The 72,089-nt window shown below is 40.4% G+C and overlaps 3 protein-coding genes across 3 annotated transcripts; 2 read left to right on the top strand and 1 right to left on the bottom strand.

The window, feature by feature from the left end:
- Positions 1–4,048: 4,048 nt before the first annotated feature.
- On the bottom strand, positions 4,049–17,027 carry rhoq (ras homolog family member Q). Its single transcript, XM_079229268.1, has 5 exons — positions 16,838–17,027; positions 16,484–16,542; positions 10,451–10,615; positions 6,422–6,517; positions 4,049–5,019 (listed from the first exon to the last, which is right to left on the bottom strand). Exons 1-5 carry the CDS (start codon positions 16,977–16,979, stop codon positions 4,858–4,860), a joined length of 624 nt encoding a protein of 207 aa, XP_079085394.1. The 5' UTR covers positions 16,980–17,027; the 3' UTR covers positions 4,049–4,857.
- A 14,304-nt stretch (positions 17,028–31,331) lies between these two features.
- Positions 31,332–35,125, top strand: tmem254 (transmembrane protein 254). Its single transcript, XM_079229906.1, has 4 exons — positions 31,332–31,437; positions 33,230–33,333; positions 33,997–34,056; positions 34,485–35,125. The coding sequence occupies exons 1-4, from the start codon at positions 31,351–31,353 to the stop codon at positions 34,603–34,605; spliced, it is 372 nt and encodes a 123-aa protein (XP_079086032.1). The 5' UTR covers positions 31,332–31,350; the 3' UTR covers positions 34,606–35,125.
- An 18,831-nt stretch (positions 35,126–53,956) lies between these two features.
- On the top strand, positions 53,957–55,006 carry LOC306746861 (zinc-binding protein A33-like; the record flags this gene model as incomplete). The annotated part of the gene is made up of 1 exon (XM_079229840.1): positions 53,957–55,006. One exon carries the CDS (start codon positions 53,957–53,959, stop codon positions 55,004–55,006), a length of 1,050 nt encoding a protein of 349 aa, XP_079085966.1.
- Positions 55,007–72,089: the final 17,083 nt, after the last annotated feature.

Below are 72,089 nucleotides of genomic sequence, written 5' to 3' on the forward strand. Positions count from 1 at the left end.
CAATTAGTATAACTGTATACAAGTATTACTATAAAATGAATGATGTATTATTATCATCATTATTAATATTACAATAATGAATAGAATTTTAGAGTGATATTTGCCAAACAGGTATTGTTGGAGCCAAAATGGGGTTTTATTGTTTGAGGGAATCACTGGGAGGTAGTGGGGACATGTAGTTCCTTTATTTGGACACAGGGTGGCACATTCAGTTAAAAGAGCATACAGGTGAGTGCCAGTGATGGGAGCAGGTGTGTGGATGGGAAGCAAAATAGTTTTCGACCGTGGTCGTGTCAAGGTGTTAGTGCTGTATCCTGTCTTATGGTATCTTGTTCTGCAACATATAAGACTTATTTAGTTCAAGTTTACGGGACATTGCTGATTAATAAATGGATCTAAGAGACACAGCATCCTGGACATTGGATTTGTTTGTGGCAGAACACGCGTACAAACTTGTTCGCCCCCCTAGTGGCTCGAATATTTAAATGATTAAGGTTTGAGCCTCTACAGGTGTAATTTTTAATACATAATTTGGTAATTATATTAATAGTCATCAATTTAAAGCCAAATTGCTTATCATATTTAGAATCAGGAGCGCTGGAACCGATCCCAGTTGACATTGGGGCGTAGGCAGGGAACACCCTGGACAAGTCGCAAGTTTATCATAGGGCACATTTAGAGACAGACAACCATTCATGCTCACATTCACACTTACGGGCAATTTAGAGCCTCCAATTAACCCTAAGCTGCATGTCTTTGGACTGTGGAAGGAAGCCGGAGAACCCGGAGGTAACCCACGCTGCCACGGGGAGAACGTGCAAACTCCACACAGAAGGACCGCCCGGGATCTGGGATCGAACCCCTCTTGCTGACAGTGACAGTGCTAGCCACTACACCAGCGTGCAGTCCCAGTTTAATACATTAGTATTTAGAGGTTGGTTGTGCTGATTGTACTGTTAAGTGAACCCAGAGGGGATGTGACTGGATACAGGCTTTCCTTTGAAGTACAAGACAGTCAGCAGGGTGAGGTTTGATCTTGTGCTGAATGGGATGCATAATCTTAATTCGATGCACTGACTGATGTTTCATTCCCCAAGTGTGACGACTGGAAAAAGCCCAAAGACCTGCTTCATTAAGCATTTAAAGTGACGTTAAACCAGGTAAACATACACGCACCAGGCTGCCGGTATAGTGTGTCAGCATATATCTGCTATACGTCTTCCTCTGCAATGCGTGTTCCTGTGCGTCCGGATGAGCGCCGGCACTTGATGATTTAACTTTATCTCCGATAAACATGGACGTTGAGCTGACATTACCTTTTGCTCATCTCAGATTAAGTATAGCGTTCATCTATATTTGTCTCCGGCAAGCAAAATGTCATACCGGCAACTACAGAAAGTAAAATGACAAACGTGTGCAGGCCGCCATGCGAGATGAGACATGAAGAGACACTTTACACCAACTTCAAAACCACAACTGCATTAATTCATTTCGAAAAGAGACTTAAATCATGGTTTCTGGCATGTTTTTTTTAAAATATTGTATAAATGTGTAATTTACAATTTGCAAAGGACAGCCTCACAGGGTGCTTCCCATCAGAGTCGGTTAAGAATACGGAACATAATTAAGCCAGCAGAGCTACAGAACCCCGACAGACACATATACAGCCTAACCGAGAGATACACAAAAGGCAAGAGCTATCACCATATACGGTAATGGTAAACAAGAACAGAAGACGCTGGGGTTACGGAGGAGAAATCAATCAACACAACAACAACAGCTTGTAAAAAGTCAGAGTGGAGAGTTTAATGATGACAATGATCCGAAACACCTGGCTGCCTTCATTGGAAACGATGTTGATTTGTCAATACGATTGTCAATGTGAGAGTTAGCTGATACTTCAAATGTGTGTATCTTGTTCACTCTACTGTACCTGGGCTCATAAAGGATGTGTGTGGGTTGACCCGCTTATCAAGTCAACCCACTGATGTCTGACCTATAATGAGCATGAACGCACTCAGTTCCAGGAATAAACACGGCCGAAGTTAATTTCATGAATGCGTTCCACACAGCGCCTTTGACGCCGCCCGAGTTAAACCCTCCAAAGCCGACTGGTTAATACAGTAAACACATTTATTTCAAAGAGGGGAGCATCAACGGGAGAATGCATTGGTGGCTGCGGCACTTAGGTCCTGGATCCTGAGTGATCCTTCACACAACGTAAGCAAGCCAACACTGTCCGAGTGAGAAGACTGTTCACCCCGCAGTACGCTCTGCTGCTCAAAAAGACAGTTGTAACAACGCAGGCTGGGACAGAGAGGAGGAACACTATTTACATTAAAGCTTTAATCAATCAGCATAATCTGACTCATAACACAAAATGAACAGAAGTCATTTAGCAAGAGTTGGCACCTTTTTGATTAGTATCTTTTTAAACAAACAAAAAAGTTAGAAAAAGCCAATAAAGAATGCATCATAATAAAAACAGCTTGCAAGAAAAAGCAACCTTTGTTGCATACTGTTTTAAGAGCTCGTAGATATTTAAGCTGTTCTCTAAATCCTGTTTCACTTCAGATACTACTTCAATTCATATTTGAAATGGCATAGAATGTGATTTTATTACAAGGATCAATTCATTATTATGGGATAACTGGTTTCCACAGTGTTGCTTAAAAGATGGGATTGGTACGTGGGCCGGTGGTCAAAGTAACATTGTGTCTTATTAATAAACCCCACAGATGTCATGTGAGGACCTTATAACGTTGAATTTGGACATTATTATTTGAAGGATTGACTTACAAAGACAGGGTTGCACCTGTTATTCGTATATCCATCACTTTTGTCTGTATATAAATTCCTGTATACATTCTCAATGAAGCTAGTTTTAAGTGTATGATTTACATTAGGTTGCATCATTAAAACTTAAGAAATATCTTAGATGCACAAGTCGATAGATACTTTTTTGTTCATTATCCAAATTTGCAAAGTCAATGCAGCATCAAGGGCTGTAAAATAACAGTTTTAGGAAGCCTAGTGATACATTAAATGTATGTGCCGACTGTCTGTAAATGTAGCTATGATTTTGTTTCATTCATTGATGCAAAAAGTGAGAGAAACATCAGAATTAGTTTTCATACAATCCAGAATGAGTGGGAAATATCAGATTATGCTAACTCAACAAGTTATTTCACGTTAGCCAGTAATTTGGTCTAACATTGTTGGCATAAAATGTTATAATTCGAGGTATATTGTGTTGTTATGGTCAAACAGACTTTTTAATGGACATTTACTATCATTTTTAAAACGAAAGATTTTTAAAGTGGTTATGTGGTTTAAAGTTGTTTCGGTCATGCTCCATTATTACCATTTCGTCATTCGAAACCAATAACATCTTCGCAAGCTAACGTTGTAAGTTGGCTAACGCTACACAAGCTACTGGATGTAAATGATTATTAGCAACTCATCACTTTCAGTAAATCACTTTCATTAAAACTAGGTCAGGTTTGTACATACGAACAGCTGTTGCAACCCTATCTTGTACCCTTTCAAAACAGTTTAAATCTGTTTATTTTCTGTATTTTGTGAAAAGCTGGTAGTGTAAGTATTTTAGAGACAATGATTGTGCGTGGTAAGATAGTGTGCTATGCTAATACTTGTGCCTGATGGAACAGTGTGCATCCTCTGTGCTTCAATGAGCCTTTTCCGGGAGAGGGACTGTGTTCAAAAGCAGAGGAATGTGCTTTGTTGTGCCTGGGGAAATGACGTAGCGCCAACTGTGCTTCATGTTGTGCATTACAGTATTGGGTCACCACTGGATTCTGATGAAAGTGTGCATTAGATTCTTTGGACATTGGATTTGAATCAGTCTGCAGGAAGGAGTCCTAAAACACAGATATGAGTCCGCATTTTCATACTTCCGGTTCCTCGTCTCCAAGTCAATGGGTTTTTTGAATGGGTTTGGCTAGATGCGTGAAATAAGGTCTGTGGTTAAAGTTTTGTTCTACGATCTCGAATACATCAGTAAATGTCCCACTGAAGCTTTTCTTATAAAAGCCGGTTGCGAACAAGTGGCTAAATTAGATTACAAAACATAATCAAGCCAAACACCTGTCTGCCTTTAGCTTTGTTATGCATGGTGGTAGTTTGTTATTTTTGAGATTGCATTCACCCTTTAAAAATGTTGTTTATTTGTGAAGATTATCTCGCTGAACAAAACGTGAGTGTTATTAACTTTTGTTTGCCACAAAATGTATTTTCTGCAATAATCCCAAATCCAATGGAAAGTCCCCATTGGCGTTCTGTTAGATAACAAAAATATGTTATCTCCGTAGCGCTCTACTGTATGTCCAGAAATGTATCTTTGCTATTGTTACAGTGTCCCTTAAGTACGCCTCATTATTCAGCAGCACGTAGGCTTTCTCCAATTTGCTCTTAAATAGACAAATGCACAAATCAATAATCCATCTTTAAAAAACAAAATACATAATATGAATTTAAAATGTAGCATTTTTCTCAAAACAGAATTTTTGTTCGCATTATACCTTACAACAATTTTGTACAGAAAAACAAATATTGAAATGGTTATAAAAGAAGGTACTTTAGAGGAAAACAAGTATATTAGAAGAAGAGACTGACTTGTTGTGCTCCTTTGGTTGTGAACTGCATCCTCAACCTGTGTTGGACAGCAGAAGATAGTTATGGCCTTTCAAGAGCCTTGCACATTAAAAGTAGCTCTTGTTTTGTCCTTTTCAGTCTTTTGTCTCTCTTTGCTGTCTGTTTATTTTTCTCTTGTCTGTCTTTTGCCTTCAGTCAAGGTTTGGTTTATGGTTGGTTGCCGAATGATCTCCAGGTTTAAGTTCACGTGATCAGACAGCAGTTGATGCAGCGGGGACCCAGTCTTCTCTTCAGAGCTCCCTTATTTTTCTTGGGAGTCAGGATTGCGATGATGGCCTCGTCGAACACCGTCTTCAGGCCCTTCTGCGTCAAAGCTGAACATTCCACATAGCAACATGCGCCAATCTGGAGAGAAGAAAAGAAAGGACGGGCCGACAGTCCAAAAAGTCCAGTGCAATACGCCGGTCAACGAACAGTTATAGATACATGTAAAGTAATAGATTGTCTTTCCTGCCGAGAGTTATATGAGAAGGTCTAATCTTTGTATGGCAAATTGGAAGTTAAGGCCGGCAGCTGAATAGCATAGCTTATCCTAAAGACTGGAAATAAACGGGAAAACGGTTAGCCTGGTTCTGTCGGTAACAGAATACTTCTAACAGCAACTGTGAAGCCCACTCATTAGTAGGGATGGGTATCGGTGCTAAAACGATACTTTTAAAACGATACCGGTGCCTGAACAGATACTATGAACAATAAAAATCTGTTTAAAACAGACGTTTCCTCAACGAGGTTTGGTGGAGAAAACGGAGCGTTCATCGGTTTTCGGTACCCAACCCTACTCGTATAACGTGTTATATCTTGTTGATTTAATCCAGACAAAACCTGAAGTGTTTCCCCTGTTTAGCGTGAATATTTACAAGTGAATCTACAGTAGAATTTTAACTTAATTTTATATTCTACTGTAGATTCAATTGTAAATATTCATGCTCCCATTTATTGCACTTTGTTTATTGTTAAATGTTATGCACCTCCCCTCCTGCCAGGACAAATTCCCTTTATGTGAAAACATACATGGCAATAAATTGTTCTGAATCTGATTCATGAGACTTTCTGCTTCTCTAAGATAACTGGCTTTAGCAATCCCTTAATATGTTTTATGGTGAAGAGAATATATTGTTTTATCCTAATTGTTGGAACTGTGTTTGAGGGTTCTGCCTATACCATTATTAAGTGTTGTTAAACAACCTTGTTCAAAAACAACCTTTTTCAAAGGTGAATCTCATAATGAAGAGACTAAAGACTGGTGATACAATTCATGATGTATCAAATCTAGAAAATGTACACAAAAAAAGGCAAAGACATGGATTTGAAGGACGACTACATCTACAACATAGAGTAGTAGATAATAAGCAAAGGTCAAATGCTGCTCACATTGAAGGAAACATTTTTTAGTCTGGATGGTTAGTTTGGAACATTTGACTTGCATTCTCTGTTCCTGCCTGACAGGAGTGATTAATCACAGACCACATTTGGTATCTACTTCCTTCAGCCTGGTTCTCTCCTCTGGACATTCACGTTGACCCAGGATGGATTCACTGGGAGGCATGGAATGTACATGAGGTCTGATTCAAGACATTCAAGGAAGTTACATTCCTACAGAGACATTCATGGGTCAAATCATCAAACAGGAATCTAACTGGACCCGACAGCAGACTCCTACAGCACTGAAAGTGAAAATGTAAGCTTCTAGTCTCTGTCGCCAGCTACTTATTAGTTGTCTTCTTCACTATAGTACAAACATTCAAACCTCCTTTGCTAGTTTTTGTCCTTGCTCAGTGGGTATGGGCTTCTCCTTCATGTCATTCAGCTTGGCAATAGTCTTGGGGTCATCACGAAGGTCAATCTGAAAGAGATGAGGAACATTTCCTCTGAGCTAAGTCACCGTTGTAATCATAGACTGTACATAAGAAGTGGACGTAGTCACCATGACGTCAAGCATTTGTTTGTGGACTGCCGTTTTGAAGCCTCGAGTTCAATACTTTGCCTGTTGCCATTTTGTTTTTTGGTCGTCACCATCTGTTTTTTTTGCAACCAGAAGTGACACAAGAGGGTGAAACTAAAGACAACCATATGCGGAATAAGACATTTTGAAGCAACTTTCTGATAAGACGACAGTGTGGTAGCGACCTGTCAATAGATAGCACTGCCCTAAAGCATACCTTGCTTCATTGTCTAGTTTACTCTCAATGGGACCTTAATACTAAATAGTGCCTTGCTGTATTGAAGAGGATTAGAAACTAGAAGTAGGATTATTTTCTCGTAGGCTTTACAAACGGATGTCTTTTTGCAACCAGTGAAGATGAAAAATGCATGTTTTTGGCTCTTACGCATTGGTTTTACTTGGCTTTAGGATGCTGCCTGTTTATAATATGGCTATCCATTGAATACTTTATTAATAGTTTCTCATTGACGCCGGACTTCACAAGATCAAATCAGGCATTACATCAGCATTTTCTCATTTTGAAACAAAGCCATGTTGGCACACACTTCCTACTCTTGTGCAAAGCGATTTCCCAGCAAACCACATGGTTCCTCACACTTCTTTCATTCATTGCAATGCTCAGCATACACAAGTCATCCCATCTCAGTAATAAGTAGTTAATGATGAATGCATCCACCTGCACAATCTCACTGGGACCGACCTTCATCAACCCTTTTCTCCACTGATGTGATTTGTGTCAGCGTGGCTCACTGTTTGTGTGTACACATCAGCATCCAGCCGAAAAGTAGCGAGCGAGTTATTACGGGACCTGATAAAAGGGCAGTAAACATCAGCTGACACAGGATAAATCAGACACCCACTCCGTCCTCCTTACAATGCTGGGCCTTGGCTGCTCTGGCATTTGGTTGCCAGGGAACAGAGACCAAAATCCACCACAAGTGAGCGCTCGTGTTTGGGAAATATGGTATTGGCAGTGGGTTTTAAGGCTGAAGAAATAATCTATTTTTTAGGATTAGTGTCCTCTTGACATCTTCATGAGTTTAGTGATGCTTCTATTGAAGATCACAAGGCATGAGCCCAACTTTTGTGTCTTTGCATTATTAAGTTTTTTGATTTAATAAATTCACTGTTCTTTCCCATGAGTCAGGTTGAGGGCTCCCTGGCTGCATCCGAGGTGGCAAAATCATTTTTTTTTTTTTTTTTTTTTCGACTGATAGCTGCACTAATGAACATTTTTATAAAAACAAAGGAAAACACAACTTTGTATTCATCTAACTGTCTCTGCAGTTACCGTCAGCTCTATGAAAGATTTGACCATCTTTTTTTCTTTTCATCCCAGAACTTTACTGTTTTGGTTGAGTCTCACAGCTCTCATCGACTTTGTTTACAGCCACAGAGCAGAAGAACTATAATAAACCCACCATATGCTACCTGAAATAACAGACTAATTCAACTAATAGCTGCTGAACTCTGTTGAGCATTTATCAGTTTAAAAGCCAGATATTTCCCACAGGAGTTGGAAACCAAAACAGAGCTAAAATAAGAGTGAATGTCAGATTTACATCATCAGGTGGCATGGAACACGACTCCAAATAAATGCTAACGCTGCTTTGTGTCTGCAGGATGGGTAAATGGCTGTTTGCTAACAATCCTCAGCCAGAACAACTTTCTTATCACCAGGCGGTAAACTCCACGTCTAAGAAGTAAGAAAAATGTGCAAAGTGCTTGAAATTTATCCTGATGGCTATCTCCACAAAAAGAAGTCTGATTGTATAGTAGTCTATGAGAAAATGAACTCACTTTTCAATTGATTTATTACCTCAGTAAACATTGTAAACGTATGTTTATGGCCTCAATCTCTAGTTTTAAGTCTTCTTCAATACGTTCATTTAGTAAATGATGGATCCATTTAGAGTACAATAGACCACAAAGCAGAGTATGCTTGAGGGAGTGGCTACCTTGTGATGGATAGGTAGCTACCACTCCATTGTCCAGTCTGGGCGTAGTCCATGTTTCCGTATAAGAACTTTAACCCTTTCACAGTGTGTTTCAGTTCATAAAAAACATTCTAACAATAACTTTTGGACCAAAGTTAATGCTAAGACATCAAAACAGCAGTCCACAAACCAATGGGTGACGTTGACTACGTCCACTTCTTATATACAGTCTATCTATGATAATGATATGTCAGTAGTGTTTACAGCTTGTTCCACTGGCGCTCGGGAAAAATGAATGCACGTTCCGGTATTAATTATCAATATGGTGCATTCAAAATACTGTAATATATTAAATTAATTAAAATTACAGACAGAAGGTAGATAAAACAAACAAATAGCACATACATTTAGCAAATGCTCATTACTCAGCATGGTTCAACTTTAAATAATGTTTTCATGAGAAATTTTGGTTCATCTCACTAATCGTGATATCATATTTAACGTTGTCTTTCTTGCTCTAAAGGCTCAATCTGTATTTTCAATGATTTTGTGAAAACAGTGGAAAATGACAATTACATTTTGCCAGAGCTCAAAGTCACATTTTCAAATATCTTGTTTAGTCCAAAACCCTAAGATATTCCATTCATATATATATATATATATATATATATATATATATATATATATATATATATATATATATATATATATATATATATGACAAAGAAAAGCACCAAATGCTCACATTTGAAAAGCTAGTAACAGCTCGTTTCTGAGTATTTGGGGGCTTTACAGTCAGAACTTGTTCTCAAAAGCCTTCTTTTGTGAGGTTTTATGATACTCGATGGCCCAATCCCAATGTCATCCCTAAACCCTTCAACCCTGGCTGTGATGGCTTGACCTGGTGTAAATATGAATGGGACAGCATTTGCTGCAACATATCATGTAGTGACCATAAATACATAAACAAATATTGTGGCTATTTATTTTATATTTTTTATTCCCTGATTTGATCGTCTTCCAGGCTCTTTCCTCACGAGATGAAAAGTAATTTTAAATAATCTATTTCCTCGATTTTGTCAAAACAGCTTCAATAACAAAACAAAATGTTTGATGAATAAATCTGTGTAAAAAAAATAGTATATATGATGCTGCTTTTTATAAATGAAGAAAGTTGTTTGTGGTCCTTTTGTTGTTCAGACGTACAATGAACATATTTTAACCAGATGGTGACTCAGGAAACAGATCAAATACATAACTTGAGTTTAATCTGTGATCGTCTTCACTCTGCTATGAAACTCCAGCGAAAGTCAGCTCAGCTGCAGCGTCCAATCAAATAACTGATTAATTAGAAAAACACGTGTATAATATTCATTTTCTGTAGTATTGTTATCTGCTTTTTACTTGGACTAGATAAGGCTTCATGCTATTGTTCCATTGTGTTTTCAGGCGGAAATAAAAACAATAAAAAAAAAAAACTATATAAGTTTGTTCAAACTTGTATAACTCCGTGTCAGCAGCACTTAAAGTGGTTCTGACGGGGGGAAAGCTTCAGAGTGTTACCTTTCAAAAGAGACCAAGACCATGCATTTACTCTAAATTCAAGTACAGCTTGCAATTTACTTTGGATAGGCGTTTTAGGCAAATTTTACAGGAACGCTAACAGGTTAACGTCATATTGCAATGAATTGTGAGTAATTCCCTTAGGCAAAGTTGGCATTTAAGGCTGACTTACGGAAAGGGTTCATTAAGGGCTTAAAATGTCTGCCAGAGAGCCCTCAGGCACTAGAGATGTGACAGATTTTGATATTGTATCCAGGCATATATATGGGTATACAATCACATATAAGCAGTAATTTGAAGCTGATTGTAAAGGAATGGTGTATTTCGAACTCACCTGGGTGCCAATGAGCAAGTAGGGGACACTGGGTGCATACTCCTGCAACTCGGGCACCCATTCCTCGCGCACGTTCTGAAAACTGGCAGGGTTTACCACAGAGAAGCAGATAAGGAAGACATCGGTCATCGGGTAGGACAGCGGCCTCAGGCGGTCGTAGTCCTCCTGGAAGAGGACGGGACAGGAATAGTTACCATATGGGGTCAGGGGAGGATGGAGAGGTGAGCAGACGTGATTCATTTCCGTTTCTCAAAAACACAGACAGACTTTTACTCCTGTGCTCAGCTATCTCCTTGGCTGGGAATGATGTGGAATATTATGACAGGAAGGATACGCCTGAAAACTGCACTTAGGAATTGAGCCCATATTTGTGCGGCGCGAAAGGCTAATTCACAGACCTTACGCCCTTTGTGCGTCGGATCAAGCGCCTTGTCCTCACCAAAGACAAACCCTCTGGACAGTGGGTCCGACTTGCACACACATGAATATTCACGACGCGTCTGACTTCTTCTTTGAATGCTTCTCTGCCTGCTGGCTTGAAGACAAGAACAATCAATGGATTTCCAGTAATTTGATATGACTCAACCAGACCAGATTGGATCAAGTGAATGAATCTCTCTTTCTCTCTTGTCTGGGAAACTTTGGTGCACACATCCCTGAAATCAAAGCAAATTGGTCTATTTGAATAATTTAAAAGGGTATAATATACACAAAATCCTTGTGAGACTAGATACGATGTTCATATGTGTTACTAGTATATTGGTTTATGATAGTACATTACATGATAGTACATGATATTTTAATTATGGATGTAATAATATAGCACTATGTGTTAAGAGTATCTCTGCAAACACAATCCGGCAACACTGAAAATCCCGTAGCTTTAGTTCTGGTCATTGAACTCCCTCAGTTCCACTGCAGCCGTGTGCAGACGGCGTAGACGCATCTATGGAGCTCATGAAAGCCAGGTTGAATATTGTTTCAGCTACAAGTAAGTCAATTTTCATTTTTTTTTGCTGGAAATAAATTGCACATTGGTCGGCAAGTTGGCAAGGCTTTGCTTGACAGTGTATTTTATATTATTAGATTTAGTAGGTTCTAAACTTTCCAAAACTGTGTGCTAATCCCATGTAGCTTCATGCTATCGATATGAAAAAAAATGTATATTTTCAAAAATCTGGGTGCTCTCACAAGTCACTCTCAAGTCCCTTCGAGCCATATTTATGGTTCATGATAATATTTATTATGGAATAGTGTCATAAACATGAACAATTTACTTATATTGAATTTTTCAATACTGTTTACACCAGTGGTTCTCAACTGGTCTGGCTGCGGGACCCATCATCACCCCTGAATGACAAGCCCAAATCAAGGAACTTCTCAAATTGATTTAATGAAAAGATTGTTCAGTTTTTATTTTATTTTGTCTGGTAGTTTGCATAATGATCTAGTACCTGCAAAACGAAAGGCATTCCCTTCAGCCTCAGCTGTACATTGTGTTAATTAGCAAATGTTAGCATGCTACACTGAGGTGGTAAACATGGTGAACATACATGTTGATCATCAGTTAGTATTGCTATCGGGAGCATTTTAGCATGCTAACATTAGCACTTAGCTCAAAGCAGTGGTCTGCCTAAGTACGGCCTCCCAGAGTGGTCAACAACAACAAAATTGACAAACAACTGCTTACGAGGTCATGAAAGAACTTTCACGATCGATTGAGAGTTTTCCAAGATGAAATAACCTCATAGGAGGGTTTGTTTGGTGTCAATCACAGCAATGAAATACCTGATATCACGTTGATACAACAGTCTCGTAATGATTAGAAATATTTCCTACAATGGTCTAATACGACCGGAAATATCAAAGGGATAGTACATTGGTATAAACGGTAGAGCAAAATCTGTAACAGTCAACACATTTATATTAAGACAAACCTAGACACTAATGTTATGCAGCTCATTTTACCCTCTTGGGGAGAACATGTAACGGCACATACTGTTTTTACATTCATCCTGTCATGCTCTATTGAAAGATCCAACAGATAATGTTGGTTTAATGGTTTAATGGCAGTGGCACACAAACTGCATGGAACGAAATTAAGACTCTTTATAAATAATGTTATCTTTTCATGTACATGCTTTTAACAAATTTCCCTAAAATGTTGCTATATATATTGCTTTAGGTGGAAAGTATGATAGGAAAGAATACTTTTAACGACAGTGGTACTGAAATGATTACTTAGTTGATTAGTTGATCAACCAAAACTTCGAGAAATATTTAAAGGAGAATCAGTGCATTTCACACGTAAAGGGTTAGTTTACTCACCATGGGAAATACTAGTACAAATACTAAGTATAACGTCTTCTGTGACTCTGAAGTCCCTTATGATGTCATCAGGACTTATCTCAGTTTTAGCTTGGACTCAAATTGTTTTGGGGATAAGTCTGATAATATACTAGACTTTTCTTATGACGAAACCAAAGCTAACGACTTGATCCCACTAACGGGTATTGTGCGTGCATCCAGAGCCTGATATGTCGTATTCCTCTGTGCCATAGAGTTCCATTGGTGTCAAACAACTATGAGAAAACACATCATCAACGAGCCACGCTGTCGCACTGGGTGTCCCTTTGTTACATGAACACACACAGTTTATTTTGACTCCATCCCAGAAGACCAAATGTGTATGAATCTGCCGCTGAAAATAGTTCCCAACGGTCACCAGGCCACTTTGGTTTGCTGAGTCAAAAAGGACTGTCCTGTATTAAACAGTAACAAGGGAGGGGGTAGTAGGTGAAGTGAAGAGGTCAAAGTAATCACAGGGTGTGCGGTTCAAGGGCTGAGCTTAGGTTCTTTGGGGCATCGGGTCCACGAATACACAAATGCCATCCCAACTCCTGAGTTCCTCCACCGAAAGTGTCTACATGGCGACCACGGCACTTAGCATTCACTTCCTGTTTCCTCCTGCTCCTCCCTGGCAGGTGGTGCTAGATTCTTCTTGAGTGCAGCAGCAGCAAGAGGAGAATGAATGAATAAGTAAAAGCTTTCCCCTCTGTTCCCTCATCACATTCAGTGAAAAACAGACGCCAAAGACCGGCCACATGGAATAATTCAATAGACGGCGGCTGGAGGGAGCGATGTGGCGAGCGTGCAGACAACAGCGAGCAGCATCCATGTCACGGCAGACAGAGGGATGGTGTGGCCCTGACATGTCAGGGGCTTGGGTCTGTAATGTGGCCCGATACAGTGAAGCATTGTGGGGGCTCCACAAGCCGTGCCAGGAACATCATTGTTACGGGGAGATTGAAGCCAGTTGAACATGTGTCGCCCAGGCCAGATAGTGGAGATGAGGAGGAAGGGCGGGAGGTTGACATGAAAGAGTCATACGGAGAAAGGGAAAGGAAAAGGAAACAGAGGACTGAATTAACCAATTTCTGAGCAACCTCATCCCTTCCTCTTTCCTGTCTTCCTTTCACTGTCTCCCTCTCTCTTTAGGGCTTTGATCAGATGCTAAGGCTATAAACATTACCAGCTGGCCTTGTGCTCCGCATAAGGTCCTTACTCTGCTCTCGGTGGCCGGCATCACCCACGGCAGACATCTGGGAGAACTTCTCCATTTCAGAGACACTCCGAATCAGCTAAAAAGAAACCCTGCTCCGGTACACACATACACACACCATAAAAAACACGGCAGAATAAACAATAAGGTTCTTCTTTCTTGCAAGCGATTAGTAACACTTCGACCATCTGTTTTTCCCCGAGAACAGAAATACAACGCAGCCACATGTAGCTGTTTGGGTGGGAAGACGGAGGCAGTGATTTGCTATTCATGGCCTGTTTCCTTTAGTGTCCGTGAATGAACGGAGGAGAGGAGGACGGCTGAATATTCCCCCCGGTTGACCTTTCAAGGGTCTCATTTTAGTTTCTTTCTGATTGTTGGATCGGATTGCAGATTGTGACTCGTTCTGAATTCACACAGTTAAATCCGGCCCGGAGGAAAGCGTTAACTATTCAACATGTGCACAGTTCTACGTTGCTGGAGAGACCGGAAGGTTAAAGGTCTTTCAGCGTAGCTGAAGGGAGTCATGTAATTATTGTGTTTTTATTCCGTGTTTCTCACCAAAATGCATCGTGTGGATGCGTCTGCTGCGACGTAAACAGTGAGCCGTGGAATTTTCTTACGAAAACGTTACTTCCCATTTTCTGTGCGTTTTCAAACGAAAGCCAGCAACTCGGGTCAATTTCCACTCACACGCCTTTTCAAAAATAAACTTCGGTCTTAAAAAGAAACTGCTCAGTTGGGTTTAGGCGAAAAAAACTACTTGGTTAGAGAAGATTGTCGTTTGGGTTTAAATAAGCATAGAAGTGTTGTAACTACATAAATAAATCAACATTGACTTCACACAGGGAACGAGCAGCGGCCGCCGTGTGTCCCACCCGCCCTGTGTTCGCTTACGTGGGCTTCATACTTCCTCCTTCATCCTTCCGTGGATAACATACGGAAGAACTTGCGGGACATCTACGAATTTATGGGGCATACTCTTTCATAGGTATAGCTAGGAATGCTGGTGGAGACCAGCCTGACTGCTGCCGGTGTTGTAGACAGGCCCCTTACGTCAAGCATATGCACCACACAAACACATCGGTAGCCCGTTGGTAAAAAGATTGCTCCATAGTGCTCTAGTGGTTAAAAACTGTGTGTTGATAACTTATTACTTAACTAATTATTGTAGCTGTAGTCTAATAATTGAATACCCCTTTTCCACCAAAATTAGTGTTTTTAAACACGGGAAAACACGCTAAAAATAGGTGATTCCTTTCTTATTGCCAGTAGACAAGTCTGCCTTTCTGTTTTGTTTTCTCTTTCAACTAGTGCAGTATTTCTCAAACTGTGTGGCCGTATCAAGCCCGCAACCCCGTTTAAAAAAGATTTGTAGTGGAAAGCATGCTCATTGCAGCCACTAATACTGATAAAACTTGATGGCTAACACGTATCTGCACGAATTCTGTTTTTTTTCTGCCCGCCAACTGGAGCAAGATTATTGAACAATGAAAATGTTATGCTGGTTGCTTCTACCTGCGTCTGACTGGAGTCTGGTGGCTTTGAGGAGAACATATTAATGATACGTTTTGTACATTAAGAAATTATAATAATTGTCAAAATACCTGTTGATGTTGTTTACTATATATTCATTGTTTGTATGTATGACGTCATGTTTCCACTGCCAATCGGAGCTGGAACCGATTCATATTTGTGACTACTGCAGTCATGTGTTCTGAGAATGATTGCCGACCACCTTTAGCACTGAAGACCAAAGCCAGATGTCATGGGGCGGGGGCTGGAGGGGTTTTTCCCTTGTCCAGCGGGAAGGGTCCTTACGTTATCCCACAAACCAAATAACAGACCATTTTTGCCCTGTCTTTTGCCGATTTCCCTCAATGTCTGTTGTGTGTTAACATGACTTCCTCTCTCATTGTGTGTTCACACTCGCTCTTCTGCTGAGTGAGAACATTAGAGTGTGTGTGTGTGTGTGTGTGTGTGTGTGTGTAGTTTTAACCCTTGCCCACTGAATGACACGTTGTGTAGAAAAAGCCCATGCATTAGGGCAGCCCTGTTTAACAAATCTGTGACATCACTCCTCGACATAGGAGCCCTGTTCTCCACATAATAAAACTATTGACCCCCGCCCCCCATCACTAGCCATCGCTGTCCACGTCCCACCACTCTCTGGCAGGAAACCCAAGTGTGAAAAAAAGAAGAAAAGAAAAGGTCACCTGATGCAGCTTAGTGTCTGGCCTGAATACGGTGCCTGTGTGCACCGTCGGGTAGTTATTGGTCCCAGGAGCGCATAGGGAGACCAAGATGGTGTGAGAGACAGAGGGTGTGTGTGCGTGTGTGTGTGTGTGTGTGTGTGTGTGTGTGTGTGTGTGTGTGTGTGTGTGTGTGTGTGTGTGTGTGTGTGTGTATATCCTGATGTGTCCTTGACATGCTTGGCACCTGTCTAGAGGAGAAGAGAAAATCAACTGTACCTGACCAGCTGTGTCATACAGTCCCAGCAAGTACTGCTTTCCACCGACGTTGACACTCACTGCAAGGAAATGACAAAGAGCACGTTGAGAGGAGGAAGGGAAGGAGAGAGAGCAAAGAGGGAGGGGGAGCCTGAAGCCCAACCCCTCTCAAAACGAGGCAAACAAGTGGTTTTGATTATAGCAACAGATGCAGGCCAATGCAGTTTTTGGGGAGAGGAAACAGATAATTTACTAGATTTTGATTCTTGTAAATTACCCAAAATACAGACTAGAAGCAGATCAACATGACGTGATACTATTATTATTAAACGCGAGAATAGACACACAAATATAAGTAAAAAAATGTATTCCTACCTGCATAATGATCAAAGACCGTGGGCACATACTCCTCTGGAAAGGCGTCGTTGGCATAGCTCATCAGGAGACACGTTTTGCCCACCGCACCGTCTCCCACCACGACGCATTTTAACATGATAGTACCGGTTCCGTTAGCCATGATCCCGACCTTACCATCATCACCATCGGCCTCCCCGACGCACTGTGTTGTCCTGACCCCCACCTCCTCCTGCTCCTCCTCCCGCCGCCGCTGCTGCTGCTGGGCGGTGATCCCCGCACGGCGGGCATCACCAGCGTCGGAGGCGGACCGCGCGGCGCACAGAGCCGGACTGGAACTGCATCTCTCACAGTTGTAGCCTCCTCCCAAAAGTGAGCGTGGAGTAGGCCGGCAGACAAAATGAAGACCCTCGGCTCTACGAGGTGTCAATGCGGGGTTTTCCCCCTATGACCGTCTTTCTCGCCCCTAGAAGCACCGCGGGCGCCGCTCCGTCGTGTCCGTTGTGCCCCAGCACGGCGTGCTCCCTCGCTGCCTGTGCGCACTGTACTGCTGCTGGTGCACACGGTGGGTGCGCTTGCTGGAGAGGCGGAGCTTGTTTTTGAAAGCAAGGGGCTCTGGATAAAGTACAGTCCGCCTGGAGGGGACGTGTGGACCGGGGACTGTGATAAATTACATCATACATTTTACCAAAAGCCAATGCTCAAACAGTTTATAGCCTACCATATATCCACACAGGAATATGCTCTACGGTTATCATATTCAACTGTCACCCTAAACTTCAGTATACATAACCTACAACTAAAAAAAGACAATGGGGATGTTATATTGAGTTGACTTTGGCTAGCCGTGCATCTGTCCGACATAAGCGCACAGGACCTTGCCTGCAATGTCGAAACTTCAAAAGTTTTTCTAAATTTAGGGAAGTCTCGGTTTGCTTCTCACATGACTCTGTGGTTGAGGAGGATACATTGTGTGTGTGTGTGTGTGTGTGTGTGTGTGTGTGTGTGTGTGTGTGTGTGTGTGTGTGTGTGTGTGTGTGTGTGTGTGTGTGTGTGTGTGTGTGTGTGTGTGTGTGTGTGTGTGTGTTGAGGATGGAGATTTGACCTCAGCCAGGTGTGGGCTGTCTGCTTGAATTAACGGGCTTAAATCTTCATAGAGCCAATGTGTCTCTGCAGATGGAAAGGAATGAATCTCTCTGCTCTCTAGACCAAGTGTTCCTCAAGTGAGGGTCTGGAATCTGGGGTGCGCTACTGTGCAAACCCGTTTACCCCTTTATATGACTCCTACAGACATCTGCCAACCTGTTCTGGAGATTTTGGCTTCTTATTACTTTGACGTTACAAAAATCTTGGATACTTCCTATTCTGTTAACGTCTCCTGATCCGGAATCAGTCACTAAACTGTCTGGATCATATATATATATATATATATATATATATATATATATATATATATATATATATATATATATATATATATATTGACGACTACTTGCATAGAAATAGCATTTAAGTAAAAACGCAAAGTTCTTATTCAAGTCAGTTGATGGGGTTAAAATAAGAAGAAACCGGTAAGAGCAAATAAGTGCAGAAATTGGACTTAAATACAATACAAATAAAATATGAATATAATCAAATACTACACATACCTTTAAAACATTACACATGCTGAATATGGTTTAATACTATTTACATTATCTATTTTAATTCATTCATTCTTTTTTCTCAGCCGTTTGCTGTGAAAAAATCCGCCAAGTCACAAGCCTCTCTTATTACACCCTTTCCCCCTCAAATTCCTGGTTAAAATGAACTCTGAGTGGATCTCTTCCTGACAGTCCCTCCTGGCAGGGAGTTGTCCAATCAGCTGGGGGGACACTGCTAGCCCACATCAATCGCTGTGATACGACTCCACTGTTGCTTGTGGTGTGCCCGCCATAACATGTACGTATGTTTGATATGTATCTCACTCTGATTGATCACAAATCTGTGTCAACGCTATAGGCCCCATAGTGTTTGACTTGTGTCCGTCTGCGTTATGTAAAAAGAGCTTTTTTTCAGGGCTATGGTCATGTGATGATTCAATAGACACATTTGATATCCCTGTGGAATGGGGTTTTTAATGCTGATTAGACAGCCAGTACATTGTCCAGTACTAACCAGTACAGTATAGGATTAATCCTATGGTGACTTTGGTGACACCCGACCTCTCGCGCCACCATGAGGATGACGTGTGTGGTTCAGAGTGAAATAGGATTATCGCGCACTTTGGTACCAACGTTCATGTTCTTTGTGAACTTTACAGACCTCTTGACTTTTTATCCTGACATCATTGGGCAAAACTTGCAACCATGTTGTCTGATCCATGCAGCCTCACAGATCGGTTTACAGGTCTGTAGACTCTTTCATAAAGAAGATTTTACGAAATGGTATAGCCCTGAAAACATTAAATAGTCAGCAATGAACCATGAAATGGACTTTGTCATCAACACACTCTAATCAGATAACAAGCAGACAACAAGTCATTGAACTACAGGGCTTTTCACCACATTAGTTTCTCCACATTAAATCAAAAGCACCAATCTCTCTTGTTTAAATGTTTTGCGGAAATAATCATTATCATTCAGCATGAAAAAAGCATGAAAAAACAACCAATTGACTGAGACCAAAATGATCGATTAGTCGACTGAACGTTTAGTTAATTTAATCGACAGATCTGCAAAACTGAGCTACTCTACAGAAACACCACTTTAAATTGCTCATGTTTTTAAGTTTCTTTAAAATAGATATACAGCTGGAAAAAAATATTTAAAAAATGACTTATGGGGGCAGCCTGTTGTACCAGTACTGTACTAAAACATGCTTTTTAACCTTGAATTCTCCTTCACATAATGCTCCACACACTGTAGTTGTTTTAATGAGATGACATAGTTAGATCTTCTTTTGTGTGTGTGTGGTCCTTAATGATGTCACCTTGACCATCCGAACAACATTCCTATTATATTCCTGCAGGGGGTTATCCATGCCAAACTTCAATTATTTTTATGGACATTCCGCAAAAGTCACACATTGTGTTGAGTCTGGTTGCTATTGGTGTAGGTCAGTGGTATGGAGCCAAATCCAGAGAAATAGTTTTGATCATTTGAAAAAAATATTTGAACCTGAAAATTCTAGCTTTGGTCTTGAACTTTGAAAGATTCAACAATGTATTTGAAATAAAAATAAGTGTATGAATAGTTTTTGGGGGTTAAATATAATTTGGATTTAGTTCTGTTTTTTTTTTTTAAATAAAATAAATTTTTCCATTTTTCAGTAGCAGATTTTATATTTTCAACTTTCAATCTTTTTTTTTACAGTTTAAAATCTTTTTTTTCGGGTTCAAAACTTTTTTCAAATGATCAAAACTATTGGTCTAGATTTGGCTCTATGCAGCCAAAGACTACGCTGCCCGGGAGTTCATTAGCGAGTTCACCATATTTCCCATGTGGATGATATTTAATATCAACGTTCTATGTCGGCGTGGCGCTAAGTCTAAAGGCGAAGGCTTCCATGAAATATATTGGCCTGCAATATTCTCTCGCGTGTGAATGAAGACAGACATATTAAATGGAATAGTGCTACATTGGCCCTATTTGCAGAGGACTGCAGTCTGGCCAGCGTGTGGCTTGCCGTTCTATTTCGAGAAAAGGCAAACAAATGCAAGAGCTCCTCACTGCCACGTCTCCTCTCCAGTTTCCAGATACAATCCTTTAGATCAGAGGTCTTCAACGGGGGGTCCGCGACCCCTAGGGGGTCCGCGGAGGTACTGCAGGGGGGGTCGTGAAATTGGTTGATTAGACCATTTTTTATTTACACGTTCTCCCCGTGGGTTTCCTTCAGCTTCCTCCCACAGTCCAAAGACATGCAGCCTAGTTAATTGGAGGCTCTAAATTGCCTGCATGTCTGAATGTGAGTGTGATTGGTTTTATTTATATATGTGATAAACTGGCCACTTGTCCAGGGTGTACCATGCCTTTGCCCAATGTCTGGGATTGGCTCCATCAACCCAGCACCCTGCAACCCTAAATAGGATACGCGGTTTGGATAATGGAATGGAAAAATGTAAATGTCTTTCAATAACATTAAATTAAGTCAACATATTGTATCGAATGGATAAATGGAGGCAGAAGATAAAGAAGTCCTAAATGCACCGGTTCACTCACAGCACAAGACTAGCCTGGGGCTGATAAGACCCTCTGTCTGGCAACTTCCATCCACCCAAGGATAGATAAGGTTTGTGCTACTCATCCAGGTCAGACATCTCACTAATGGCCTATATGTGCCATCCACACAAAAAAACACAAGTCTGTCCATTATTTTAATAGTTCAGTATTGTATACAAGATAACAGTATACATGTTAAAATGAAAATGTCAATTTGAATATCTTGTATGCATGATTATCATGCATACAAGATACAGACAATGTTGATATTGGCATTGGTATCAGTTGACAAGGTACGTTTATAAATGGCCCTACTCACTGTACCTTGCACATGTTTAAAATGATTTGAATAGCTTAGTATTGAATGCACAATTACAAGGTATGTTTATACATGGCACGAGGCCCAGTTTAATATAAAACACAGTTTGAAAGGTCCTTGGCCAGAAAAAAAATGAAGGCCCCAATGAAGACACACACACACACACACACACACACACACACACACACACACACACACACACACACACAAAGGCTTCCTCCCTGTCACTGACCAACATCAATCGCAGCGTGGACGTGCACAAACTGAGGACGTAGGCGGGCGAGAGTGGCGTAGTGCAATCACAAAGCACTCAGAGATGGGCTCCTAAATTAGAGGGATTGGCCCCTGCTCGGATTCCCTGAAAGAGTTTGTTTAATTACAAGCGATATTTTTTCTTGAAGGCTTCATCCCTGAAACCACCGTCAGCTGACTATCACTCCTGCCTGTCTGTCCCCAGTTTTTTTAACGCCAGAGCCGCTAACATTTAGTTGAACAGGAGTAACTTTAGGCTACTTGTAGTTTACAGATCACATTTGGATTTATTCATGTGTCTTTATAATTATACATTTTATGTAGAAATGTGTGTGTAGCTGCATCTTTTGTTCTTTTTATGTCTGCCTGTGAAATACATTACTACTAGTTTTGATATGTGTTGTATAATAAGATTTTGTAGTATCAACCACACAGATATGTTTTTAGATTAAACCTGAGACTAATAGTCAACAATCCAGCGTTCATTTTTACAACTACACATAAAATAAGGGTTTTCTACAACACCTGGTGTTTGCTGTCAGATCTAAGAGCCAATCAGCTCTCTGATGTGGCGACAGCCAGGTGTTTCCCATCATGCACTGGGCCACGCAGTCGGTGGAGAGCCACCGCTCTCCACCGACTGGCAGATCAAGTTGAACACTAATCTAACCGGCATGTATTACGCGGCGATTGGCGGCAATCGATTCTGCGCAGAACTGGCTCATCTCGAATGAGCCTAATGTCTGCTGGTCATGTCAGACATGTTGGTCATGTAAAAGCGTCACTAAGACGCCTCAAACCACACTGATCACGCACACACACCCTCATCAGCTGATTCAAAGTGGATGACAAGATGTAGCACATCGAACGCTGGATTAATCCTGGTGTAGTTTTCGAGGAAATGTACTGTTGCGCAATCACTGCTGACTACATCAAGGTCAAGATGAGGAGACATAAATGTCTCTTTCAAGCAAGTATAATATAAAAGGTTGCAACCAACTGAAGGGCCGATGGGTGATCATCAACGGCATTTCTCACTTCAACATAATGGCAGCAGTTACATATTTCCTTTTCTGAGAAGGATTCCTCACAGACGACATTATTTCCCGTTGTTGACAGTTTGAAGTGGAATTATGAAACGGATCAGGCTCCTCCGTTGTGTGTGTGTGTGTGTGTGTGTGTGTGTGTGTGTGTGTGTGTGTGTGTGTGTGTGTGTGTGTGTGTGTGTGTGTGTGTGTGGCTTTCCCTGAAAGAATTAAAGCCAGATTTATTTCAATTAAACCTGAATGGGAAAACATCATGAAATGTGACCAGTGTGACATTATATGACATTATGTGACATTATAGAAATGACACAAACCGTTTAAACGGATTGCCATGAAATTTGGAAAGCTGACGCGTCAGTACTTGGAAAGAGATTGGATGAACCATTTAACGATTTAGTTAATACGTTGTTGGAAGAAAAAACGTATTTGCTCTTAATCAATTACTGTTTCACGGTTAGATTAATAATCATATGTTCTGTTTATTAATCATATGTGTAACAGCTTGTGGCGTCTCAATTGACCTACTTTCCTGTTAAAACATACGTATACTTTTCAAGTGACCTTCTGATAGAGTCATGAGACTGGGGATGCCTACATGTTTCTGTTTGAAGAACATGGTGCTCCTTGTTATCATGACCATGCCGATGCAAGGTAATCTAAAGACGTCATGAGAGCTTCTGTGATTGTGTCATTAATGCATTTAAGAGGTAACTCTTTGCTCATTCATTGAGCAGTCCAGGATACGCAATTGACATATCATGTTGTGTAATTCTTCTCTGCTCCTTCTTTGCAAAGACTAAATGTCCTGATTGAATGATTTTACCACCAGGTGTCGAGTAAATGTTTCTATCATACATGAACCAAATCAATACGTGAACAGGCAAAACAATGTAATAACACAGGGCAAAAATACACTCAGTGTAGGGTTAGCCTGTGCGTTCAAAAAGAAAATTGTCACAATATATGTAAGCAAATTATTAATAAACCACCGTAGTGGTGGTAACAGAGGGGCTTGCTCAAGCAGATGCACCATTACATGCCGAGCAAGCATTGGTGCCTACAAAGTAGAAATACTTCATTACTGTACTGTACGTTTTTTGGGATATCTGTACTTTACTATTTATATTTCTGTTGACTTTTACTTTTACTTCACTACATTTTGCAAAACTGATACTGATTGAAGGACGACCCTGCTCACTGAGCCACAGTCGCCCCCCCAAAAAAGCCCTCGGATGGATCACAGCCAACCCAACTCCTTGTCCTTGGTCATGGTGGCCACCGCACTGAAATTCAGCCCCCGTGGGGCTGCTTAGACTCGTATACAGTGTACTGTTTTTACATATTAGTCCTGTCTATTCTTCTTCTTTGTTGTTCTTGTTCTTAGCTGTTATACCACTGTTGGTGTACAAACATTGAGAGCAATGAAACAAATGCAGTCACATGTGTTCACATACCTTGCCATTAAAGCTGATGTTGACCTTGCAATTTAACCCTGTTATATATGTGTAAAGTAACAGTATAACGCAGCTTGAATTAAAAAGTATCAGACAAGTCAAAGATATATCTGAATCATTATTAATACACATTTTACATCTAATTAGTTGACAAAATAAAACAGTTTTTTTTTCCTTATCCAGTTGCTAAAATAAACTAAACCTTAATTTGTTTTACTTTTTAATTTTGTTCTCTCTAGCCCCATTTGCAATTTTCATCAGTAGAGCCCATCGAGAGGACTGTGAACCAACCACCAACTTTTTCAGTTGCTATCAAGCTAATGCTAACTTTTGTCATAACACAGAGCTAGTGTTCGTAATGTGAATCCCCCAACTCTACTGTAACAGTAGCTGAATAGTTCTACCCGGTAAGCTAACGCAAACAATATTAGCTTGCTAAAAGTAGACTGTTTGGAAGTTCCAAGAACCACAACATATATATTTGTTTAGCAAGTTTTGTTTTGACCTGTGTAATAACACTTTACAGCAGCCTATACATTTTGCCAGGGTATAGCCTAAATATCAAATCCCCAAAATGCTTTTGCTCTTAGAGGAACAAATTTAGATTTAAATATGTATTTGAGATGTTTCTATTTTTATTTAAAAAAATAGATACAAGTAATAATGATAATTGCCAAGGTGTCATGTCTTTGTCATTTCATCCTGTGAAAAGAGAAGACGATTTTGCTTTTTAACTGACAAAAAAACTACTTTTCGAATGAGAATTATTTTTAAAGAAACTTCATTTTGGACCTTGTATTCCCACAGAGGAGGTTTAAGTCAGAAAGTAGTCTGTGGTCCTCTCATCCTTCTCCCAACTCGCAGGCACCATCTGCTGGTCGTAGTGCAAGACCTATTTTATTTCCCAGCTAAATAGCGAACCCGACATTTTCCTGGTCCAGAGGAATTCATGCCTTGGATTTGGCCAAATCGTATTGGTTGTAAATTATCCCAAAGCAAATTCTTGGATAAAGAAAAAACAAGAAAGAAACGTATTTCATGGTTTATTACTACTGATATATTTGTATAAAAGTGCAGAAAATCATAAATAGAGGTCTAAATATAGACGAATGAAAGAATGAATAAATATTTTAACCAAAAGAAATTATTTCAGGAATAAATAAAAACCCTATAGGATTTTGAAAACGTGGATCCCGTTTTAAATAGTTCGGCAGAGTTTTTGAACTTCATATATGTACACATAGACAAACAACTTGAATCAAAAAAATAAACAAGATTTCTAATTGTCCATTGTAAATCCTTACAACAAACAGAGCCACTAGCAGAAACACATTTTATCCCCAGCATGGATGTCCAGTCCCTCTCCTCCCAACCAGTCCTCACGCAGCTCCCCGAGAATCTCCTGCAGGGATAGCTCGGGCAGGGGGGCGTGCCTGGACTCCCCGCTGCCTTCCACAGCAGCCCCGCTCCACAAGTTGTCCAGCTGCGAGTACCGACTCTCCACTGGTGGGCTGCTCTCCAGACTAGCATCCCAGTAGCCAGAATCCGGGGTGTCTGGAGTTGAAGAGTGGGAGGTGGAGCAGGGCATGTACATCTGCTGCTCCGCTGATCTGTACACGATTGCTGCCTGACTGGAGCTGGAGCCATAGCTTCTCATTTCCATGGGAGAATGGTGCCACTGGGGCGGTACAGGGGAGGTTTGGCTGCCCGGCTGAGACCAGAAACCCCTAAAGGGTGGGCTGGAACTGTATCCCAGCGGTCTGCCCTGCTGAAGCCTGTACATGGAGCCGTAGTGCTCCTCAACGGTGGAGTAGGCTGGGGGGCGTTGTCCGTAGTCGCAGGCCACCTCTAACTCTTCTTTCACCTGGGCCGGGTAGGCCGGCGGAGGGCCCTGAGGTGGCAGATGGACGGAGCCGACCTGTGGGCCCTTGAAGGCCACGGCATGGGGTGGAGGCAGGGCGTCGCGCGCTGGGCTGTCAGACTGCCACAGAGCTTTCTTGGCTCCTTTGCACTTCAGGGTGCGAGCTCTTCTGTTCTGAAACCACACCTGGACAGGAAAGAAAGAAAAAAAGAAAAGCTAAGATTCAGATCGGGACAGATAAACAAAACAATCCGCCCTGTTAATCAGTGTCAGGGCAAACAGGCAGCGGGACAGCAGACTTAGTGTCACTGTCAGCCGTCAGAGCCTTGTTGTACAGTCTATCTGAGCTTAAACAAGGGCCTGATTAAAAACAGCTCGTGTCATCTTTAAGGATAAGAAGGAGTAAAGCGATAGAGTGATAGCGGTATCTACAAATCTATGCAGGATACATTTGAAAACAGAGCCTTTTTTATGATAAGAAACCGTGGAGCAAAAGGCCGTACGACACAAGCTACACAGCCCTCTGTGTGTTCGGGCCTCCTGTTTGGGCTTCTGCGAACAGCACGCATGTGTGCGTTCAATCTCAAACAATGGCAGTTTCCAATAAATAAAGATAATGCCTAACTTATCTGAACAGACAATTTCACTAACTAATTCATTGCATCACCATCATCATATATCTCCCAGATGCAAGGGCTCTGCTATATTATAAGGCAGCCGAGGCGACTGCGTACCTGGATGCGTGACTCCGGCAGGCCCGTGGTCTTGGACAGGCTCTCTCTGAGGCTGATGCCCGGGTACGGGTCGGTCTGGAAGGTGACGCGCAGGAGCTCCACATGTTCCTTGGAGAAGCTGGTTCTCTTCCTGCGACTGGCGCTGCGGTTGGAGCTGCTGCCGGAGGCCACAGTCATGGCATCATCTGAAGGGGGAGAAAGAAATGCCCAGATTCAGAATGTTCAATATGCAGTGATACATATAATGAATTGCCTTTTCTTTTCTGGTTGAAACAGTTCTGACTCTGTAACATCTAAACCAAACAACACAATACAATTAAAGTTTATGTATGGAGAAAAAAACAGGATTGTGTCAAATCAAACCGATTATTGCAAATCTTTGTTGAGAACAATCTATATCATTGTGTTAATTAATTAAGTGCTCATTGGTCTTTCTAACTTTATGTTGTATTCTACCTGACACAAGAAGATTATAATTTCTGGTTATCTATCAGTTCTACTGCCATTGTGTTTTTCTTTCACTGGTTATACCAAACCTAGCTCTAACAATGGCTAATTCTAAGAGACGTTTTTGGTTTTTAGCTGCCCTATTTAGTGGGCTGGTCAGTTGCCTTAAAGCACATGCAAATGGAAGCCAACGTGTTTGCACAAATCTGAGGCTTATCTGTTTTTGGCATCCATGGTGCTGTAAAACCAATGCACCTGGCACTGCTAACCATGGCTATAGATCATACAAAAACAGGCTTCAAGACATGAAGCTGAACACAAAGACTGGTCTGATGTGAAGATCACAAAGCAGTTCTTACCATTGCTGGAGTCCTTCCACATGGCAGCGGTTAAATAAATGAAGCTCTGGGAACAAATGGATTTCTAGTGGACTTCTGATCTGACAGAGATCAGTGTGAGACTGTGTTCCTCCACCGGGAGACTGGGACTGTGTCTCCGGCTTGCAACAGCCTTTTATATTGATCACCTGAGACCTCAGAAGGCCACGGTAGAGCCGGAAGAGTGTCGGGGTGGGGTGTTTTTTTAACTTGGAGGATGGGTCCTTAACAGAAGTACTCTGGCTCTTCCAACACCTCCACAGTTATCACCTCATACCTATCAAAGTGGTCGCAAGGCCAATGACAAATATGACTGATCTCGGGAGAGACAAAAATAAGTCTCTCAGTGATTGTCAGCCTCGTCGAAACCACTTAATTCAAGGACGACTCACATGTGATTGTTTATGTTTTGTGTTGCTGAATATGTGACAAAAGGCCCAAAGACAGAAATATTTGTTTGTATCTTTTTCATTCATTGTTGGTCTTCTTTGTATTTTCTTTGATCTTCTTTTGCATTTTATTATATTATGGCACATTTATATGTGCGTTAGGGTTTTCTGGTTATTAACTATATATATATATATATATATATATATATATATATATATATATATATATATATATATGCATAACTATAACTATAACTATATATTTATTTATTTTCTTATATATATTTTTTTTTCTTTGCACACTGTTGACCGCTGATCAACCAACAATAGTCTTGAATAAATGTTTAACTTGCAGGCCTTAGGGAAACACAAAACAGCATCCTGAGCCGTAGGCTCCTGTTTTTTTCTTTTCACATGCAGAGCAGCTCACTGCTGTCACAGGAGGGTACACAAAAGGGGAGTACTTATTCACTGATTAATTGCAGCCTTAGTACGCTGAATAGGTGCATTAAAGCCAGTGGCGGGACGGTCAAATGGTTCAACATGTCCAGGCCTTGACCTGAGCTGTATGCAGATATATATATATATATATATATATATATATATATATATATATATATATATATATATATATATATATATATATATATATGTATTCCTGCATATGGGTTTTCACTTCTAGTTGTGACCTTTGACTTCTTCCCTGTTGATTCCTGAGCTGCATGTCAAATGCGTCCAAAATGTAAAATGCCAACCTATTGAATCCAAAGTCAAACAGTACAAAAGGGCAAAGTTCCGACACAGATTTACCGTATTTGTAGGCGAATTAGAAAACAATGCAGCTTGAAGTCTACTCGGGTTATCTAACGCAATAGAACAAGCTAAGGCTGTCTCTTTTTCATCTTTATCTGGAATCAATGTCTCCATGTGTGGAGACGGCTCCTGAAAGTCCCACTAACTATGCTTTTCCAAATCCTATCAGACTTGAAAACACAAACTGTCAATGCTGGAGCTGCCACACTCACTAATTGTGAACTAATGATTTGCAATGAATTCTGGATAACCATATAAAAAAAGTACCACATATTTCATTATCTAGAATTAGTCTGATAAAATAATAAAAACGGGAAAGAGTCTTATCAATAAACCATTTCAGCAGATGAAATGCTTGCTCTACCCCAGTTTACATACAATGATTGATTGATTAAAGATAACTAAGCATTGCTCCAGCATATAGGCTAATCAGCTAATGCAAAATCATTATAAGGAGCTTTGTTTAGTTCGGAGATCTGCTTTTTTTTTAAAGCAAAAGGTTATCTGATCATCTTAACTCTTCATGTAAATTGAGAAGCATAATCCTTCAAACAAAAAAAACTGTCAAGCTGCAGGAACCTGGTACAGAGGATGTCATAAACAACACTGTTCATGGTTTACTGTTTGGAAGTAGTGCTGCTGGAGTTTTTAATACAAACTTTATATGATAATGTGCTACTTTAAAAATATGTTAGTTGTGGACAAACATGCACTACAAGGTAAAAGGGAGGCATGTCCTTTTTAAAATAAATAATATAAAACAAATACTTATTCTGCCATCATGCATTACGTTTAGCGATTTTAATAATAGATTATAATAGTTGGATTTTGTTTAGGCATGAATACATGTGTTATTCTTAATATAGGGCCTCTGGAAGCGTAAACAATATTCAGATTATAATAGAATTTATTGAGTTTATTAGGTGCATTTTTTATATTTATTGAAATGCTGCTGCATACCTCCCGATCTAAAATTACATTATTTTTCATTTGTTTGGGAGTAGTCAGAAAAAGTATAATAAAAGAAGATTTGTGTTTCATTGTTGTATTTTTAGTAAATATATAAAGCATTGGACACTGCCCCAATACAGTTTCTGATCTACACCATAGCCTATCTGACAATGATTAGCTTTTCAGGGGCAATAGGACAAAGTCTTAAAAGAGGCATTGTTACTTAATGCATCCCCTCACACTAGCGTATAAATATTGTAGTATGGGACAAATGTTAGTATTCATGCTAGAATCACCCTCTGTATAATACTGTATTATTCCCTTAGTGGTCTCTAATCCCTATCTAAACAGTATGTATACCATGATTGAGGACTAGCAGACCAATTGTGCAGAATAATATTTTTGTTTACATGTGGAACTACACAGTAGCCTGCACTACATAGAGAGGAAATAGGACAGAACTGCGGAAAAAGTACACAGATGTTAACTGAAAGCACTTTGAATTTTTTAAATTAAGTATCAATTATAAAAAACACAGAATATTTCCCGATAACTGAACATATTAGTCTCGTTCAAGATGAGCCAGTTCTGCGCAGAATCGATCGGCGGCGATTGGCGCGCAATGCATGCCGGTTAGATTTGTGTCCGACTTGCTCGAACGTCATGTACACTTGATTAACGATACTCTCACGAGATCAAGCCGGTCGTCGATTTCAGAGTCAGCCGCCGCAGTAGCTCTCCACGGACTGCGTGGCCCAGTGCATGATGGGAAACGCCTGGCTGTCGCCACATCAGAGAGCTGATTGGCTCTTAGATCTGACAGCAAACACCACGTGTTGGAGAAAATCCTTATTTTATGTGTAGTTGTAATACTTAACGCTGGATTGTTGACTATTCGTCTCATGTTTGATCTTAACACATATCTTGTGTGGTTGTTAATACAAAATCGTATTTATATAACACATATCAAAATGAGTAGTAATGTATTTCACAGGCAGACATAAAAAGAACAAAGGATGCAGCTACACACACATTTCTACATAAATATATATTTACAAACACATGAATGAATCCAAACGTGATCTGTAAACTACAAGTAAACAAAAGTTCGGAACTAACAGGAAGTACTTTTTTCTGTGACTTCCTGTGTTTACTTTGAAGGCAGCTGACAACTGTCCGACTTGATTGCAGTTTATTGTCAACGCCTCCTGCTGCGGCCGCCTGCTGAACGAGCCTATTAGAATATTCTACCGGAAGTCTGATCTGTCACAGTATTAGTAACTACTGCTTGAATGGCTTAACATCACTTTCAAACATGCATTTGAATTATTATTTCCTTATCGTCTCAAAGTGCCTTTCAGCATAGCGTGGTGAAATCAACAAAGAAGCCACACGGGAGTAACATTGCAGTGACAAGTTGGTATTTATCCACAGTTTATAATATAGGCCGACATTAGATATTTACATAAAGCAATAGTAAAACTCCATAGTGATGAACATGACAGTTTCCTATCAAAGGTAGCATGCTTTTTTACTATGACAAATTATTAATTAATTTATGTAACAGCCCCCCGTGAAGAAAAAAAAAACACGATCACCCCGCCCTGCCTCCCGCCGGCTCTCTTCTTCGCCACTGTTGCTACACGGTCGTATTTGACAGCGGGACCAGCGCAGCACGGCAGAACAGCAGCTATGGCTAAAACTGATGGATGCGATTACTTTAAAAGAACCACCTCGTTTTGGATAGTTTCCGTGATACTGGGGATGGGATATTTCACTGTAAGTTCATTAAGCCACGAGTTATAGTCGAAATATGATATAAGTGTAAATCGCACCCGCACTGTAAATGCCACCGTGTTGTGTTGCTTAAATGTTCCCCGGTCGTGTATTCTTTTCAAAAAAATCTTGCTTTTATGCTGTTTAACACTTGATATTTCGTGTAGCTAAATGTTGTTGTGTTGCCAAAGGAGCCTTCGAAGTCATTGTCAAGTCGCCGTTTAATTGATACCTTACTAATCTTATCGGGATTATGTCAGTCCTCTGTAACAACAACACAGTTCAAACTAACCTTTTTGTCCGAAGTCCATTGGACAACTTAGCTTTCCACTGTAACGGCTAACCCTAGCTAATGTTTGCCCTGACACCGCCCGTTGTCCCTAAAAAAACAAACAGCATCGTGTCAAACTCCCGGACTCTCTAGCTCAGTGGTTCTCAACCTTTTTTCCACGTAGCCCCATTTGAGAAGCACTGCGTCTAAGTTAATTGAATATATTGCAAACTATTCCCTCGCCAAATGAACCACGGGAACCAGGCCCAGGTAGCCTGTAGACATTTGAGCTTCGTTGTAGCGCATGTAGGTTAGTAGACTAGTTCTTGGTCAAAATATATGCCGAATTGATGAAAAATACGAATCAAGTTTGACCGTTTATAAGTAATTTCATAATCAGTAATACAGGAAGACACGGTTCGGTTTGCAGTCGTTTGGGGGAGTTGTCATACTCTGCTCACGTGTTTCGTTGTACTACATTTATTTGGGATATTGCTAATTTCTTTTTCATTATTTAAAAAATGAAGCTTAAAAATCATGTCATGAAACGAGGAATACATGCATATGATCGGACAAACTGTACAAAAAACAAGGTGCATTAATTGTATCATGTGCTTTACTCCCTTTTTAAAAGTATCTTCAAATTAATTATACTGTAGAATCATAGAGATGGGGTACATTTTATTATTGTGAAAAATGTTTCCGAACTGCTTTTGAAAGTAATAACTGATCAAATGAAAGGATTATTCTGCACTAAATAGGTTAAAAGGTGTTTGCGCCCTAATCCTTATTCAAAATGTGGTTTCTATCTGAATGGTTGTATTTTTTTCTTTAAAAAAAAATCAAACTTGATTCTGACATGGAAGATGTGGAGTGCGATTTCGGAAACAAACAACACATCTACTCATTCGCTTTCACATGACAAAACTTAAATGCCAACCCACTAACAAATAAAGCAACACGGTGCAGAACTGATTCTCAACAAGGGAGATCTCTCAACTAGGCTGCCTTCTGTGGTCACTACGGCTGTTACATGACCGCTGCGGAGAGCCAGTCACATTGCATAAGCAGGAAGCCCAATAGTGAATGTGTTTCGTGCAGAAGATTTTATGAAACGGTAACATTAAAAAGGTTATAGTTGGGTCGTCCAGTGTTAAATTACATAGAGGTTTATGTTTATGTTTTGGGATTTTGTTCAGACTTCTAAATGCTTTTTGACACCAAAAGAATCTGAATTTTGGCATTTTCCCACTCTAGAATGTGTCTTAGGCAGGAAGACATTTGCAGCCTCATATTTTGTTCAATTTGAATATGAAGATAAATTGTTTGGGACAACACTGCCAAGTATAGACTCCTTACCACCCAAAAAATCTTCGTGGTCCACGCGAAAAAACATTGAAATTATCAAAAATGTTCTTATCTTGTGGCGTTAAATAGCATATACACACAAAGTTAAAGATTCTCTCATAAACTACTGCATAAATTGATATGGGTTAACGTTGCACTACTCCGACTGTGTTGCAGTGCATCGTGTTCGTGCCGGAAAAAATACCATTTCAGCACCTCGGTCCCTTTGGCAGCTTCTGCAGACACCTTGTGGATAACTATTCCGCCATTATGTACAAAGGGTAAATGTTCTTGTTGATCACTTTCTTAGACTAAATACACTGACATTTGATTACTGTTCCTTGACAACCCTGACATGCACAGATATATATGCTTTGTGATTTTGCCTAATTAGAATGAAAGGCCATCAGAAGATTTTCTTTATACAGCAGAGCAGCATTTGTGACAATCAACAATGTGCAAAGTATCCACACAGGGCTGAAGTACAAGCTAGAGCCTTAGTGTCTTTTCCGCCTCCATTTACACTTCCACTTTGCTAATTCGGCCTCAAAGTCACATGACTGCTGTAGCACGTGTTAACACAGCAATCGAAAAAGATGAATGTTGTGTTGTTGCCGTTTGAGCTGTGCCCTGGGCAGGACAGCCGTGAGGCCTGAGTGCTCCTTTCAGTCTTTGGTGGTTCGATGTTATGGTAAATGGTTGTCATGTGATTCCTGTTAATTCAGCACTCGGTGGTGTAGTGGTGGCTGGGGTGTTACTCAGCTCTGCATGAGGCAAGACGAAATGTTTTGCCATGTTCTCAGGCGGCGCAACTGAATTTAGACTTAAAAAACGTTATTACAATCGTGACCTCGACAGAATATTTCTCAAGAAAATAGTTTTTTTTAAATTTTTTATTTAGAATATAAAGTCAGATGAGTGTTACAAATGTTTTTCTGTTACAGATGGTGGGCCGCCTGGGTCATCCATGTTATTGAGGCCTACGTTGCATTGAGGGTGTGTAGGTAAGGATGATAAGAACCCATTAGATTTGTCCACTAGATGGTGATGTAATCAGTCTTCTTCTTTTTTTTTAAACCTTCCATTGTAAAAGTTTCATATCTTCCCCCCCAAAAGACTCAACTAAAACGCTCTGAATGTCAGAAGAGTTAAGCATCCAAAAGCTGCCTTACATGCTTTAACTTGTCCTCTTAAAAAAAAAGTACAACCATAAATAAGGTATTCTCGAATGGAATTTGTCCAATTTTGATAATTAGAAATGGCCAGCATTTTTTTCTTCATCACGTATTGACACAATTGCCCATAGAAATAGAGTTTTGAGTGGCAAACAAAACCAAACGTAAAGGTGTGGCGATAGCAACCAGCAATAGAATTTTGGACACAATGAAACGGCTGCTGGCTTAACTTTGGTTCATTGTTTTCTTCTCTGCAGTAACAAAAGCATCAGCGACACGGCCACTCGCTGCCTGTGGTTTGTTCAGACCTTCCTGTTCGGCTTCGCCTCCCTCGGCCTGCTCCTCAAGTACGACCCCAAGCGCCCCAAACGGCACTGATTCCGGCTGGAGAGGCCCACAAAACAACACTGTATAAGCTGAAACCTTCTTCTTTCACTGTCTTTCCTCTTCGATATTAAATCCTGTGGGGGAAGACAACTCAGCCCACGATACACATGCATTTACATTTCATTCCATAGATTTTATATTAACAAACTGTAGACGTTTTCTATTGATAATATAGTAACAGAGATTATTTTCAGCATCAGAGTTCTCTTGATGAATCCGGCCTGGGCTGAATATTTAGTGCAATACAAGGAGAATCTTTTATGAGAATGATTTTGTACTCTCTCGATATTTACATTTGACCTGGTTGACAGCAGGATGTTCTCTCAGCTGCTGTGACGAAGACAGGTTGGCTGCCGTGAGCCTCAAAAGTTCTCCGGAATGAAATATAGAGAAAGCTGCTGTCCCCATTTGCCTTTAATCTACTTCAGAGCCTTGAGTTTGATGTTTTAAGCTACAGACTGGAAGTTCTTAATGCTAACACTGCAAAAATAAAGAGTGATTTAATTAAACTGAATAAAATGTGCTCTGCTGCCTAATTTGTATTCCTCTGAAATGCTCAAAATGCCCTGACTTCATCTTAAACTTTATTTTAATTTGACTGAATTTTTCACTCAAAACGTATTATAAAAAAATGCACAGAAGGCTAATGTCTGCATGCAAACAGTTTCAATGCAAATACGCTAAGTTCAGCAGGTATAATACATATTCACTTTCACCATTTCAGTGAAACATCTTAGTGTGCTGAAGTTTTCTAAGTTGCCCTGGACACCAAGAATAGCTGAGGCTGATTGATGAGTCAATAGTTTTTAACTAAAACTGGTGCTAGATACGCAGAAGTTAAGAGAACACCAAAGTGAATACAATCCATCCTGAGGGAGCTTTGAATACATTTGTACCTAATTTCACAGCAATTCATCCCATGGTTGTTGGAACATTGCAATCGAAACCGCAAACATCATACTCCTGGTGGCACCAGAAGAAAGGTCAGGGGATGTCTTTAGGGTTCATCCTCTGTGGACATGCATGTCTCAAACAAACGTCAATGCAAAACCATCTCTAAAATGGCTCAAATAAAACATCTTGTTGACTCAAACCTGGACCTTCTTTACCTCTCAGAAACGTGGCTGCATATAAACTCGTCCTTACTTTGAATGTATGTGGATACAATATGTTTAGAAGAGATAGATCTAGTGGTAAAGTAGGAAGAGTAATGTTTTACATTAACCTCTTAACCTGCTGCCATGCTGCGGGCGTCCTTTACTGTACATTCTATTGTTCACTGTGCTCACCGATGACGACTCATATTGATCCATAACATGCCAACAACAACAACGGCGTTGTTACGTCGTAAAGGTCCAAAAAAAAATCCCATAAAAGATTTAGTCCAAAACACGTGATTACATCCGTAAATATCCACCAACTGGTGTTGCATCATTTCCCAACAGCTTTCAATTTGATGAGAAGAGACAGCTGCTGATAGAGCCTCAGTTTGGCCTTGAATTAGCATGAAAATGCATTTATACTTCATTTTTTCTGTGGCAGTAATACTGGTAGTAAATATGAATAGTACCTCTATAGGTTTGCAAGACTATAAGCCTTTTTAATAGGTATATAGTATATATATATATCATGAATATTTTATTTCCTTTTCTGTGATATTGTTATCTGCTTTTTACTTTGACTAGATACTGGATACACATCCGGATGCACATCTGGATGCACATCTGGATGCACATCTGGATGAACATCTGGATGCACGTTTACTACACATATATTAATTTATTATTAAACATTTACTACACATGTACGATACAATTACTACACATCTGGATGGACTTCTGGATACACATCTGGATGCGCATCCAGATGCACATCTGGATGCGCATCTGGATGCACGTTTACTACACATTTATTACACATTTATTACACATTTACTACACATCTGGGTGCGCATCTGGATGCACATCTGGATGCACATCTGTATGCACATCTGGATACACGTTTACTACACATTTATTACATATGTATTACACATTTACTACACATCAGGATGCACATCTGGATGCACATCTGGATGCACACTTACTACACATGTATTACACATTTATTGCACATTTACTACACATTTACTTCACAACAGGCTATGCGTTTACGACACATTTACTACACATCTGGATGCACATCTGGATGCACATCTGGATGCACATCTGGATGAACATCTGGATGCACGTTTACTACACATTTATTAATTTATTATTAAACATTTACTACACATGTACGATACAATTACTACACATCTGGATGCACTTCCGGATACACATCCGGATGCACATCTGGATGCACATCTGGATGAACATCTGGATGCACGTTTACTACACATTTATTAATTTATTATTAAACATTTACTACACATGTACGATACAATTACTACACATCTGGATGCACTTCCGGATACACATCTGGATGCACATCTGAATGCGCATCTGGATCCACATCTGGATGCACATCTGGATGCACATCTGTATGCACATCTGGATACACCTTTACTACACATTTATTACACATGTATTACACATTTACTACACATGTACGATACAATTACTACACATCTGGATGCACATCTGGATGCACGTTTACTACACATTTATTACACATTTACTACACATCTGTATGCACATCTGTATGCACATCTGGACACATTTGGATGCACATCTGGATGCACATCTGGACACATCTGGATGCACATCTGGATGCACACTTACTACACATGTATTACACATCTATTACACATTTACTACACACATTTATTACACATTTACTACACATTTACTTCACAACAGGCTATGCGTTTACGACACATTTACTACACATCTGGATGCACATCTGGATGCGCATCTGGATACACATCTGGATGCGCATTTGGATGCACATCTGGATGCCTATCTGGATGCACATCTGGATGCACGTTTACTACACATTTACTACACATTTATTACACATTTACTACACATGTACGACACATTTACTACACATCTGGATGTACATCTGGACAAATCTGGATGCACATCTGGACACATCTGGAAGCGCATCTGGATGCACATCTGGATGCACATCTAGATGCACGTTTACTACATATTTATTACACATTTAATACATATTTCCTACACATGTACGACACATTTACTACAACTCTGGATGCACATCTGGATGCACAACTGGATACACATCTGGATGCACATCTGGACACATCTGGATTCACATTTGCTACACTTTTTTTACACATTTATTACCCATGTACGACACATTTACTACACATCGGGATGCACATCTGGATGCACATCTGGACACATCTGGATGCACATCTGGATGCACATCTGGATGCACGTTTACTACACAATTATTACACATTTATTACACATTCATTACACATTTACTACACATCTGGATGCACATCTGGACACATTTCATTTTTCATTTTCATTTCATTTTTATTTATTTGAACAGGGACCGTACACTCAACCCAGGGGTAAGTGTGACAGTCTAAGGCAACAGTAGTCCCTGTGGCCAGATATAACAAGCCATCACTAAAGGAAAGAAATGGTTATAACAAAACATCATAAAAAGCAATTAACATACAGGTTACGATCAAATATATAAATAGGCCTCATCATAAAATCATAAAAACATCATAAAGATCAAAAAACATATGCTGTGTAGCATCAATATATTTGTTCATGATTATTGTAATGTTTTACACAGTTTAACTAAAATGTCGAAAAAAGGACCTATGTAGGTCCGGCGGGGCTTTTAACCCTTGTGTTAACACTTTTCTGAGATTGGCAATTTTGTTTTACAACACTCAGGCTCGTCAACTTTTAGCTAAAGGCCAGGGAGACTTGAAAGTTGGCCGCCCCGACTAATACGACCGTCGCGGTTCCAGCGGTGCCGATCTCAACCTATTAGGACCTCGGCGAGGCACTTTTCTGAGATCGGCCATTTTGTTTCACGACACTCAGGCTCGTCAACTTTTATCTAGAAGAACATTTAACATTTATTGAATTGTGCTACTATTTATTGTGCTAGTAAATAAACGGTATAAATACTGTACATACAGGTTACATGAACATACTGTATTCTATGTAACAAATTAAATACTTAAAAACTTTCAGAATGATTATTTCTCGTTCAGCCTGAACTGTCAGTGTCCTTCTTGATTTCTGAGCAGATGCAAACAGCTGCTGACAGCTTCCTGTGTGTGTGAGGAGCTTCCTGTGTGTGTGAGGAGCTTCAGCACAGAAGAAGCAGATGGAGACAAACTACGTCCTCTGTGCTGGTGGGGACAGGACGCTCCTCGTCCTCTTGGCTGGTAGGTGGAACGGGTGGCGTCGGGGTGGAGGGGCAAGGAGGACCATACTCACTGGGTCTCTGACTCTCTGGGGTCTGAGAGGGGTTCAGGTCTGCTGTGGGTCTGGGTCGTCCTGGGATGACGGGTTGGTTGACCTCCACCCTCATCTGCCCCAAGAGTGAGACCTGAGGAGTCCTGCCCTGTGAGACACAAACACAAGAGATGAATACTTTTGGACTCAACTACACGACCTTTACATTGTGTTGAATCTGGCCTCCAATGATGGAATCATATCACTGATCCTACTGTAGTCCTGGAGAGGGAATCCTTACTCAGCCTACTGAAAGAAAAGTGACCACCGCTCTCCATCTGGTCCTGTGGTCCTCCATCCTTCTCATCTGCTCCGTCATCAAGGAGACCCTGGATGTTGCTTCCTGTATCACGGCCATCGATACCTGAGTAAAAGACACTTGGAGACTTTTCTTAACGTTAGTAGTTTTTACCACACATCTGTCTGGTTCAGCCACCTTCACTTAACTATGAAAATAAACAGAGAGAGTAAAATGAACAATCTTTGAATAACTGTTAAGTGACACTTTCAGGGGACTTGTGTTATTGCTGGTATTAAGTGTTGTTCTGGGAAAGACATCTACACTTTATGAAGGAAAATACACAACAGAATAACAACCATTCACAGTTTCACAGACTTAATGCCGAGAATACGAACACAGCTACAACTGCAGTCGTACAGAGACCGGATAGCCCGTTGCAACGGGTCCAGCTCCCCATACTCCTGCAGCACCTCCCACAAAGGTGTGGACTCCCAAGTCCAAACTCCAAAGTACACAACTGGGGGCGGAGCTTCTTCAGGATGTTCGGCACAAAAACCTCTGCTGCAGGATGCTACCTATTGCCAACCCGTCAGACATGAGGGAAGGCTGTCTGGTGCTTTATCAGTCCTGCCAGACTTAAAGGTTTGACAATCCTGCAGCAAACAGGCTGTCGGTTTCAATCTAAGTCGCTGTCCTCATCCCACTGCCAGTGTCTTCTGTTTGTGGAGGATCCGAGGTCTGACGTGGAGGGCGCAGCCTCTTCTGATTTCTGGAGGACTGGGGGCACCACGTCAAAAGGGAGGGTGAAAAGATATGGAAGGGGAATGGACTTGGAAACTGCAGATCATGCCAGAAACTCTGAGTTGTAAACTGCTGGGAGAGAGAGTCATCTTCATTTTTTTTTTCCTCCTCAGCGAAGCTTCTTCAGGACGTTCCGCACAAAAACCTCTGCTGCAGGATGCTACCTATTGCCAACCCCGCCAGACGCGAGGGAAGGCTGTCTGGTGCTTTATCAGTCCTGCCAGACTTAAAGGTTTGAAAATCCTGCAGCAAACACACTGAAAAAAATGATACTTTGGACTAACCTAAAAAAATTACTCTAATTTGTTACAAGTAAATTTATTAGTTTTTCTCAAATTATATTTTTGATTTGGTTGAAACTGGACATTTTGATTAAATATGAAGTAAAACAATTACATTCATACAAATTAAAAGTTGTATTTAGTATAAAGACAATTATTTTACTTTGGTACAACTTAATTTTTTAATTTGGAAAAACCTCATATTTTCTATTACATGAAAGCAAAGATTTTACTTTACACAAAAGTATTTAAAACACTCTAATTATGTTACACATAAATTTATTAGTTTCTCTCAAATGATATATTTGATTTGGTTGAAACCTAAAATGTTGATTAAATATAAAGCAAAAAAATTACATTCATACAAATTAAAAGTTGTATTTAGTATAAAAACTATTTTACTTTGGTACAACTTAATTTTTTAATTTGGAAAAACCTCATATTTTCTATTACATGAAAGCAAAGATTTTACTTCACACAAAAGTATTTAAAACACTCTAACTTTGTTACACATTTGATTTGGTTGAAAGCTAAAATGTTGATTAAATATAAAGTTAAAAAATTACATTCACACAAAGTAAAATAAGTAATTATAAAGACCATAAACCATGTTTGCTTGTTTTTCATTAAAACAACTTTATTTTTTAATTTGAAAAAAATAGTCTTATATAAAAATAACTATAACAAAAATATATAGACTTCAAAAGATCTACATAAATCTTAACATGGACAATACAATTACAATATGGCTCCATTTAAACATGACAATTTAAACACCATTACAGTGTTTTTTTTACATCCGTCCTTTAACATGAGAGATGCAATAACAAAGAAGGGTAGCACTTTATAATACTATTTAGCATTAGTAAAGCATGAATAAACACTGAATTCATCATTTATAAAACATTATTCCAACATGAACATGAATACTCTTAGTAACTCATTCCTAAACACAGTTATAAATGTTTCATTCTTGATTAATAAGCTTGGGTTTTATACTTTATAAATGATGGATTCCCCATTTGTAAATTAAGTATTGTGTATCATTTACTAACACTTTACAAAGTATCTTATTAATCATATAAAAGTCCTGAATACTTCATTTACAAATGGGGAATCTATCATTCATAAAGTATGAAACCCAAGCTTAATGAAACATTTAGAACTGTGTTTATGAACGAGTTACTAATGAGTATTCATGTTGGAATAATGCTTTAGAAATGATGAATTCATTGTTTGTCATTGCTATACTAATGCTAAATAGTGTGCACTTATTATGAAGTGCTAACAAGGGATAAACCCTTTGTCATAACAAAGGGTTAAACATGCACAACAATATTTAGAGTTTAAGACTCAGAGTGCACACTCGCCGGGTCATCTTTTTGGCTTCTATCTCCATGAAGATTTTTTGCAAAGCATCAAAAGTGTGTTTGAGTTCACCTGGATAGCTCAGGTTCAGAGCATAAATGAGCCCAAGCAACATGGCACATGCATGCGCTACTGATTGCAGACCATTAAGGACCTCCACACCATCGATCACAACTCCAATGTCATGTGGCGGCTGGAGGCAATCCTCCTCCTCCTCCTCCTCCCTGAAGACAAACACTGCCATTTTGCACTTCTGAAGCTGGGACCAAGCGTCATCCTTCTGAACAACCTGATAAAAGACAAAACACTTATTAAAAAAGTTATTCTGATGAAACCAGTTTCTGATGTACCACAGCTCCGACCGCTGTGTCCTCGGCGGTGAACAATATATTTTGCTGCCTGTTAAGAGCGACAGCAGTTGTTACAGCTATGAAAAATTCATATCATACGGGAAATTAAAACCGGTATATCGCCCAGCCCTAATTTAATGTTTAAAGCAAAACTACTTACCAGATAGTCCTTGATAAGGTTGTCCCCATCTTCCCCAAGGTACACAATCAGGCACTTAAGCAGACACACTCTTTTTAGATTCACCTCAAAGCTCTAGGTGAAAGCACAAACACACAAAATTATAAAAATGCAAAATGATGCTGTCCAATTTGAACAATTCACGGTAGACGCAACACTATACAATGCATAAAATGGGTACTTGGAGTTACAGTAATAGTGATTTAGGGCGATTAAGGAATTTCCCCTGATTATCGACTCAGTAGTGAAAATGCAGATTGTTTTTTTTTGTTGATATTTTGATATTGCTCAGAAGATCCAGATTTAAGTGCTATGTAAATAAACTATTTTAGGTACTAGTATTAGGTACATTGTTGGCTTTTTTGTTGCGCTAATTTTTTTTCCAACTCTCGATAATGAAAAAAATAAATTAAATAAAAATGAAATGTGCCACACTCACTTGACATGCGGTCGGATGGTCAATAGCAATATTGCACTTTTTGCAAGACCCTAATGTACACATACTCTGAGCAAACCATTTAAAAGATCTTTGAAACTAAAACGATTAAGGTAGTGCATCGGTGAACAGAAACAAAGCAAGTACATACGTGATCAAGAACTTTCAGTATGTTCTGGGTTTTCTCTCCGATAACTCCTCCCTTTTTTTTGAAGATCTCCATCAGTCTGCCGTAGTGCTTGTCCAAGGCAGCGAGGAAGCGCGGTTGAAGTGGCACAGTTGTAATTCTTGTAAATTCAGCATTGATCTTTAAAAAAAAAAAGCACATGCAAATGGTATAAAACATTACGTGATGCATTGCAGATGTGGTGAGTTTTTTAGTAGGTTTCTTATAATAGAAGAAAATATTGTTTACTTTACAAGCCACCACTGAAAAAGTCACATACCTCATCCACTGAGAACAATGCAGGCCATCTCTCTTTCAACTCTTCCACTCCCAATTCCTTTTCCACAATTTCTTGTCTTCGCACTGAAAAGGTCTTGTCCATTTTCGACTTTATCACTGTACGATTGTTTCTCTTCTTCACCTCACTTAAAAGTGACAGTCTCTCATTTTCCAATTTGTCTGAGGTCTCTCCAGTAGGAATGTCAGGAATGTGGTTGGCCTCTCCTCTCTTTGGTTTCTTGACATTCTTTGCTGGCAATGCATCTCTTGGGGCTTTGGACTTGAATGAATTTACACGCAGTTCAGAACATCCGATGCCCTTCAGCTGAGTACGGTAGTTGCCCATTTTAGTTTTCAGGCGCTGCTTCCACCCATAGCAACCGTTGAATGAGCCAGTCTCAGAGAGGCATGGGTGCTTCTTGATTAGTGCTTGGGCCACGTCACTGAAGTCAGCATCTGTTGGGTAGGCTTTGTACTTAAACATCTCTTCAGCTACTTTTTCCAGGATATCTGACTTTAATTTAGAATTCATTGACAATCTTGTCATGTTTGACTTATGCACTGCATTTCCTGTTTTTAACTGTAATTCAGTTTCGTAAGAGAATGTTGGTATTGGAAACACTCTTGGCCACAACTGAGTTCTTGTAGAGACAGTGCTGGAGGGTGAGGACAGGAGCTCTGTGTCATCTGATTGGGTACACACTGACTCATTAGAGGCAGTGATATCAAATCCTTCGCTGCAATCATCAGTTATTGGGATGACCTTGACAGTTGCCAAATCCTCAAGTTCTGCAGTTGATGTCAAATTCACGAGTGCATCTCCAAAGTCTCTGTCTTTGTACTGCAGTCTAAAAGTTCCATTTAACTCACACTGTTTCCTGACTTCATTCAAAAGCTGCTCCATTGTCTCTGGAATGCCATCAGGCAGAATTAGCTTCCTGGTGTCATCAGAATTCAGGATAACTAGCAACTTGGCTGGCCTTTTCCCTGCCATGTCAGCCCATCCAAAAGGATCTATTAAAAAAAAGAATAAAAACAGTAATATTAGTGTCATAACATTGGCCATAACATCTAATTCATCTTCACAAATTCATTAATATACAACCTTATGCATGAATGTATCTCTTCAGCGAGATGAGGCGCTGTCCACCAACTATGTAGTAAGCCAAAGGATAGGGATCTGTCAGTTCATCCACCCCAACAAGCCGTAGTTCTTTAGGACTAGATATGACCAAGCCATAAGCTCGATAATGTTCCAGGTACCAGGCATCCATTTTTTTGAGAATGAAAATGAGTTCCTCTTGTAGAACAATCATGTGGACAATTTCCCAAAACTCTGGAAGTCCAGCCAGCGACCCATGGGCTACCACCATTCCAATCCTATAGTTGAAGCCACTGTAGGATACGTTTTTTGCCAGGTTCACATTGTCCATATGTGGGTGTTTCAGTTTCACTGCAAGTGCAATATCTTCATTGATAACATCAAGGGGAAGTGTTGAAACATCAGTAACCTCCAAAGATTGCTTTGCAAATCTACACGTGTACAGATTATATGCAGTCTGAAATTGGTGCCTTTGCGCTAATGAGTACAGTACATTTTTGTAACAGTTTGTATGACGGATTACCCTTTTGAAGAAGCTATGTTTTGATTCAAATCTCATAGTCCATAGTGCAACAAGGGGGCCAAACTGGCGTATCAATTGTGGATAATGCTCCAAGTAATGATGTTTCGGCCGAATTTTTTCATGGGGGAAAACTTCTTTGAATACTGTCCTGTGTTCAGAAATCTTGAAGTCAAGATAAGAAATAGATTCCTCAGTGTGAAAAGGTGCAACAGCAAGTTCCACAATGTCCTTCAATTCACAAAGGACCTGCCATGCTGGTTCGTTTGAAGGAACTCTGGTTCCGACCAAGACAGGAAGAAATCTCAGTAGGCTCCAATTCTCGTGTGCGTTTCCTCCAATTGTTCTTTTTGTGGCATAGGTGATTGGCACACGATGAGGACGATTTGTCTTATCAGTCCACTTAAATGGAAACGTTGTTATGGCTTCATTTAAATCACCCAATGTAAAATATTTTTGGGAAATTAACACAGTAAGACATAGCGCAAGCTCTACGGAGATAATGCCTTCAAAGAGATCATGAGCTATATCAGGGGGAAAACTCTGCGTCACATTAAAATATGACAGATGTTCTGACAGCACACACTTCCTTTTTACACCGAAATAATTAACCAAGGATTTTTCTTCAATAGCTTTCAGATGAGAAACATGAATGTCCTCAGTTCTCACACAAAATGCTCCTGAATTGACTTCTTTTGTTTGAATGTCTACATTTTCTGCTGTACAAAATCTGCAAACATATTTACCTGAAAAATTTTCCAAGAAACCGGCAATACTGTGGGCCCCAAGATTGTCAGCTACGACACAATGGACAAAGCCTTTCAAAGTTTTCCCCAATTTGGCAATAAATAGTCCTTGTTGTTCTAATATAGTAAGATCATCTAATAAGGGCTTCAATACACTGTCATAACCATAGCACTTAACATCCTCACTATGAATAAGTGCAGCTAAATATATATTAGACAGTGATGAGTGAAAACTATTAGGTATGTTCCCCAATACCCAATACACCCCAAAGATTTTGTGTTTTTTTCTGGAGGTGCCCAGTGGATTACAGATTTCAAAATCATCTACATACAAAATAAGCGAAATGGCACACTCCTTTGACAATTGCAAATTATATTTGTAAATAATACTATCATAAAAGGATTTGTACTGAATTTCATCAGATTGAACTTGATGGGGAGATTTCAAATTGATTGCTTTATCCAGAACAGTTTGACAACTTAGGATCTGCTGTAAAGACTTAAGTATGGAAATGTACTGAAAGGATTTTCTGCTTTTGAAATCAAGTACACATTCTATTGGTTCTACAACATTAAAATGTTTTTTGTAGTATTTTTCCCGCTTCCAAGCAGTGGAAAGTGGGCCGTGACCACTAAAACAGGCTGCAAAAGGATTTGACTTACAAAGGGTTAATGCTAGTTCTTGCAGAACCGTTTTATCTACTTGAAAGTTATCATTTTCTAAGTGCTGAGCTATGGTTTGATGGACAAGAGGGACAGAAGCGGTCCTTATTAAATAGTCAAACTCTTGCAAAAGTTCATCAACAGCCACTCTAGACACAAGATAATTATGTTCTAGCTTCAGTAAGAGAGAAGCAACTTTGAGCTCAACATTATATGATAAGTCGTTTAAATCCTGAACATTGAAACTAGAGTCACCTAAATCATTTGTACTTAAATCATCTGAAGGCTCAGTACCAACACTATCAATCTGAATACTGTCGGAATTATTACCTTCAACAGAAAGACTTAAACTTGACTCCTGTTTTTCAAGTATGCCTGGCTTTAAGTCATTTACTGAACAATCCTTATGATTTCTGCTTCTGTGAGTTCGAAACGAACCATAAATATTTGTTTTGTATGAACACCCTTGAAAAACACAAACAACTGTTTCACTGTTTTTTAGATGCTGTGCTATATGTTGAAAATAGTCTTTTAAATTAGAAAGTTCACAGTAATTGCATAAGAGACATTTAAAGGTGGTCAGTTCCGTTTGTGAGGATTGCTGATGACATCTTGACAAGTGGCTCAAAAGTGCATTCCAGGTCTTGCAGGTGCATGGACAGTTCAAATGGATGCACGGATAGGAATGGTGGCGGCCATAATGTCGGTGTTCTAGCTTATAATGTTTAAGAAGCTCCGATCTTCGTGAAACAGAAGTACCACAGTCTTTACATTTCCACATTCATCGGAAGACTAGGAAAGAAGAAAAAAGGGACCCGTTTATGTTTGTTGTCAGTTACTTCTTCAGCAGGAAAGAAATATTTTAAATCCAGTAGACATACGTGCCCTTTTTTAGTTCATAGAGTACATTTGACTAGAGTTATTGTTATTAGTCTGATCAAACAATCCTGAACATCTTCACATACTGTTCAATAATTCAAAAGATGGAAAAGGCAAAAAGGTTTCTACAGTTTGAAACAAAAAGAAACAGTGATTTCCTGTATTGCATGATCTCTATGATATCTACAATTCAGTCATGCAATGATCATCTTTTAACTTTAGTATTTTAAATATTGTTTTAAGGATATATACAACGATAGTAAATTACTTAACATTTAATATATTTGTTTATTGTTTGGTGAAATCTATACACATTACATTGGGTGGGCAACTTCTTGATATTTGTTTTGACTGCAAGTTATTTGTGTTTAAAATTCTACAAATATGATAATAAATAAATATTGCAAAAATAGAAATGTAAAATGAACCTGCCATTAAAATGTAATGTCCACTACATTACAATTTAAATGTTTGAAATTACAGACTACATTCATAAGTATACATTTATGGTAAATTCAAGGTATTCTCTTAAGTGCTGCAATTATATTTTGGGTTTATCGCTCCCATTTAAAAATACATGAAAATGTTCACAGTTGTCATATTGGGACTTAACGAATTCAGCAATATGGTTACAATGTCGGGACTGTTGCGGGACACAGCAGTAGACTTGTAAACCTAAAAGGAAAGAGAAATAACTTTTGTGACAGTTGGCACTATCCATAATTGTCACTACAGACACATGTATTAATAAGGCTTTAGACATGCTGAAGGTATTGTACTATACTGCAAAATACTGACAGCTGAAAGAATGAAATATGAATTTTGTTCCTCATTATCTAGTACTAATAGAGGTGTACTGAGACATAATGATCTGCATCTGTTCAATCAAACAAAATCCTGTCTCTGTATTTGTATCTAGATAACAGAAGTGGGCAAGGTTTATACCTGGAGTTGCCTTAAATCAGGCAAATGTTGTATTTTGTGACCCAATATTCATTGGCAATTAAATTTGTGGCTTAAAAGTATCCAGTTAATTTAATATTGGCATATAATACTTTATGGGACATATCCTCAGTGTACTTTTCATATTCCAAGTTTCTACCCCCACCACCCCAATGGATAAAGATAGGGTTACTGGCTTAAATACAAGGTAACATGTCGTTATTTTAATTATTAACTAAAAACCACATGCTCCAATCTTCATTTTGGTGTATAATGTGTGGTATTGGAAAGAAATTAAGTTGTCCCCACGCTGCGAAAGTACAGTTACCTACTGAACAGAAGCCATGTGGTTACTAGCGAGCTAGCGTTAGCTAACGTAACGTTAGCCAACATTACGTTACGTTAGCGAACACGTGCGAAATATATCGACAGTTGTCCATTATGCAATTAACAATACCTATGCATGGCAAGCACATGTTCCCTATAAAAGCTCACGGTACGTTAGCTAAAAGGTACCGTTAGCGCATGTTCGCTAACGGTACCGTTAGCTCACGATACGTTAGCCAACAGCACCGTTAGCGAACACGTGCGAAATATAAACAGTTGTACATTCTGCCACGAACAATCAATATGCTTGGAAAACACAAGAGAGCATAGCGATTGCTGTGGCTCTGTAACCATGTGGGCTGTGGATGCCCAGTAGCAGGCAAACAGCTTCTAAACTATGATTTGTGTAACGAGCGAGCTAGCGTTGGCTAACGTTAACTTACGTTAGCTAATGTTACGTTACATCAGCCAACGTTACGTTACTCTAGCGAACACGCACAAAATATAGACAGTTGTACATTCTGCCATTAACAATGAATATACATGGAAAAGACATGCTCCCTTTAAAACAACACAATTTAGAATTATTACCTTGTTTTTGAGTTGCCTTGACGGTTTTCACTTCAGGCGAAGTTCAGGCGAAGCGAGGTAATGGCGGACATCAGAACACAGACCAGATGCGACTTCATATGGTCACGTGGTGGTCACGTGACACGTAAACCTCTGGTCTAAAGTGAAAATACGACTTTTACCTAAATTATTGCTTTTAATTTTGTCTATGGGGAGCTCTATTTGCTTTTAGGGAAAGTGAAAACAACTTGTTTTAACCGGAAACCATGATTTTCGATGAGACCAAATTAAAAATGCACTTTACATGAATGACACAGTTGTTTCACTTTTTTCAGTGCAGGCTTTCGGTCTCAATCCGAGTCGCTGTCCTCATCCCTCTGCCAGTATCTTCTGAAGGATCCAAAGTCTGCCGTGGAGGGTGCAGACTCTCCGTAGTCCTCTTCTCTGGTCCTCTTGGCGGAAGATCCAAGGCCTGACGTGGAGGGTGCAGACTCTCCGTAGTCCTCTTGGCGAAGGATCCGAGGCCTGACGTGGAGGGTGCAGACTCTTCTGGCCTCTTGGGGGCTGGGGGCACCACGCCAGAAGGGAGGGTGAGAGGATGGCCAGATGGTAACCGCTGGGGGACAGGGTCATCTTCATCTTCTTCTTCTTCTTCCTCCTCTTCTACCGCTTCTTCATCGTCTTCGTCCCCTTCATCCTCTTTGTCTTCTTCTTCTGAGGAAGAAAAGGAAGAGCCCATGGAGCCGTATCCGGAATCTTCGCTCTCCCAGTCTTCCTCGTCGTCCTCCCAGTCTCCGTCTTCCCAGTCTCCGTCCTCTCAGTGTCCCTCGCCGTCATCTCCCTCGCCGTCCTCTAGGCGTTCGCCATGGAGGAGCTGGCGAATGAACACACCCTGTTCCCAAACACCAAACAGAAAATGACCATTCACAAATGCAAGATCATACTCACCTTCATTACCTTCGTCGTCTAAGGCGATCCTGACGGGGACTCTTGCAGGACGCTCCATGATGTAGTTCACACCAGCTGAGACGGAAAGGTTCAAACGTAAGGATTTCCCATAGCATTAAATATTTCTGGATTACATCGATCAATCATCAAAGTTTAAAATAGAAAAAACGACAGCATATATCCATAACAACACACAAGAGGCTGTGCCTTTAAAATTTTAACAGTAATATCAAACATAGTGCAGTTCTGCCTCTGTTAGTTTAAACAGATGAGGGAATCAGAATCAATTAATTAATGTGACACTTAATGATAAACATTGTTGTTATTACATTTAATTGAGAAAAACGTTTCCACAAAGATGGACATTTTGACTTCAGTGTGTGAACAAAACAATCAATGGTTTGCAATAAACGGCGTGAACGTATTTCCTTTATATTGAGGACGTGCGTCATGACACACAGTGAAACATATTAATCCAGCATGACCACAGCCACCTCTTTCGTCTATAACTGATTATTCTCTCAGTTTATGAGGTGCACATTACAGCGCGTGGATGAGATGCTGGAGGATTCTGACATTTCAATGTTAAATTTCGACGTTTTGATACCTTAAACCCAAAATAACAGGGTTTTCAAACCTCTGTAATAATTGTTAACAGATTGCACACATCTCCCACAATTCTTAAGACATTCTGTCGCTCAAATTTCCTTTTACAGGCCTGTTAACATTCTGTGACCTTCTAACCTAGAAACTCAAAAAGTTTCACTGGTTTCTAAACTGAGAACACTTTTGAGGATTTAACCCTTAATTTATTGATATAAAAAAAAGCTAAATTACATATAAAAGTGGTTTTACCTGCACAGCTCTCGTCCAACTCCCAGCCTGGTCCCTTCAGGGCTCTCTCTCTCTCTCTCGATGTTCAGACCACTGAAGTCCTCTCTGGGTCTCTGTTGGTCCTCACGATAGTTCTGTTCGCCAACAAATTTCGTTTCTCTCAAACTAAAAGAGTTTCTTTACAGTTTTGGGTTCACAGGAGGTTGTGCTGCTCATGTCAAAGTCCAAAGTGTAAAGGGACGAATCAGAACCGCCGCGGCCCTTGAGTAGCCTCGGTCCGGTTTCCATGGCATTCACTGACATGCGTCCGTGCGTGCGTGGGTCCTTGCGTGCGATTGAGAAATACTAAAAGAGAGACATATTCATTATTTTTCTCATATTTGTCAAATAATTATTTTTATTTGATTAATATTAGAGTTATTTTTATTGTATTTGTCAGTGATCTGGTGCTATTCAGTACAGCTGTGAGTTGTAAACCTTACACAACCCGTCTCTGCAACGCGTATTGTGATACAACACATCAGTGTCTAAAACACGTCTAAACTGTTCTATTCTTATCTTAAGTTATCTTCATATATCTTTAAGATCAAAATGTATACTGTTTGTATTTTTAAGTTAAACTTAAGCCTACGTATTTTTATTTATATATCTACAATGTCAACACACATATCGGTATTCTGATAGGTCAAACACTTTCATAACGAACACTCTTACATTTTGAATCAGCAGATTAACGGACAGACTCCAGCTGACTGAACATGACTGAATGTGTGTTATTCTAAATGTGTGTTTGTGCATCTTGTGTATTGTCATGAAGTGAATCATTTCATAATATTGTAATAATAATACAAATAATACATGATCAATGTGATGAGCCTTTTTAGTATTTTATATAAACAGTGTCAAACTATTTTCTATGAATAGCTATATTATATTGTTAATAATATATCTGTTCACTGAGTAACAGTAATTGCTTGTTCACAATTTTATTTTGATTAATACTCCATTTCATTTCAGGGGAAATCATATTGTTATTGCACGTTTATGTATAGTAGATTGCACGTTTTACTGAACTATATTTACTTATCTCTCAACTTCTTTAAACTGTTAAGGTAACACGTATTTGTTTAATCCAATATTTTAAATTACAGTATTATTATTTGGGAACAGTGTTTCCCTCCTGATATAAATAGTGTTTGTTTAAATCATCATGTTATTGTGCGGGTTAGGGTTACTGTGCTGCACGCTGCATGTACATTCGTTATCTTAGAACATCATTATACATTATGATAATATGACAATAAAGAAGTATGTTTTTACAGTTCATCATTTATATCTCGTAAAATCTGGTATTCTAATCTGGAAACAACAGCTGGTCAGAATCCTTGCGAATCATAAAGCGCACATTCTTTGCACAAACTCGCATCCTCGCTTGCGCCGCTAATGACGGTGATGCAGCCGCATTGCACCCATCTGGAACACGCCTGAAGACTTTAAACGTCTAAACAGTATACAAGAAGAACTGAATGGTGAATATTACACCACTGCGGGAACAAGAGACTGTCTTTAGCCACGCTAGCGACTTTTCGGTGAGTTCAATCTTGTGTTGTGAAGATCGTATGACAAGACTGTGACATGCGACGTCTTCCAGCTGATTGCCTGCAGACGTCACTGTTTTTGGAGGTTTGAATGAAGTGCGCTTTGCGACGCATTACAGCCCATTGGTGTCTCGACAGGGGGTTAACCATGTGGGCTGTATTCATTCAATAAAGACCGGTCTCTATTTAGATGAATAAAAGACACTATTTAGAAACGTATATATTGTGTTTTTAAATATTACTTGTTTTGATTGACTTCATTCAAGTCCTTTCCATGTGAGTTTTATATGACACCACCGAATGAGTTGTCATATACCTGGTTGAACGCATTCAAGGTTCTTATATGTTTTGCTTGAGAGACAAATTCAAGCATGAGCCTTTTATTATCAGCGCTATTGGCCACAGTCATCATCGACCTGTCCACGTGGATCTCACGCTGCATATTGGAAATATATCATGTTCATTAGACGCTAACTCCATCCATTGTGGCAGCCGCATTTACAACCATTTCATATTGATAAGTAACACAATTAGGAATTATTAAACTCCGAGATAACGACCCGCCTGTTCACATCCTTGGTTCAGAAACTGAAGTGAAGACTTAAAGGTATAGATAAAGAAACCTTTAAGCAGGGAAGACACTGAGACTGTACAAATAATTAATTATAATTAATCGTTCGTAAATATTCTCCGTAAAATGCAACAAAAAAGAGATTTGACTGTATACATAAATATCACAATACAGAGCATTAAAGATCTGTCGTAATTGGAGTAGAATTACATGACAACAATCTGGAATAATTCATGACATCTCTCCTCCTGGGCTTTGTCTCATTTATTTCACAAGTTATTTTCTAGAGAAGATCTTAAACTCTGTGATGCTTTTGCCGCTTGTGTGAGAATAAAGTGAGTGTAGTATCGCTGCTCGCAGCGCACGTGTTTTTCAAGTACCCGTACATGGTAAGAAGTCAGTTCTTGCGCTCCGCTCTTACCGTAATGCCTGTACATACGGGGACCTAAACCAAACGTGCGGGCTGGCTTGACTGTTTCTAAGTGGAGGCTGCATCTGAGGGCTTCAGCTCAGGGAAACACAGCTGGGAGGTGGGAGACCATCCTGTTGGTAGGTTTGAGTAAAGAGTCAGTTGAAAAGAAGGGAGAGCAATTAGCCTCACCAAAATATGGAGTCTGGTGTTTAAGAAACTGCATAACAATACGTGCTTTCACGTCAGTCTGCAACACTGCCTGTCGGTGAGGCTGTGTAAGCGCACGCGCACATACATAAATAGCCTTCAAAGTAAAAGCAGTGCCATTGTATTGCATTTGGCGTGCATCTTATTTATTAAGATGCCCAGGTATGCTCCAGATGGTTTGTCACACAGAGTTTTCTGATTGGAAACTATTTGGAAAACCGCAGGCACTAAAAAAATACTTTGCATGAACCGTCAATCAAACCCTTGCCAGGTACCTCTATGGTTTCCCTTCCAGCGGTGAACACAAGGTGCAGTGCCGTATCGGCTGCCCTCCGTGCTAGAAGACGTTCTGCGTGCTGGAGCCCTTTTTATTAGTTTGGACCCACTGCTCTCTGTTCGTCTCCCTGAGGAGGGACGACCCTCAGTACAGACACCACGGCCCATTAGGGCGTTATAATTATTGATTATTCATGTGTTCATCACTTTAATGAGGCAGCTAAACCAGAGTCACAAGGTGGTTTCTATAGAACAAGCAGTCAGTGACCTGAAGGACCAGCTGAGATCTGACTTAGAGTCTCTGCAGGACAAGCGGGACAAACACAAACAAGTTGAGGAAACATACAATGTAGTGATGCAACACTCCAAGAAGCAGCTGTTGTCCACAGAGAGGCAGATCAGAGCAGAGTTCAACAAGCTGCACCAGTTCCTGAAAGAGGAAGAGGAGTCCAGACTGGCAGCTCTGAGGGAGGAAGAGGAGCAGAAGGGGAAGACTATCAGCCGAGAGATGAAGATGATTCAGGAGCAGATCTCCTCTCTGTCAGACAGCATCTCTGCTGTTGAAGAAGACCTGCAGAAACACAAGGTGTCATTCCTCAGCAGTTATAAACCCACTCAGACCAGAGCCAGAGTCCAGAGCTCACTGTCAGATCCACAGCTGGTCTCAGGAGCGCTGATAGATGAGGCCCAACACCTGGGCAACCTGTCCTTCAGAGTCTGGGAGAAGATGAAGGACCAGGTCCACTTCAGTGCTGTCATTCTGGACCCAAACACTGCAAACCCCTTTCTCTATCTGTCTGATGATCTGACCAGTGTGAGACATGGAGACACAAAGCAGCAGCTTCCTGACAATCCAGAGAGATTCACTAAGTATCCCATTGTTCTGGGATCTGAGGGCTTTAGCTCAGGGAAACACAGCTGGGAGGTGGAGGTGGGAGACCATCCTTCCTGGAATGTAGGTTTGGTTAAAGAGTCAGTTGACAGGAAGGGAGAGATACAAGTTTCACCAAAATATGGAGTCTGGTGTCTATGTCATCGCAGTGGAAAATACACTAATGGAGTTGGTCAGATTGTCAGAGTGGAGAAGAGTCTCCAGAGGATCAGAGTCCAGCTGGACTATGACAGAGGGGATGTGTTCTTCTACGACTCTGAGGACATGACTCACATCTACACTCACACAGACACTTTCACTGAGAAACTCTTCCTATGGTTCAGCATTGGAAACGCTGGTGATGCTAAAACTAATATCAAAATCTGTTAAACTGATATTTCTCTGTGATGTTCTGGGAGGGTGACGAGGTCAAAGGGATTCATTAGGATTACTATAATGGAGGTAGTTTTTTCTGTTGTTGATTACAGACAATTGAGGTGAAAATCATAAGTACATGATGATAAAACAATGTTGTGATCAAGGTTAAAGAAAAAATAAGATTTGATCTCTTTCAGCAAATAACATGAAGAGACACATTCATTGGTTGTTGTATAATATGAATGTTTCCAAAGCACAGGATGAGAAACTAAAGCATAAATAGGCAGAACTAGGTTTGTGAGGTATTTCGTTCTAAATGGTGTTTGTGGTATAAATATCCAATAACAGACGAGTATATTCACTGTGATCATTTGGTTTTGACATATTTCTACTTTTTTGACAGCAGCCTTAAGTTTTCATTAAAAAAGGTTGTAATTTAAAAATCACGTAACCACAGAAAGCCTCATCTCACCTTGTTCATCTTTGAGACTGAACAATTACTTCATTATGTTTCCTAGTAAACTGGTTACTTTACTAAATAAATGGTTCGGTTCCTTCAGCTGTGATGCAGAATAATGTTATATTCATTTAAAATCATTTTGAACAAATATTTTCTGTCAACATTTCTAAATATACAATTGATGCTGTTGACATTCAGGTATAATTGTGTTCTGTTTAGTTCCACAAGGTGGAGACAAAGTTCACATTTTGGTAATCTTAGTTCTACTTTCTCAAACTTTTTTTTACATGCATATTAGCGTTCAGCGTCCGGTGTAAAATGTCTCTATTTCTGATCCTTCAGAAGATGTCTAGCTATCCCTCTGGGTATCTAGGAGACAATCACACGTGACTATGCCTCTTGTTAAGATGCTTCATTTAGCAATTGTATATATCATTTTCTCAGAAACCAGACACACAAATTGAATTATTTATCACTTGCCTGTTTTTTTTTTTTGGGGGGGGGGGGGGGGGGGGGGGGGGGGGCAGGGGGGGGGGTAACTGTAGCATCTTAATTTGAATTCAGATGTTGTGTATCCAGATTGTTACTAAAAAAAGTACTTTATTCTCTTTTCCATGTTTCTTCCTTCTGAGTTTTTCTCGTTCTTTACTTTTCCTTTCACTAAACATTCACCTCACTCAAAAAACTGATTCTTGGCCCACAATATTATTCACTCACCAGAACCTCCGGGCGATAGCGAATATCGTTCTTCGAAGTCCCGGATGGCAGGAAAGCAGTGAGGTGTGGGCCCAGTGGATCACCTGTGGGCGCAAATCAACCGGAACAAACAAACGATTCTCTGGGCACCCACTAGGTGAAAGAGCCTCACCATTAGCCTGCTTAACCTCATTTTCTATCTGCCAAGTCAGTGCTCCAACCACACAGGTACCTCAACCCTGGTCCAGAAGGCACACCAGCATCTCTTCTTCCTGAGGAGACTGAAGAAGATCCACATGTCTCCTCTGATCCTGGTGAACTTCTACCGCTGCACCATCGAGAGCATCCTTACGAACTGCATCACAGTCTGGTATGGCAACTGCTCTGTCTCAGACCGGAAAGCTCTGCAGAGGGTGGTGAAAACCGGCCAACGCATCACTGGTACTGCACTCCCTGCCATCGAGACCATCCACCTCAAGCGCTGCCTGCGGAGAGCGTACAGTATTGTCAGGGACACCACTCACCCCAGCCATGGACTGTTTGCCCTCTCCTCTGTTTGCCCTCCGCTATAGAAACCTCCGTTCCAGGACCAGCAGGCTCAGGAACAGTTTCTTCCAGTCAGCTGTCAACACCCTTAACTCTGCATCACGGTGACAGCCCCCATCCCATCACCACTACCAACCCCTCTCCCACACTGTGTGTGTGTGTGTGTGTGTGTGTGTGTGTGTGTGTGTGTGTGTGTGTGTGTGTGTGTGTGTGTGTGTGTGTGTGTGTGTGTGTGTCTGTGTGGAATATATATATTTATACTGTTTTCATTATATTATCCAAGACATTGCGCTGCACCTTAACTGCTTCTCTTTTGCACTCTGGACAGATGCAAACTCCATTTCATTGTCATAGTACTTGTACTATGTGCAATGACAATAAAGTTGAATCTGAATCTGAATTATTAGATTTTGAGATGTAATAGTCTATATTTATATTGTGATGCAGGCAGACATCTCTTCTTAACGTCATCAGATGAATCTAGATGGTAGACGTTAGGAGAGAGATGATTTTTTTTAGTTTGGGTGAAGTTGACCCTTAAAGCGACAGTACAGCTGTCAGATAAATGTCAGGTTGGTTTATCGAGAGCGTCACCAGAACAAAAGGCTCATAGGAATTGGCCTATGAGCCTTTCACATGGCTTGAGGATTCACTGTTCCCCCAGATGTGTGTTTAAAAACATACATCTGTCCATTATTGTATTAGTTCAATATTATATGCAAGACAACAGGTATGTTTATGCATGGCAGTGCACACTAATAGGACATCACTCATTGTCGTTACAACAGGTTCATAAGATCTCAATATGACTATACTATACTATGACTATATACTTTCAAAAAGGGGATTGACAGAATTAGAGACATACATAGGGATATATAGAGATACGGTAGTGTGGCTGTGAGGCAAGATGTGGGATACTGAGAACTTCATCAAACCATATAATAACACTTTCATTTTTATAAAATGTCTTAAACACAATTCTAAAGAGTTTGTTTTCATTAAGAGAGTTAGTGCAATATGGGGTTAAGTGTCTTGCCCAAGGACACATCGACATGGACGAGGGGAGCCGGGGATTGAACCGCCGATCCTCTGATTGAAGGACGTCCATGTTCTACCACTGAGCCAGAGTCACCTCAGAATATAATAATAAATACATCCAGCAAAACAATGAATGCACATCTCAAAGTCAATCTTGGTTTAGAAATTCTCAACTGTACAGAAGACGTCTGTAAACAGAACAAATCAAATGAATTGCAAGTTTAGTGAAAATGTGTTTTCCAGAAAAATGAAACCCACATATATTTGTATTTAATATAAATATAACATGCATTTACTTTACGCTTAAATTATCCATATATAAGACTTCTAAATATTATAAACTAAAACCAGTGCAACAGTATTGTGATGTTTAAATGTATTACATTTACTGTTGAGTACGAGAAACATCACTCAATATAAGACAATGCAACAGTGCAAGTCTCAAGAACGAGTATTGAAAGTGTCTGAAACCCTCCAACCTGTCAAAGATTACTAGAATAGTACATATGTCATTAATTGTGTAATTCTTAGTAATAACTTGTTTGTATAATATTTAGTTCCAGACCAAAACCAGCATAATCCATCTAATGTGTTAAATCTAAATATTACAATAAACTGCATACAAATGAAATATTCAAAAGTTTGCACTGAACTTGCAAGCTCCGTGTAACTACCGCTGCAGCAGGAAGGAAGGACTTGCGGTGCCTTTCCTTCACACACAAGGATGAAGGAGCTGTGCAGCGCTGCCTGAGTCCTGCATGGCGAGGTGTTGTTCATCGGGGATGAGAGCTTAGCATCATCCTCCGTCTCCCTCCACCTCCACCGTCTCCAGAGGACACCCCAGCACGCTGCTGGCCTTCTTTACCAGCTTGTCCAGTCTCCTGCTGTCAGCTGTTGTGATGCTGCTGCTCCAGAAGACCACTCCATAAAAGATGGCTGATGCCACCACCGAGTCAAAGAAGGTCTTCAGGAGCTCCCTGCACTCCAAAAGACCTCAGTCTCCTCAGCAGAAAAGAGTCTGCTCTGTTTGTGAAGTGTGTGTGTGGTCAGTCCACACAGACACACCAGTGTTTTGTTGAACATTGTTTTCAGTTTAAATATCCCTTTAATTAAGCCCCGCGGGACCGATATCGGTCCTTTTTTAATATTTTAATTAAACTGTGTAAAACATTACAATAATCATGAAGAAATATATTGATGCTACACATCAAATTAAACAAGAGAACCTGGGCTACAATAATTAGTCAGCCATTTCAACACAACTCAAACACCAACTAAAATAATTATTAAACTAAAATAGTTATAATTTTGTCACGAGCCAGCCCACTCTGCATGTTTCCGGAACTAGCAGCCCGTAGTTTGGTGCTATCAGAAAAAGACAAATAGCAAAAAGCAAGACAATTCCACACAGATTCCAAATCCCTCTGCTTCAAAGCATCACTGAGATATGAACCAAAAAACACAGTAACAGAAATCGCTGAGTCAGCAAATTTTGAAAAAAAATTGAGAAAATAGCAAATATAAGAAAAAATGCATTTCCCTCAGTAAATCCCCACTATTACAAGTTTATTGAACATCATAAGTCATATACAAGTGAAATATAAGGTTTGCTACATGAAAAAATTCAAATGTCACAGATGCGCGAAAATATGCGCAAATGTGCCGAAATGCAAATTTTGCATTCTCGCCTGAATTCTCTCTGTACTTTACCCAATCTGACTTTGTTCTGCTTCACTTGTTCAAGTGAAAACAGTGCAGAGAGACTGTTCACATATTGTGCTATGATGTGGGAGAGCCTCAGGGCTTCTTCTTCTTCTTAGTGAAGCATCATTTCAAGGAGATAATCATCCTGAAAGTGCTTTTTTCTATAGGCGGACCTGGAACTTCTATTTGTTCTGTGTTTCAATCTTTATTTACTCTTAGCCAGCAACATATATACTAATATGTGCACATCTGACCAAAAGCTTACAAGGGTTGCCTTTATTATAACACCAGAAATATTCAAATAGCCCTTGTGGTTGCAGAGATACACCCTTTTTAGTTTGGGTATGCTATTTCGAGGTAAATCCTAAAAAATGCCTTAGAGCTTAAAAGGTTTATAATGACAGTGGTGCTCTAATCTTCATTTTTAACAGCAAATGACCAAAATAATGTCCATTTCTCACAGATTCACTGGTATTTATATAATTTGTATTCATTTAGTTGGTGCTTTCTGTGGACTTTGTAAGAGTAGTACATTTCTGAAGCAATGGTCACCTTATGTGCACATAAATATGTAAATATAATACAAAATAATAATTCTTCCAATAGGTTTTATTAAATACGATACCTTCACCACCAGCATGGCTGTAGTTTTATTACATTTAATGTTTGATGTTCAAACTTAAAGCAATGCTGAATGAAATATTGATTCACTGGTTTGCAGAACATCAGACTATGCTTTTTGAAATTAATTTAAATGAATCTGTGTTGATATGGTGTGTGCATGTGTTTCAGTGCTCAGTGCGCTCCCTCTCTCCTCTCTGAAGTTTATCTTCTCAGAACTCATGAATATGTGGGGACGCTTTAAACCTGGATTGATTTAAAAAAAGCAAAAGATCTGCTCTTTGCTCTACAAGTCATCCAGATGACTCGGTGTACATGTTGGTGAAGAGGTTTGAGCAGCATTGTATCCACCGTCGGCATTTTCATGACACCTGCAACCGATTCACTGTTCTAAAACCCATTCCCCACGTTAACTCGACAACACTGAAGCTACAATAAATCTCACAATACAAAAGTGACACTTGAGTGTTTTATTGAATGAAACACCAAAGTTGAGACAGTGGCCTCTGGGACGCCCGGCTTTCGTCTCTTTTGTCCTTTCTTCCACATCCATTCCCAGGACGAGCACGAGCTGCACGATGATATCGAAAACTAGAAATAAGGGAAAGAGAAAAGGCAGTTAATCACATCTCCAAAAGCCAAAAGCAAAACACTAGAGAAGCCAGAAGCAGGTGATTACCTACCACAGAAGTTGAGGCCATCTGGCACTGAGTTAGAGGAGAGCCGGGGTCGATCTGCTGGAGGCGATGAGTTGATTGCAGGCAGGTGAGCAGGAACCGGGAGAGACCAGGAAGCGGCCGTGACACTTATCCACTGAAACACAGAAGAGCACTTCTCTCCTGCTCCCTTGTCAAGGCAACTCTGGAGGTACGTCGAGTTCCTCTCAAAGGAATGAATACATATTACTTTAAGTACAACAGAGGGAGTAAAATGAGTCATCTCTGGATTATTAAAAGAAGCAACATTAAGAGTAGCAGGTCGGTTCGGTCCGGATGGCTCCCCGGCCAAAGTCGGGTGCTGGGGCTCAGCTGCAAAGAGAGGTGTGGGAAGTGGCCACGGGGGTAAGGAACACGTTACACACACATTTCCTACTTTGTCTTTACATCATAGACTATTTAAGTCACACTGTTTCTATGTCAGAAGCTCTAATTTACCTTCTTCATCCACAGTGAACAGCAGCATCTCAGGTGGTGGATTAGGATTAAAGTGAAGTACGAGCATAGTTAGTAAAACACATATAATTATCACATATTATTTAAATTTAGGGAAAGCATGCATGCTCCATGGACAAACAGCCTTTTAGGCTTCTGGCCTCCTTTGCATATTATATTAATATATTTTTGTTGAATGTTCATTTGTACGTGCTATTGCAAAACAGAAACTCATACTTACTTTTTTCATCCAGAGTAAGATGAGTTTAAATGAGACAAAATGGTTAGGAGGGAAAATAATCTTTGACTTATTGAATATTACAATTAATAATTTATTTGAAAGACTTTACCTTTTTTTGCCATATTAAGGTCAGTTGAACCTGTGGAGAAAGACGTTCTCGAGGCAGATCTAAGAATCAAAGAGACCTGGCAAACATATGATGAACACATAACATATGCTCAAGCAAGAGCAGCATGAGGAAAAGATTGAGAAGCAGCGAGAGGAGGAGGAGGAGGAGCAACAGGTGGCTGCTCCGCCTGCTTTTCCACCTGTTGCTCCTCCTCCTTTGGCTGCTCCTCCTGTTTCTCCAAAGGAGGAGGAGGAGGAGCAGCAGGTGGAAAAGCAGGCGGAGCAGCCAAAGGAGGAGGAGCAACAGGTGGGGAGTTAATTCCACTTCGGCCTCTTCGCAGCAGATCTAAGAACCAAAGAGACAAACCTGGCAACCATATGTTGAAAAATGAGCATCAAAATAGTCAAGAGCAGCATGAGAAAAACTTAAGGAACATTATGAGGAGAAGATTATGGAACAGCGAAAGGAAGAGGAGAAGCAGAAGGAAAAGCTGGAGGAGCAGCAGGAGGAAACACTCAGGGGCAGCGAAAGGAGGAGGTGGGAATGCTGGAGGAAAAGCAGGAGGAGCAGCAGATGGGAATGCTAGAGGCAAAGCGGGAGGAGCATCCCAAGGACGAGGAGCACCAGGTGTGAAGCAGGAGGAGGACGAGGAGCACAAAAACAACGGGTAGTGAAAGGAGGAGGAGGTGGGAATGCAGGAGGAAAAACGGGAGAAGCAGCAGGGGGACAAGGAGCAGCAGGTGTGGAAGCAGGAGGAGCAGCAGGAGGAGGACAAGGAGCAGCAGGTGTGGAAGAGGGAGGAGCAGCAGGAGGAGGACAAGGAGGAGGACAAGGAGCAGCAGGTGTGGAAGAGGGAGGAGCAGCAGGAGGACAAGGAGCAGCAGGTGTGGAAGAGGGAGGAGCAGCAGGAGGACAAGGAGCAGCAGGAGGAAAAACACAACGGGTAGCGAAAGGAGGAGAAGCAGGTGGGAATGCAAGAGGAAAAGCGGGAGGAGCAGCAGGAGGACAAGGAGCAGCAGGTGTGGAAGCAGGAGAAGGAGCAGCAGGTGTGGAAGCAGGAGGAGGAGGAGCAGGAGTAGGACAAGGAGCAGCAGGAGGAAAAACACAAGGGGTAGCGAAAGGAGGAGGAGAAGCAGGAGGGAAAGCGGGAGGAGCATCAGGTTGGAAAGCAAGGAGAAGAGCATCAGGAGCAGTGAAAGTAACATAAGGAAAAGGAGCAGCAGGGCCTTGTTCCCCCCAGTAAGAAGGTGGAGGGAACTGCTGCTCGCTATTTCCCTTACCTGTAGGAGGCTGAGCCTCCTGAAGCCAGTCCCCACCGCCAGTGCCAACCGGGTAGGAGGGAAGCATCTCGGCAGTGCGCTCAGTGGCTGAGGAGGAAAACATGTATTAGAAAGTCCCCACTTCCATGATATCTAAATAATCTCACAGCTGTTGGGGTTCACCCCCTGATGGGGGAGAGAGAGACAGACAGTTCAGTAGCTTTGTACTCCGTGGCAATCCCTTGGTTTCACTTTATATTCCTTCTTTAATTTCTATTTCAACCTTGTTAATAAAGTAAGACTTTGAACCGGGTTACCTATGTTGTTAATGTAGCCGAGGGTTCTGCGCCTTAACAATAATAATAAAATAGCGTAAGGCTCCAGTCTGCACAAGACGGCAAACACTTTAATTCTTGACACACACTTCTTGAACATTTACTCCCCTCTTCCTGTTTTTCCCTTGACAATAAAAGCCCCAGACACATGAACCCCGAACACTGCCAGTTAGCGAGCCGTTTAAGTATTCAATATAAAAGCTTACATAATTAGGTAATACTGTAACGGGCATGTCATGTTAACCTGTTGTGTTATAAATGTTATTATGAATGCCATGTTATAAACGTAATGTTCAGGAGGCCAGTGTAGCTGTGGAGCCTGTCAGTCACGGTAGCTCCCTGTGAGCATGCCAGTGGTTGTCAGAGGAGTGAGGTGGGGTGTTGTTGTGGTGCTATGAGCGTTTTGAGAGTGAGTCTATGACCCGGAGCAGAGGTGAAGCATGTTGAGAGGTTTTCACGGTGTTCACTGTTGTTTTGGCGCAGGCTGCGGCCCACAGTAGCCTGTTCGGTTGTTTCCTTAATAAACACACCTAAAGCAAGCTAACGTCTCGTCGCTTTCCTGCCCCAGGGTCGTTACAATACCATGAGCCGTGTTGTTCATGTCGTCTGCATGAACCAACACTGTGAGAACATGGACCAAGTATCTATGCGGTCTTTTGTAGTCCATCTTTGGAAAATTGTAGTTTCAACGCTGCAGACTTAGTGACGTCACGGACAGAAACGGCACGGCGGCCATCTTTTTTCCACATTTTCGACGGCAAATTAGGAAAATATGAGCCCCGCAAACAAAAATAACTGTATTTCTCTATCACGATGCAAGTGTTGACACATTCCACACATTTTGTGCTAAAAATATTCCGGTTTGACTGTATAATTATTATTTTACACCGAAAAAACGTTAAGTGACCTAAAACTTTTTTTTTGCCAAGTAAAAGCCCAACATTCCATTTATGACGATCCTTCTATTCAACATTTAACATTAATGTACAGATGTTATACCCCTTTGAGCATGTAAGAAACATAAATAAACACATTTGACATGAAATGATAATATTTCTTACCTTAAAAAGTTGAGAAGCTACTGTGAAACTCTGGTCAGCAGGTGGTCCTCAGCGAGATTCTCAGTCAGCAGGTGTGTTTTCGGTTTTCTTCAGGTCGGTTCTTCAAACGTTGGTTCTCCAGAAGGTTTTTAGGCGATCAGGTTTTCAAAAGATTTCAGCTTTGCAGCAGAAACAAATTCGCAGGTTGACTCTTGTGAAGTTGAAGTGCGAAGGAACGATTGAGAGAATCCGCATGCTTTATATAGTCTCGGTAGAATTCGCCGTTCTGATTCCATGACGTTGACGTACGCGCGTGCTCGCGTACCTGCGTGAGCTACCGAGGGATGATGGACGGATGATCTCCACGTGTCTCTGCAGAAACTCCAGCAGCATCTCATCCAAAAGACATGTCCTAACGATGCATTTGAACAACTTCATTCATGGAACAGTTAATAAGTTGCCACCTACCAGAGTCTAATTAAAGTAACAGTATATTATAATGCGGACTATTTCCAAGGAATTACTCAAACTGATCCTGATAAGAAATGTTCAACAAAACAGAGTGATTTGGATGTTTAAAAATATTCTTTTATACGAGTTTATCACATTAATGACGACTTACAAATGTGTAAGTGCTGAAGGGGTTATAGTCTGGGCTCATAGCTCCACAATCTTGACTTTGAGGCTACAGCAAATATCTAAATTCTCTTTTTGAGATCCCTCCATCATTCAGAGATTATCACACAATCCTAAATGTTCATTTAGTTAATTTACCTTGGAATGAAGCTTTAATATTATTGACTTTGCAGTTCACAGACACCATTAACACACATTGCTAAAGGAAATACTCAAACAATATATCAGGAACACAAACAGTTTATATATTTATAAAAAAAACTGTACATCACATTTAGCCATACAATACATCACTAGTTTTACTGCAGCATCAATGACGGCATGTAAAATGTATTAGCTAACATTAAAACTGCAGAACAAATGTGGTGGTGAATCCGGTCTCAGCATCATTTGTAGAGAGCTTCGTTCGCAGGAATCAGTGTTGTTAGGGGGAGTGGGGGTGATAGCTCTATAGCTCTATAGATAGATAGGTGTAAGCGAACAGCATTCCTTCGGTGTTATGGAAATTAAACTTGTGCGAATGTGAAGTGAAATACTGAAATGTCTTTAAGCCTTTATTAAAACAGATACATGGAATAATTCAATTGAATGAACAGAAGAGCTCTTTCGCCACAAACGGTTAAGAGATCTGAGCCAGAAAAATAGTTCAGAGTTTTAGACACATTCTATAAGATTTGCAAAAATAAAATTGCCACTGGCAGCTCGTGGCACCGACTGACACCTATAAGGAGAGGACAGGTGGAGATGTTATTCGACTTTTATTTAAAAAAAACAAACATAACATTTTGGCATAACCACTTGTCAAGTGAAAAAAAACATGAACACGTTGGCATTCACTAAGTTGATTACCTACGACTTAAAGTAGGCCTAATAATTAGTAAAGACTGAATTCAGCCCTTTCTTGTGACGTTGTATTACAGCACTGTTGTGTTCCATGTAGCCTTTATTTATCAGTTTATTTACTGCCTAACTTGTGTCCAGTGATTCAAAGCAATCAGGGAAAGTGTGATTCTTTGGAACGTAAAAGTCTGTTTGAGGAATGACGTCTAGTGTTTGTGGACCAAAATCTTTATAACGCAACATGCTCATGCCCTGTTCACACCAAACGTGGCGCACATTTTCCGCCGGGCGACGCGATAGACTCATTTGAGGCGCCGCAAATAGCACGTTTGACGCGGGGCGAACAGAGCGAAGGACACGGCGAACAGAGCGCCAGTTGAAATATCCCAACTCTTCCGAAAAAAACGCGCGAGACATAGTTGCGTCAGCCAATCAGCGTCCAACCTGCTTTGGACAGTTACCCAAGTATGAAGATTTAATCTCCTTCCATGTTATATCACTGATAATTTGCTGTCTTTTACTTTTACTAAAAACTGTACAAAATGTGGATATATTATCTCTACAATAAATTACATACATTTGTTAAGTTATCTCTGCTGTGAGCTAATTTAGCCTAACAGTGGAAGAGAGCACTTGGCAATTGTCTGACATCATTTTTTAAACTGCACCAGATGAGGCCCAACCCTTCACTCTGGGGGAGCCAATGGCTGGCAATACGTTAACATCATAAGTGAAAGATATTTCTGAAGGCCCATCTAGCATAAGTGTTATGAGCTGGAAAGAGGAACCCAAATAAGCCTCTCTTCAAGCCGCAGCAGCATCACCTGTTGAAATGGGATCAGAAGTGTTAGTGTGAGCCTCACATTTCATAAACAGATAGTTTTAGCGATCAGTATGGCTTCTAGCAAAGTCAGTGAGTAATGGGCTTTCCAGAAGATGTCAACAAGGCCTCTGTGATTCTACATTACATTTAGCTGACGCTTTTATCCAAAGCGACTTACATTTTTGCTCTCTATACACCGTAGACACAGCAACAGGGAGCAAATAGAGGTTAAGTGTCTTGCTCAAGGGCACAGCGACATGGATTAGCAGAGCCGGGGGCGCGAACCACCAACCCTCTGAAAAGACAGGCATGTTAACCACTTAGCCACAGTCGCCCCAAGGATGTTCTACAGGGTGTCAAAGTCGTCTTTTTCCCACATGAAAAATATTAAGTCCAAACACCGTTCCACCATGACTGATGACCATTTGGTCTGCCTGAGGCTGGCTACCAGCAGCTACTGTCCGGACTCTGCAACCCTGCTCTTTCCATTCAGTGCACGTCATCAGAGTAAAATGTAATGACCAAAAATGTACAGAATTGCATCGTGTCATAAGGGTTCATACACACACACACACATATATATACATTATTAATGTAGGTAGATCTTTTTGACTTGGTCATTTTATAAGTAGCTCACGAGCCAAAAAAGTGTGGGCACTCCTGCACTACACCAACAGCGTAGCGAGAATCTGTGTAACTGTTAACCGTTTTGTCGGCAGCGAGCTTACAGGCTTCTGTAATGCTGCGTTCACACCAAACACGTTGCAAATTTGACGCGCGAGTAGATTACATGCAAAGCCAATGACAAGACGCGCGAGGTTGCGGAAAAGCAAATGACCCAGCGCGAATTCGTGAGAGTTTAAATTTTCCAACGCCCGTCATCACCGCCATCGCTGAATCAAACTGCTGCTGGTCCGCCTGAAGTAGCGCTGGAAGAGGCCGTCATTCAGACGTTGTTGTGGGTCTACGGTTAATGTTATGAACCCAGACACCAGCAATACAAGGGACTGCAATAAGTCATTTTGATTTACTTTTAAACCCTTAAACTTTAATTGTCGGGTAGGATGGACTCTTTTTTTTTTTTACTTTTGGACTTTGAATGTCAGTTATTTTGCACTTTCAGATTCTTGATTGCTATTTTGTTACTCAAATACATTTGAAGTTCAAATTCCAACATTTTAATTGGAAATAGTCATTAGATTAGTCGACTAATCGAAAAAATAGTCGATAGATTAGTCGATTATGAAAATAATCGTTACTATTTTATTAATATTTTTCTTCTACGAGATGCACTGTGATAAGGACCAGTCTGATGCAAATATTTGTATATTAGCCCAGAATGTAGCACAACAATGGAAGTGGGAGCAGTGTTCATTTAAACGTGAAAGCGGAATAAAAAGATGTTGTCCCTAAAATTAACGAATCATCGTGATAAATAATCGTGATCGCAATATTGATGAATAATCGGGATTAGGATTTTGGCCATAATCGCGCAGCCCTACTCCACCCACTCAGCTTGGGCTTCTTGACTTGTCGAACGAGTGCCGTTTGCTCGCCACTGTCCCGACACCTGACTGACGCTGCAGTGCCACGAGGAGGATCTCGGCCTTGCTGCATTTTAGGAGATTATTTGCCCTCTGTATATACAGTGTATAGGGTTTATCCCTCATACAACTTATTGTTGTCTTTTACTTAGGTTTTTGCACAAATTACATTTTAATTGGTGAGCTTTAAAAAAAAAGCTACTGGTTGCATCAATGCATCAATTTACCTTCAGGCCCGGTGTTAAAGCATGCATGGGGTCTGGAATCCTTTGCAGTTGATGATGGTGGAGTAGAGCGTAACAGAAGTCTCGGCCACTCGAGGCAATTTGGGGTCCGAGTGATTGACGCAGAAAAGCCCAAATCGTGTGGCCACTCTAGGTTGTCCATCAGGGACCACGCTGTGTAACCCCGGATATCCACGTTAACTAGCAAGTGAGCAAGGAGGAGAAAATGAACCTTTAGGATTGCAAATACACTTGAGATTCTTAAGTACAAGATATTCAGTATCTTGGTTTGAACATGACAATTATTCTGTGAAAACGGCAAGACTGCTATGATCCAATCCACTTCAAATCATTTCTCAGAGATACATTACATGAGATATTGTCAATGGTCTCTCTTAAAACATACGATGCAAGTTGTGGTTTGATACTCTAAAGCACCTGGTTGAGGTATTTTTCATAGTGGTAGCCACTATGAATAACTTCTGTGATGATAATAGGTGGATTTCCATACTCATCCTTAATGAAGTTCAATATCCTGCGGAATACAAACGGTGAGACCTGCAGCCGATCAGCAATCGTTCTTGCACGCCTGAGAGGATCGAATCAGTGAAATGGTTTCATTTTACATAAATGAAGGTACAGCGTCAGTGTTTGGTACTTGCTTCACAAATATGTAAGCAGTTTTCCGAAGAGAACTCAACAGGGTTATATATCATATACATTTTGACCAATGGATTTCCATGACCAAACATTTAGTGACATCTGGGTGTATACATGAAAAAGTGAGAAAATGTAGTATTTATACAAAAAATGAGAATTCAAAAGCATACAGTAAACCTTAAATGACACAAATGAATGAGACAATAGTTTGATTAAATGAATAAACATTTATATCGATGCCTGTATGTATGCCTGCTTATATTTTGAGTCTTTCTTTTAAAAGCATATTAATTATTTCAAACTCAGCGTCAATGAACATCATGAACACATGAATATAACACATTTCCATGACTTTTCCAAAACGTTTGGGATTTAATTTATTTTCAAGGACTTTTACCAGGTTTTCCATGACCATAAGAACCCTGTAGTTAAATAAAAAAGCAACCAATATAAAACCAGGTTACTGTTGCATCTTCTCACCTCAGGAGAGAGTCCACATCATCAAACTCAGCATAACCAAAGCCCTTCAGCCTCTCTGGTTGCTGGGCTCTCGAGGCAGACGCACCGCACTGATCTGGTGAAGGTGGGGACAGAACCACATGTGAAAACAGAATGCACTGATTTGGGACCAGCAGTTCACCCATACAAGATCAGGAGACCGCGAGAGCAGTGTGCAAATTCAAAATATGGAAGAAATTGGTCGACTTTGGAATTGAGGAAATAGGAATGTTTGTCATGCATGTTTTCCTTTACCCTAAAATTAAAAATACTAGGCTACTTCAGCACTTTGGATTAGTTTGAGTTGCTTGTACTTTACTGAAGTATTTTCATTTTATACATCTATAACGGAAATGTTGTATTTTTAACATCACTACATTTATTTGACAATATTAATTAGGGTACTTTTAAGATTCTAATTCTTAATACAAAATATAAATCAACTAATAAATAATTATGTGTTATCAAGTAATACATAATTAAAGTAGTTCAAATTAAATCCACCTTTAACAGCAGCAACATTAAAGTGATGAAGTGAATGCATCAATAATTACATTGACTTACAGCAAATATATTATTTTAATGGACCTGGTCTGCCTACAAATAACTTTTACTTCTTTAATTCAATTTTTCTTAACATAATGCTTTCAACTGAAATTATTTTACACTGTGCTCTTGTAAAAAAAATAAAAATCTTATACACATTGCTTGTATAAACATTAATAATAATGACACCGCAAAAGAGTCACAAAGCATAACAAGCAAGCCGGAGTCACAGGAGCCTCGCTCTCCGCGTCCAGAGTGAACATTAATCGCGCTGCTGAGATACCCGTCAGCTGTCCTTCACATCTCCACCTCATTCAACCAGACTTCATGCTCTTGTTCAAGACAACACAGACTGGACTTTTCTCACCGAGTAAGAACAACTGAACAAGATCAAAAGCACTGATTGCTTTTGTATGAAGTTAATCAATTTCTGTTCTTTAACATACATCTTTAAAAAAAAGGTAAGCAACAAACTGAACATGACAAAAGAAGGAGTGTTTTGTCCCTCACAGGGACCCTTACTACTGAATATGACAAAAGAAGGAGTGGCTTGTCCCTCACAGAGACCCTTACTACTGAACATGACAAAAGAAGGAGTGGCTTGTCCCTCACAGGGACCCTTACTACTGAACATGACAAAAGAAGAAGTGGCTTGTCACTCACAGTGTCGAGTCAAACGTGTAGACTTTCTAGCAGAAATAAGATAAATAGAAAGTAAAACATAAAATAGGAACGGACAGGTGGGTCGTAAGCAAAGTAATTGAAAACGGAACCGGAAATAACCACGGGGCGCACTTAAGAGGGGAGGAGCAAACGCCGCAAGCAAAAAAAAAGAGAGAGTACAAAGCAGATGATCTGCGGCAATAACGGGGCATCGACAAGTCCGGAGAGGCAGCCGGTAAGAGGCAAATTCTGAACGCTGACTGACTGACTTTCACTTTCACCGCCAGTGTGGGAGCGTCAGCGACGTCATGGGGCTCCGCAGCGCGCTCACTCACTTGTGCAGGGGTGAATTGGTTGGGACAGATATCGTTGGGGTTAAATGGGGAGTTTGTCTTAGGTTGATTGTCTGGTGTCTCGTTATATTGTTTGCAATGTACATGTTGGTGGAAGCACAGCTGGGGATCTGTAGGTGGTGAAGGTAGGTTTTGTGCACGGGTGCAAATTGGAAAGATTTCTTTGCTGGCATATTTGAAATGGGGGTTTTCTGTTTTCCCTCCAAAGGTTTTTCACCTCTTTCGTTGCCGTATGGCGCGAATGAAAATGACTGCAGTGGCTTGATTCCAGAATAAAAGGAGAAAGAAAAAAGGAAGAAGTTTGTCGTCATTCTGAGTGAAACCCGTTTAAATCCGGGTAGATGCACCAATCCCTATCAAGTGGGGAGGCGGATAGGTCCAAAGCCATAACTTGACACACAGGGACCCTTACTACTGAAGATGACAAAAGAAGAAGTGGCTTGTCCCTCACAGGGACCCTTACTACTGAACATGACAAAAGAAGGAGTGGCTTGTCCCTCACAGAGACCCTTACTACTGAACATGACAAAAGAAGGAGTGGCTTGTCCCTCACAGGGACCCTTACTACTGAACATGACAAAAGAAGGAGTGGCTTGTCCCTCACAGGGACCCTTACTACTGAACATGACAAAAGAAGGAGTGGCTTGTCCCTCACAGAGACCCTTACTACTGAACATGACAAAAGAAGGAGTGGCTTGTCCCTCACAGGGACCCTTACTACTGAACATGACAAAAGAAGAAGTGGCTTGTCCCTCACAGGGACCCTTACTACTGAACATGACAAAAGAAGAAGTGGCTTGTCCCTCACAGGGACCCTTACTACTGAACATGACAAAAGAAGAAGTGGCTTGTCCCTCACAGGGACCCTTACTACTGAACATGACAAAAGAAGAAGTGGCTTGTCCCTCACAGGGACCCTTACTACTGAACATGACAAAAGAAGGAGTGGCTTGTCCCTCACAGAGACCCTTACTACTGAACATGACAAAAGAAGGAGTGGCTTGTCCCTCACAGGGACCCTTACTACTGAACATGACAAAAGAAGGAGTGGCTTGTCCCTCACAGGGACCCTTACTACTGAACATGACAAAAGAAGGAGTGGCTT

This window comes from Taurulus bubalis, assembly GCF_910589615.1.
Source record: "Taurulus bubalis genome assembly, chromosome: 14".
NCBI lineage: Eukaryota > Metazoa > Chordata > Actinopteri > Perciformes > Cottidae > Taurulus > Taurulus bubalis.

What these genes read in the sequence shown, in the direction of transcription:
- tmem254 (XM_079229906.1), top strand. Translation starts at nt 31,351, where the DNA reads ATGGCTAAAACTGATGGATGCGATTACTTTAAAAGAACCACCTCGTTT. An exon ending in TGGGGATGGGATATTTCACT is followed by an intron (nt 31,438 to 33,229) that starts GTAAGTTCATTA and finishes ACTGTGTTGCAG; the next exon opens with TGCATCGTGTTCGTGCCGGA. An exon ending in GTTGCATTGAGGGTGTGTAG is followed by an intron (nt 34,057 to 34,484) that starts GTAAGGATGATA and finishes TCTTCTCTGCAG; the next exon opens with TAACAAAAGCATCAGCGACA.
- rhoq (XM_079229268.1), bottom strand. Translation starts at nt 16,979, where the DNA reads ATGGCTAACGGAACCGGTACTATCATGTTAAAATGCGTCGTGGTGGGA. An exon ending in GGTCTTTGATCATTATGCAG is followed by an intron (nt 16,543 to 16,837) that starts GTAGGAATACAT and finishes ATTTCCTTGCAG; the next exon opens with TGAGTGTCAACGTCGGTGGA. An exon ending in TGTATGACACAGCTGGTCAG is followed by an intron (nt 10,616 to 16,483) that starts GTACAGTTGATT and finishes GTCCTCTTCCAG; the next exon opens with GAGGACTACGACCGCCTGAG.